The 60,948-nt window shown below is 57.7% G+C and overlaps 2 protein-coding genes across 3 annotated transcripts; both read left to right on the top strand.

Annotated features, from left to right (window-relative positions):
* Positions 1-2,361: 2,361 nt before the first annotated feature.
* Positions 2,362-59,155, top strand: RADIL (Rap associating with DIL domain). Of its 2 annotated transcripts, none has more exons than XM_055561401.1 (15): positions 2,362-2,485; positions 6,532-7,130; positions 39,071-39,303; positions 40,780-41,412; positions 42,555-42,592; positions 47,010-47,173; positions 50,661-50,773; positions 51,336-51,573; positions 52,041-52,213; positions 55,676-55,826; positions 56,622-56,812; positions 56,913-57,264; positions 58,042-58,181; positions 58,285-58,424; positions 58,829-59,155. In XM_055561401.1, exons 2-15 carry the CDS (start codon positions 6,596-6,598, stop codon positions 58,932-58,934), a joined length of 3,207 nt encoding a protein of 1,068 aa, XP_055417376.1. In that variant the 5' UTR covers positions 2,362-2,485; positions 6,532-6,595; the 3' UTR covers positions 58,935-59,155. The 2 variants fall into 2 exon arrangements, with proteins under 2 accessions (XP_055417376.1, XP_055417377.1); XM_055561402.1 differs by having other exon boundaries at positions 47,013-47,173.
* PAPOLB (poly(A) polymerase beta) lies at positions 14,827-21,507 on the top strand. Its single transcript, XM_055561403.1, has one exon. The coding sequence runs from the start codon at positions 17,413-17,415 to the stop codon at positions 19,339-19,341; it is 1,929 nt and encodes a 642-aa protein (XP_055417378.1). The 5' UTR covers positions 14,827-17,412; the 3' UTR covers positions 19,342-21,507.
* Positions 59,156-60,948: the final 1,793 nt, after the last annotated feature.

Here is a 60,948-nt window from a genome sequence, read left to right on the forward strand (position 1 = left end):
CATCTCAGAATGTGAGTGTGTTTGGAAATGGGGCCTTTAAAGAAGTGATTAAGTGAAAATGAGGTCATTAGGGTGGGCCCTAATCCAATCTGACTGGTGTCCTTACAAGAGGAGATTAGGACACAGACGAATAGGAAAGACTGCAGGAGGACATGAGGACACAGGGAGAAGCTGGCGTCTGCAAGCCAAGGGGAGCGGCCTCACAAGAAATCCCCTCTGCTGGCACCTTGATCGCGGATTTCCAGCCTCCAGAACCGTGAGAAAATAAATCTCCACTGTTTAAGCCCCCCAGTCTGTGTTCTTTCATTATGGCCACCTGAGCAGAGTACTACAGTTGGGTGCGGTGTACCAAGGCAGCAGGGATGAACTGAGCCAAGACAGAGATGAGAAAGGTGTGTGGTGTGTGTGTATGTTTGTTGCTCAGTCACGTGCAACTCTTTGTGACCCCGTGGACTTCTTTACTATCTGAGCCACCAGGTACGCTAAGAAATAACAAATAGTTGGCATTACTAGACCCTGAAGAGCAGGGCCGTGGATTTTTCTATAAAGGGCCATATAGTAAATATTTTAGACTCTGGGGTCTGAAAAGTCTTTGCTGCATGAAAGCAGTTTTAGACGAGATACAAGCAAAGGGGTGTGGCTGGGTTCCAGTATAATGTTATTTATAAAACAGCAGCTCAGATTTGGCTCACAGGTGGGAGTTTGCCCCCCACCACCCTGCTGAAGAGGGGTGAGGGGAAGGGTAGGCCTTGGGACAGGATGATGGTGAGGAATGCCTTAGGAGAAAAACACAGGTTTAAACCCAGGCTCTCCTTCCAGCGCTGACATTTGCCTCTTCGGGGTCAGAGTGGGGAAGGCTGTGCAGATATACGGGGAGTCTTGCCGAGGATAGGATATTATTTAATCACACAGTCCTGGCCTCAGTTCCTGGATCTACTTCTAGCTGTTTGACTTCTCTGGGCGTAACAGCGTCTGCCTCACAAGAGTTGATGTGAGCTTTAGATGAGGTGACTGACATAAAGCCCCCGGCACAGGGTCCGGCATACAGTAGGTGGTCAGTACATTGCTGTTCCCTCCTCCCCAGTCTCCCCCTAGCGAATTTGGGGTCATGACCATAAAACTTTATATCTCAGTGAAAAAGTGAAAGTGTTAGTTGCTTGGTCTTGTCCGACTCTTTTCGACCCCACAGACTGTAGCCTGCCAGGCTCCTCCATGGAATTCTCCAGGCAAGAATACTGGAATGGGTTGCCATTCCCTTCTCCAGTGGATCTTCATGACCCAGGGATCCAACCTGGGTCTCCTGTGTTGCAGGCAGATTCTTTACTGTCTGAGCCAACAGGGAAGCCCTTTATACCCCAATGGCTGTCACCAAAAAGACTGACTCCCAGGGTCAGAATTCTGCGTTTTTATCCAGAGGCCACATGAATCCCCCAGGTCTAGACCAAGAGCAGGGCGGTACAAAGAGAGCTATCTGTGAGAAGCCTTTCTCCAAGGTGGAACCCCAGCCGGAGGACTTGTGCCAAAGTGAGCTCTAAGGACAGGAGCTTCTCTTAAAACAAGTTACTCGAGGAGGGCGGTTGGGCCAGAGCCCTGGAGCTGAGCCGACCCCGTTTTGCGTCGTTTTAAGCAGAAGAGAGCCATGATCTGATTTGTCGTTTAAGACTCTGGCTGCTAAGTGGGGGACGGATTGTAAGAGAGAGGGAAGCTGCCACCCTCGTCCTCTTTCCGTGTTTTAGATGTTCATATATCAGACTAACGACTATGGACCGCCATAAGCGCTTTCCATCAGCGCTTGTCTTAACCCAGCTTCCTCTTTGCTCTTCCTCTTGTCCACCTAGGGACTAGAAGGTGGGGACAAAATAGTTTGCCAGCCCCCGTCCCCACCCAGCCACCACTGGCCCGGCCTCGCCTGCATAGTCCCCTTGAGCTGAAGATAGAGGTGCACAGCCCAGCACCCACTTCTCTGCGGCCAGCCCCACCCACCTCTGCCTTCGAGGCACGTCTGTGCCTATTAATTGGTCGGCACGTGGTGCCGGAGCCCGGCACACCCCCATCGGCTCCTCCCCTCCATCGAGGCCCCGCCCCTTCCAGGTCTTGTGTGCGTTCATTGGGCGGCCGCTGACCATAGGCCCCGCCCATCTCGTCGCCCCGCCTACTCACGGAGGAAGGGGGGGCCCCCCTCCCCCGCCCTCAGGTCTCACCGGCGTCCATTGGGCCAGCAGCTCGTCCCTCGGAAGCCCCGCCCCTTCCCGAGGTCCGCTCCGTGTCTCGGGTTGGCCGCAAGAGGAGCTCGCGCTCCCGTCTTCCCGCCGCCGGCCCCGCCCCTCGAGGCCCCGCCCACCTTGCCCCGCCCCCGAGGGACCGCCCCGTCCGTTGGGCGGCCGGCAGGAGGCGTCGCGCCATGCGCGGGTCCGGGACACGGGCTCGGGCCAACGGCGCGGGTAGGAGCCGCGCGGGAACGCGGCGGCGGCGGGCTGCGTTGGAGGTGAGTGAGGGGTGCGCGAGAAGCGGCGGCTGGGGTCGCTCCGTGGCGTCCGGGACTCCGGGTCGCGGAGGTTGGCTGGGCGGCGAGGCCCCGGGGCGGGGGGCGCGCGCCGAGGCGGTTGGGCCCGCACGCGGGGCGTCTCTCGGGCCGCCTGGGCCAGGCTTGTCCGGTTGTCGTGGAAACAGGCGGCTCTCGGGGGCCGGGCGCGGTCTCGGGGGGCGGTTCCCGCAAGCCAGCTGCAGGGGGTGAGGGCGGCCTAGCCTGAAGGTTCCAGGAGGTCACCTGCGGCCACCGCCCCCTGCGTCCCTCCGAATCCAGTCCCCCCAACCGTGGCGTCCCCCGAGCTTCAGTCTCTCTGGCGGCCCCCTTGGAGTGGGGCGCCTGCAGGCGGGCACGGAGCATAGGGGCCCGTCACCCTCTTCTCCAGGGTCGGGGCGACAATACCCCCCCCCCCAACGCCCACAGCCTATTCTGGTTTTTCTGTTCACACAGTAGCACGTTCCTCGCTCGTGTGCCAGCTGACAGCATTGTCTCCCAGCTATTTCTGTACCATTTCCAGCCCCTCGACAAAATAGTGCCTCTTAAGAAAACACGCAGGGCTGGGGCTCCTGGGGACCCCTGCGGAAGAAACAGGATTATCCCATTTCGGAGCCAGTGGGTGGGGCCGGGGCGGGGCTGCAGACCCAGACACCTGGGCTCCCAGCACCTGGTCAAGTGTTTGATTAATCTGAATTGCTGGAAAGAATTTTCCAGCCCTGATTACAGGTGTCTCTGGTTAGTTACAGGTGTCTCCCATTAGCTCCCGCAGCCTCTGGAGTATGCTGGAGAGAGGAGACAAGTTCTTAATCCCACAGACAGAAAAGTCAGACCCCTCTCAGGAGGCTAGCACGCCTGAATTAAATCTGATTAGATTATTGCCATCTTTTAAAAGTGTGGCTCTGGCTGAAGCTGTCAATGTAGGATTTATGGCTGGTCGGAATCAGAGCCTGTGAATCCACCCTCTTCCTTTCCTGCCCTGGTGGAAATGCTAATGGATCCCACATTGCAGTGTTGGAACAGCCGTGTCCCTCCACCCATTCGGTCAGCCCTGCACTGACCTCACTCGCTGCTGTGACTTGAGCTTGTTTTCATCAGAAATTGGACTCTTGAGAACAAGAGAAAAACATTCTCCAGGAGAAGCAACAGCAGGCGACCTGCAGCCTTGCGCCCGTGTTTCCCCAAGTTTTTGTGTGAAAGAGGAGGGGACTGAGCAGAAGAGGAAAAGGCTGGTCATGCTTCCAAAAAAACAAATCTTGTTACCCTGGGTGTGCTCCGCTCCGTAGGAAACTCCTGCACGCCTCTTGCCCTTTGCAAAAAACGCGGGCGTCCCATTTTGACAAACAGGCTGTACTCTGCATTCTGTGTGTGATTGTAGGGGAAGGGTGCATGTGAGCAAGTGGCCATGCTCCGTAGTCCCTCCCTAAAGGTGGCCACAGAGGGCATGACCATGAGGAGGCGAGAGTCTCCTGGTAGAATGGATCCAGCCCATCAGGGTCTGTGTTTACTGGGACTTCTTGGGGCTCAAGAAGCCGTTGCTGGAAGGGAGTGAGTCAGTGTCTCCTACATTTTTCTGCCCCTTTTTTGTTGATGTTGCTAACTTTGCCTCAGAGGAGGGGGGCTCCCTTCCATGACTCTACACATAGCAGCTATGTGTCTGTGATTTTCTGTTTTTAATTAAAGCAGAATCACATAAGCTTTAGAACCTGTAAGAGCCTTACAGAACCTGTAAAGATGCACCCCCTGGTGCAAAATAGCTTTTTACTTCTTCGTTGTATCTGCTCTGCTCAGTTGCTAAGTCGTGTCCAACTCTTTTTGACCCCATGGACTGTAGCCCGCCAGGCTCCTCTGTTCGTGGGATTCTCCAGGCAAGAATACTGGAATGGGTGGCCTATCCTTCCTCCAGGGGATCTTCCTGACCCAGGGATTGAACGCGTGTCTCCTGCATTGGCAGGCGGGTTCTTTACCACTGAGCCACTTGGGAAGGCCTCTGTTGTATCTGGGGCTTTTTAAATCCCCGCATTTATTACTTCCTGACTTTTCTGTGAGTTGGCCTTCTGCTGAGACACGGCTTCCGCCATTTTCAGCATTGTATTTATTTACTCTGTACTTGGACATCATCTCCTAACATAGAGGTTTCTCTGCCAGACATCCCTGGCGGACCGCGGGGCTGGGTCAGGACTGTGGGGGCTGTGCTCGAGCTGAGCCGTGCGTCTGTGGAGGGTCAGGTCCACGGAGAACGGGTGGTGGCCAGAGGCACGAGTTGGAATTTTCTGAGGCGGGTGGTGTGCCTCTCAGGAGGCGCGGTGGTTTGAAGGCACTCGTGTGGTGTGCGAACCATAGCCGTGTGCTTGTCATGTGAGGCCCAGCGGAAACGCTTCTGTGGTAGGTTCAGTCGGGGCTTCGGACGGGTCTGAGATGGGGAGCCAAGCCAGCTCTGCACTCTGCGGCCTCTGACTGGGAGGCTGGTGCACCTTCCTCGGAGGACGGAGTCGCTCCTTTCCAGCTGGACTCGAGCCCGGAGACCTCGTGCGCTCCTCTGCTGAGGACCCCTGGCAGTTTTCAGCAGGTTGGGGCTTCAAAGCTGGTCCACAGCGCGGGGCTCTGCGGTGGTGAGCCTGCACAGCGGGCTGTCAGCGCAGGGGGCCCCAGCCCAGCCAGTGGGCACGCGTTAGCGTTCAGAAGCCAGTCTTTGGGGTATGATGTTGTTAGGAGCATTTTGAAGAGTTCAGGGTCCTCTGAGGATGGTTCTGGAGGAACGGAACGGTAGGTCTGCTGCTCAGCCTTCATTCCCACAGCCCTGGGGTCAGGGTGGGGGTGATGACCTCACAGGCTGGGACCCGGGGCCAGGGGCCAGCCAGCTGGGAAGAATGCGGTTCGATGTTGGTGCCTGGGCTGGGGGCCTCGCCCGGTTTGGGTCCTGCGGTGTGGGCGTGGATCCTCGTCTTCGGGGGGCTCCCTAGTCACTTCTCCCGCCTGGGGCGGTCCCTTCCCCCCTGGGAAGCCCCTCCCAGCACCTGTGAGTCAGGGCTGAGGTGATGACTGCGGCGGAGTCCCGTGCTGACGCTGGTCACTGGGGCCGGTGCCCAGAGCTGCTCTCACCAGGGCCTGGCCTGGGTTTCCAGAGCCTTCTAGAAAGCGGACCTGCCTCTCTGGTCTGCCTGCCTGGAGGGGGCGCAGAGTCGGGAGCTGGCAGTGCTCGGGCTCCCCCAGTGGTCGTGAGCCCCGAGTTTCTGTGGAGGAGGACGTCTTCCTTCCCCTCCATCCGCCCGGAGCTTGTGGGGAGAGGGCCCGGAACCTCACTCTCTGGAACCCTAGGCCTCTGGGGGCCCCAAGTGCACGAGAGTCGAGACTTTAGGAACGCTCCTCAGCGTCTCAGTGCTGTGTTCTGATTTCCTCGGCAAGATGGCCCCTCTGGCCTGGCCAGGGCCCACGCCAGGCTGGATGCCGTGGGTGGACCCTGGCATTCCAGCCATGCCTCCGCTGCTTCTGGAAGAGCCCTTTTATGTCCGTTGTGGTCATGTGTCCATTCGAGTGCTGCCGTCCTGGGAAGTGGCTCCTCCAAACCAGGACCGGTCCGCCCGGAGCAGCGTGTCGGGGGCTTGTGTGCTGACGGCGGGCGGCTGTCCGCGGTTGTCTCTGCCTGTTGGCTGGCTGCGTTGCCGTGTGCGCTGAGTCTCCCGGAGCACAGGTGGGGCAGGTGGCGTTTAGGGGAGGCACGCCGGACTCTGACCTGGCTCTGGGCATCTCTTGTCTGCCCTTGGGTGACCTTGTGGAGCTTCCTAGTGACGGCTTTCCTTGAAGGGAACCCCAGCTGCTCCAGACCTGCTCTGTCCCCTGTGGTCCCACCGGCTTCGGCTGTATCCTCCCTGTTTGATTCCTCCGAGGTGCTGTGTCCGCGGTTTCTGCTGGGGCAGCAGGCCCTGGTCAGCCATCCAGTCTGGTGAAGTTCTCCCGAGCCTTGTGGGCTCCTGCTGGTCGGTGCTCACCCGCCTTTCGTTTTCTCCCAGGACGCGGCCTCTTCCCTGCCGCTGGCCGGAGCCCCGGGTGCTCGTCGGTGAAGACGGGCCCACCATGTTCTATGGGACCCACTTCATCATGTCCCCACCCACCAAGAGCAAGCTGAAGCGGCAGGGCCAGCTGCTGTCCAGTGTGCTGTCCCGGACCCTGAGCTACAAGTACCGCGACCTGGACACCCCCTACTCAGGCCTGGGTGCCAGCGATGACCCTGCCGAGCTGTCCACGCAGCTCTCGGCCCCCGGGGTCCTGAAGGTGTTTGGTGACAGCGTGTGCTCAGGCACCCACTACAAGAGTGTCCTGGCCACCGGCACGTCCAGCGCCCGGGAGCTGGTGAGGGAGGCCCTGGAGCGCTACGCACTGAGCCCTGAGCGTGCCGCCCAGTTCGTGCTGTGCGATGTGGTGGGCCAGGCTGGCGGTGGCGGACATGCGTGGCAGGCTCAGGGCTTCCGGGTGTTCGGCGACAACGAGAAGCCCCTCCTGATCCAGGAGTTATGGAAGCCCCGAGAAGGCTTGTCCCGGAGGTTTGAGCTGCGGAAGAGGTCGGAGGTGGAGGAGCTGGCCGCCAAGGACGTGGACACCATGACGGCAGGTGAGGCAGTAAAGGTGGGGGTTCAGGGGACGCGGGGTGTCTGGAGGGGGACAGACGGAGGGGCCTGTCAACACGGCGGGCGCCTGCTGGTGCCGACTCATGCCACCTTGTGGAGTCGTGGGGCAGGGAGGACCTCGGCCCGCGCAGGCGGCAGACGTACAGAAAGGCCCTCAGCGTCTGAGGCTCCCGGGGCCCCTTGGACAGGGGGCTGCGTGCTGCTGGAGGAAGGGGTCTCAGCTGTGCTGCACGAGGGAACGCGCTGGAGCTCGGGGCCTGGGCCGGAGGAGGCCCGGCCTGGAGGCGGTGGGTCACTGCCGCGGGCTCGCTGGGGCAGCCCGGGCCCTGAGGGGGCCGCAACCTCTGGGGTCGGCAGGGCTGCTGCTTTGTGTCTGGCTGTTATTCACTTGGTGGAAAGAAGCTGGTTATCTTAATGCTAAGTGCCATAAAAAATATATGTTTTTTTCAAATGCCAAAAGACTCTTAAACATATCTCGGGTCGTATTCGACTTCTTCGTTTCTTATGAAAATGGTGGCTTTATGTGAGCAAATGGAGTGGTCTCATGTGGCTCAGAGCAGAGGTCATTCGGTGGCCTTGGGAGACCCATCACTTGGTCTGTGGGGTCAGGGGGCTGGAGCCCTCGCTGACGTCCTGTGTGTGTCTCCAGGTGTGTTGAACGTGCGTGTGCTCTGGTCCTCCTCTTGTGCGGAGCCTGCCTTGCATGCTCAGGGTATGGGGACAAGGGTGTGGCAGGCGGATTGATGGCCTGCGGCCTGCCAGGGCTGCCACGGGTGGTGGTGGGCGGCAGCGGAGCCCGCTACCCCTTTTGGCCTCAGTCTTGTGATCTGGAGGTTGGGTGCTCGCCTCTCAGGGGCCCCAGGGTGCAGGGGTATGTGCAGAGTTCCCGACTGTGACTGTCTGGGGTTTGTTCTGTGAGTTCACAGCGGAAGTGGACCTGTGATGGGCTTGGGGTCCCTCTGACAGGGCCAGGTGTGTCATCACGATGTTTTGCAGATTTGCAGGCACCTGGGAGAATGAGAAGCTGCCCAATGAGTAACTGATGTTACTGAGTTGTTTCTTTTATTGTTTTTTAAAAAAATTAATTTTATCGAAGTAGAGTTGATTTACAGTGTTGTATTAATTTCGATGTTATTGTTTCTAATTCTCATCAGACCAGCGCCCCAAACGCCCCCCCACAGGCCTGGCTGCAGGCTGTGGATTCCGTGCCGGCCCTGCCCTGCTGCTCCCGAGGCCCCGGCTCCTTGCCCGCCTCGCTCTAGAAGGCCTGGAAGGGGCCGCGTCACGTCACATGGGTGGAGGGGTGGGTGTTCGGCTCACGGTCACCGTGTTGCCCAGCGTTTCATCTGCTGGACGGAGAGCAGAGAGTATGTGGGCTGGGCCGGCCCCGCCGGTTCTGCAGGTCCCGGGTGGGCCCTGGAGGGCCGCTCTGTGTTATGGGGTGACCGCTTGAGCGGAGGGGGAGCAGGGCAGCCACGGGGCCGGATGCCATCTGGGGGCGCAGGGCTTTGTCTCCTGTTCCGTGACACTATTTAGACCTGTTCCTTTTACACTGTTGAGGCCGGAGAAGGCGCCCAGCCTATTCAGTCTGGGGATGCTTTTCAGAGAAGGAGTCTATTGACCTGGGTGGGGTTTCACTGACACACTTATTTGGGCTGGAAGCGGGTTGTGTTACCTGCCCGGAGCAGGCTTCCCGGGCCCCAGGGAGTTGGCCTTTCTGGCCAGCCTCCGACTTGGGCGTGGCCTGGGTGCCCTGTGCCTCCTGGCTGGACCATCCCCCCAGCCAGTGACCATGCTGCAGAGCGAGCACCAAGGACCCTGCAGGAGGCCCGCCCCATCCAGCCCTGCTCCACGGTGCACGGGTGGTGGAGCTTCACCAGAGCCCAGGGCCCCTGTGTCAGGTGTCTGGGGATCCTGGTGATACCCAGCTGTGTGCACACGCTCGCACGTGTGAACTCTCAGTCTGCACTGTTCTCCCATGTAGAGTCCGCTGCAGCCCCTGGGTCCCCAGGTTCCCCTCACCTCCTAGTGCACCCGGGGTCCGGGGCCCCCGCCTCCTCGTGATGGTGGGGCCTGCAGAGAGACTGAAGAGTGAGGTGTTGCTGTCGAGGGGTGGTCGGTGAGCCCCTCTGGCTGCTCCTCCCTGGCGGCCTCTGCTGCTGTTCCTAATGCTAGCGTCTCCAGAGAAGGGGCGCCCCACCTCCTGGGTGGCCCGTGATGAGCCCCAAGATGCTGTAGGTGCCCTGAGTGACCCGAGTGTCGCCGAAGGCTGTGAGGCGGTGTGGGCTGTGGTGGGCACCCAGACACCAGATTCCCTGCCTCCTTCCCTGAGGTTGGGTGACGGTGTCTCTAGCCCCTGGGAGTGGATGGTCCACCTCGTCGGGAGAAGGTTGCGAGAGTAATGGACTGCCTGTGTGGACATGTGGGCATGTGGACACGTGCGCGTGGACATGTGCGGATGTGAACGAGCGCCCGCCTCCCTAGGTGTCAGGTTACTCAACAGTCACGAGGATAGTGGTTTTCCCACTTGGTCCTCACGTCAGAAGAGCGCCTGTGTGGGGCTCACTGGTTGTGCCAGTTTCAGGTTAAAAGCCCCCTCGTGCATCCTGGAGGCTCCAGGAGCCCCCAGGGCATCCTTGGGTGACCGGGACGCCCCTCCTGGCCAGGCGGTGAAAGGGGCTGTCCGAGGGCGCTGGAGGAAGACCCCACACGGTTCTCCGGGACCGTCCGGCCGTCATTACGCACCCGTAGTGTGTGTTTGGGCAGCGCTGGCGCGTGTTTTCCATAAATACTGCCTTTTCCCAGCTGCCAGCCTGCCCACGATTTCCAGAGGATGGCAGCCCCGTGTGGCGCGGGCAGGGGCCAGAGCTGCTCCCGCCTGTTCCCAGAGGCTGGCATCCAGGGCTCATGCCCCACGGAGAGGGCTTTGGGCCCGTCCCCTGGAAAAAAGCGGCAGTCACTTCTGCTGACCCCTTCTGCTGACCCCGGGGAGGGGTGCGGGCCATGTGGTTTTCATCAGTGGCGAGGGAATGCGAGAGCATGGGGTTGTTTTGTGTCCCGGATCGGAGGTGAGCTTGTGAGCTGGGTTCTCACTCCAGCCCCGGGCACTCCGTGCCGGCAGGTCTCTGCTGTGGGGCTGCCCTGGGCCCAGTAGGATGCTTAGCTCCGTCCCAGCCTCGCCCCCCAGTCATGACAACCACAGATGTGTCTGGGCCTGGCTGGGTGGCCAGGGGGCAAGTTCGCCCTCGAGTGGGAACCACTGGTTTGGACGCGGTGGCCTCGATGAGGCAGGAACTCAGCCTGCCGGCCGCGCCTGCACCTCCTGCAGGTGCCCGAGGCCGTGTGTCCTGGGCCCTCAGCCGGGCTGGGCATTGGGGCCCCGCCTGAGGGACTGGGGTGCCTTCCTTGTGGCCTGCCTGGCCTTGTTCCCGTCTGGGAGGCAGGGCCTCCTTGGCTCTGGGCGCCCTCTTCGGAGGGAGGCAAGCTGAGAGGGTTTCTAAAGCTGCCGTGTTGTGAGGTTCTCTCTGCAGGGATGTCTCTGCATCAGCCCTGGGCTTGTCCCCATCGTCCTGCAGTGTCTGTGTGGTCTGGCATACAGCAGGTGCTCCTTAAATCCCTGCTTAAGGGTTGATGCAAACTAGAAGGGCGAGCTCCTCTGTAGGTCTGGGCTTCAAGGCGCACCTCAGGCTGCAGGGCTGGGTCTGGTTTTCTCTGAGGGGTGTGGGCGGTGGGGTGGCCTGCAGGGGCTTGGGTGCCCACCAGCATGGACTGGGGCTTGAGTGAGGAGGAACGCGCTGCTCTGGCATCGACCACGGGGCCTGCCGGCCTCCCGTCTCCTCCGAGGCCGGCTGGAGGGGCTGGCGGGGGCGGGCCTGTCCTCTGAGCAGCTGACTGGGCGTGTGTTTGCTGTCCCCCCCCCCGTCCACGGAGGGGTGGGCAGGCCTGAGCCCGGACTAAACTGGGGTGTCCAGGCGTCTGGTGAGGCCGCTGCTGTCTCAGCAGCTGTGTGCTGTGAATTCCGTCCCGCACCCCCAGCTTCTCGGTGCTGTTTGCTTTTGACTTTTTTTCCTCCTGCCACGAATCTGACGTTTCATAACTTGTCTCTCAGGATGAAGGAGGTGATCTGGATTCTCTTCTCTCTCACTGAAGAGCAGCTGTCTCTTGAGTCTTGAACAAGACTCCCCTTGAGCCTGTTCTCAGCGACAGTCACTGTGGGAAAACTTGAGTTTACGTGTGGGTAAAAGCAAGACGACGGCCAACTTTCCCCATCAGTCTAAAACTAGAAAATCAACTGAGCCTAGAAGACGTCTTTGAGGATCTGTATTATTTATTTGTGGCCGTGCTGGGTCGCTGCTGCTGTGTGTGGAAGGGGGCTACTCTGTTGCGGCGCACGGGCTGCTCACTGCGGTGGCTTCTCGCTGCAGAGCACAGGCTCCCGGGCACACGGGTCAGGATTGCAGGCTCAGGAGTCGCGGCTCTCGGGCTCTAGGGTGCGGGCTTGGTAGTTAAGGCACACCGGCTTAGTTGCTCCGAGGAATGTGGTGTCTTCACAGACTACAGATCAGATCCATGTCCCCTGCATTGGCAGGTAGATTCTTATCCATTGTACCACGAGGGAAGGCTGTTCTTGAGGATGTTTAATTCAAAGAGAACATAAAGGTGGCTAGCTGCTAACACGCCAGTTCCATCCTTCATTCACTGCTTAGATTAAAACCGGTACAGCCTTTAGTGTCACGTTGAGGCGGGCTGTTGAAGGAAGCCTAGAAGCCCTGTCTCCCGAGCCCGATGTACCCCCCGGGGCCTGGCTGGCAGCACCTTCCCCCGCCGCCCCTGGAGACTTCAGGCCACGTCATCTAAGGAGCCTTCGAAGGCTCACCGCTTAACACACAAGACACGGGACGATCCGATCTGGTGCAGAATGTTTGAAAGACACAAAACATATGAGGAATTGGCTAAAGTATGGCTAGGGACAGTGCAGGGAAGAAAAAGTGAAGTTGGATCCTCACTCCAAATAGTTTAAAAACCCCCACATCAGAGATAAAGTTATAGAGCTAAAATAAAGATTTCATAAATAAGGCTTCAATTCAGTCACTCAGTTGTGTCTGACTCTTTGCGACCCCATGGACTGCAGCACGCCAGGCCTCCCTGTCCATCACCAACTCCTGGAGCTTGTTCAAACTCATGTCCATCGAGTCGGTGATGCCATCCAACCATTTCATCCTCTGTCGTCTCCTTCTCCTCCTGCCTTCAATCTTTCCCAGCATCAGGGTGTTTTCCAATGAGTCAGTTCTTCTCATCAGGTGGCCAAAGTATTGGAGTTTCAGCTTCAGCATCAGTCCCTTCAATGAATATTCAGGGCTGATCTCCTTCAGAATGGACTGGTTGGATCTCCTTGCAGTCCAAGGGACTCTCAAGAGTCTTCTCCAACACCACAGTTCAAAAGTGTCAATTCTTCAGTGCTCAGCTTTCTTTATAGGACACAAACCGTGGGGGAAAGGCAGATAAATCTGAGTATATTGAAGTTTAAGCTTTCTTTCCACCTACAGACATTATATACTATGTAAGGTGTGATAAGATACAACATTTAGTTCTATTTGTGGTGCTGCGTGGAAATCCAGCTCTTTTTTGCGGCATTGCTTTTGCTTGAGGCATGGTTTCCACCACTTGCTTTTATACTCCATGATCCATTCTCCTAGTCATGGGCACTCAGGCTGCATCCTATTCTTCCTGCTACAGACCGTGGCACAATGACCCGCTCCAGGGCCTGTGCCAAGTCCCCTGGGGGTCACTACTAGGGAACGGCGCTTCTGGATTACTGTGGGACAGCAGCTTCTGCAGACAGGCTGCCTGCTTTCTTGTATAGCCGTTCCGTATCCTTAAGCATTGAGTATGAGCCCCCGCCCCATGGAAATCTTCCCGGAAACAGGTTAAAATCAGAAGGGGCTGCCGGGTGGCAGGATGCTGGAGTCATGCAGCCAGAGAGATGCCCTGTACTGGTGGGCGTGAGCGGCTGTGAACTGAGTCGTGAGATGATTTTCCTGAGTCAGAGTGTAACTTTGAAAGGGTCCCTTGGCCTAAACAAAACTCAAGAGATGGGCCTTCTGGATATTGATTAGCCAGTGATTTGAAGGTGAAGGAATTTTCCTTTTCAGATACTTACTTGGCTGTGCCAGGTCTCGGTTGCAGCAGTGGCATCTTTAGTCACGGCATGCGAGCTCTTAGATGTGGCCCGTGGGATCTAGTTCCCTTACTGGGGATCAAATCCAGGCCTCCTGCTTTAGGAGTGTGGAGTCTTAGCCACTGGACTAAGCGAAGTCCTAAAAGATTTGTCTTTGTTACGCTCATTCATTTATTTGTCAGCAAATATTTGTTGAGTGTTACTATGTTAGGTACTTGACTAGGTACTGGATAAACAGCATTTAACAAACAGATCATGTTCTTATGGAGCTAAGAGTCTGCAGTGGGAAATAAAAGATGATTTGAAAAACACAGAATGACGACTTCTGTGTGCTATAAAAGAATAGTGTGGGTGCTAATTTAGCAGGGAGGTTAGGGATGTTCTGAGATGAAATTCAAGCCAGTCTCAAAATTGACAACACTAAGAAGGTGAAGAGGAGTGGACAGTAGGTGGGGCAGGAAGAACCTTCTGGGCCAAGGGAACAGCACTGTGCGGAGACCCAGGGATGAGTTGTTGCTGGTGTTCAGTCGCTCAGTCGTGTCTGAGTCTGCGACCCTATGGACTACAGCATGCCAGGCTTCCCTGTCCTTCACTATCTCCCAGAGTTGAGTCAGTGATACCATCCAACCATCTCATCCTCTGTCACCCTCTTCTCCTACCTTCAATCTTCCCTAGCATCAGGGTCTTTTCCAGTGAGTTGGCTGCTCGCATCAGGTGGCCAAAGTATTGGAGCTTCAACATCAGTCCTTCCAATGAATATTAGGGGTTGATTTCCTTTAGGATTGACTGGTTTGGTCTCCTTGCAGTCCAAGGGACTCTCAAGAGTGTTTTTCAGCACCACAGTTTGAAAATGTCAATTCTTTGACACTCAGCCTTCTTTATGGTCCAACTCACATCCATACATGACTACTGGAAAAATCATAGCTTTGACTAGACGGACCTTTGTTGGCAAAGTGATGTGTCTGCTTTTTAACATCTGAGAGAATGAGACAAATGTGAGTTGCCAAAAGGCAAGGCAGCCAGAGGGCGGGGCAGGCCGTGAGAGGTGAAGCTGGAGAGATGGTAGGGGGTGTTAGGGAGTTTGGATTTTAGACTAAGTTTAATGGGAGGCCACTTAAGGGGTTAAAGACTACTGTGGCTACTGGGTAGAGAATACTTTGAAAAGTCAGTAATAGATTAATTACTTTATTGTAGGAGTCTAGGTGAAAGTTGATGGTAGCTTGGACTGCTACTGCTAAGTCACTTCAGTCGTGTCCAACTCTATGCGACCCCATAGATGGCAGCCCACCAGGCTCCCCCGTCCCTGGGATTCTCCAGGCAAGAATACTGGAGTGGGTTGCCATTTCCTTCTCCAGTGCATGAAAGTGAAAAGTGAAAGTGAAGTTGCTCAGTCCTGTCTGACCCTCAGCAACCCCATGGACTGCAGCTACCAGGCTTCTCCATCCATGGGATTTTCCAGGCAAGAGTACTGGAGTGGGGTGCCATTTCCTTCTCCATAGCTTGGACTAGAGTTATGAAAAAGCAGGTAGAAGGTGATGAATGGCAAATATATTCTGGAGGTAGAATCATCAATATTTGTAAATGAACTGGACGTCAAAGATGAGAAAGAGGTGTCAAGAATGACGCCCAGATTTCTGATAACAGCAGCTGTGTAGATGGAGGTGCCATTTACCAAAGTGGTGACTTCCCAGAGAGAACAGGTTGTGGAGGGAAGAGTAAGAGTTCTCTGTAGACTGTGTCCAGTTTGAGACATCCAAGTGGAGGTGTCAGGAAGGAAGTCAGATGATGTGGATCTGGAGCTTAGAAGAGAGCAGGTTATAAAAACTTAAGCTGTGAAAATTGATAGATGACCTAGGTAATAAATACATGTACAGTGAGAAGAGTCAAGGGCCTAACAAGGAAACTGGGAGAGCTCCAACTTTAGAGGAAAAGTAATGAAGGAGCAAATGAGACTGAGGGGAGACCAGAGATGTACAAGACAACACAGCGTGTGACGCCGCGGAGGCCACTGTGAGTCTACTCCAGTGTGAGTCTACTCTAGTGTGAGTCTACTCTAGTGTGAGTCTACTCTAGTGTGAGTCTACTCTAGGGCCAAAAAGGTGCACACCATTGAAGCCATTGTGTTAAGCAACATGGTGGTCACTAAAGGCCCTCCTGGTAGCTGTGTTGCTAGAACGTTTAGCACGCATACCACGTTGAAATAGGTTGAGAAAGTGGTGCTTATATTTCTGGCAATATGTGGGGTTAATTAGCCTGGAAGATCTTTCTGTATAAAGTACCTGGAAGTGCTGGATGAACTGTAACAATTCTCCTTTTAGATGCATAGCTGAGAACCTCCCCAAATAAAGGAATCCCTAGGGGTGAAGAAAAATGACAAAATGAGGGCCTTAGAATCGGAGCTGATGATGAAGCCACAGTTGCCTTGCAGGTATTTGCCAGTCTTTGTAACTGAGAAACTTAAGTTTAATAGCTGTCCAAGAAAGATGTAGGGAGCTGGAACTGAGACCTCATATATATTTGGAAACTATAAAGGTGGACACACTCAATGAAAAGATAAAATAGGAAGAGTTTGCCACCTGGTAAAAGATGACAGAGTTCTCTCTCTTGACCTGGGCTCTGGGTGGGAAAAACTGAATACTTTTTCCTAGAATTGAAAATCACTCTTCCTCTCAGGTTTGGAGTTCAGAATTGTACTATTTAAGTGATATGGATAAGAAATTACATTGTACATAATTTGATGATGTACAAGGACATCCGACAGAACAAAGTACTCTTTGGAAGGACATGCTTCCACACAGGTCTCCCAAATCTGGCCAGAGATGAGCTCACAACCCCAAATAACAAGACACATGAAGTGATGCTACTTGAAATGAGTCAGTAGAAAACTGTAGACTCAAATTCTCAAGAACCTGGGAACTGGAACCATTAGTTATAAAATATTGAGTAAGTAGATTTAAACTATTTAATGAAATAAAAGGTGGAAAGAACAGAATGTCATCCCAAAAGGCAGGGAGGATTTGGAAACGAAAAAGATGCTTTTAGTAATAAAAATGCAAGTTTGTAAAGGGACACTTTGGTGATGGCTTAAACAGCAGACTAGATATGACTGAAGAGAACTAGAGAACAAGGTAGGCCCAGCGTCATGCAGACAGAAACGGGCTGAGAGTCACGGGGAGCTGATGGGAAGGTCTGTCATATGTCCCCACGAAGAGGGCCAAGAGAATGGAGCGAGGACATACCCCACGGACGTGCCCGAGAGTCACCCGGGAGTGTGACTCGGCGTTCGCCGCGTGAGATGAACGAGAGGTTCGCCCCTTCTCCCTGGTGGCGATGCCGCAGGACACTTCAGATGGATTTTTACAGCTGTCCAAAGACAAGACCGGCGAGCAGCAGGCTAGCCAGCTGCAGACTCCGCACCGGGAGCCGCAGAAACCAGAGGTCAGCAGATGGGACCCTCGGAGCTGGACAGGACAGGACCGAGATCCCGGAGCTGCGGTCGCGGCTGCCCCGCCACCCAGGTAGCCGACCACGGGGCACGCGACAGAGCAGCTCCCCCACAACGGACCCCGCTGTGCAGGGGTCCTCAAGGACGGGCATGAGGGCAGAGGGCCCCTGAAGGTGCCGTGGGAGACGACGGAGACCCGGCGAGGAGGAAATGGTGAGCGAGCAGATGGATGGTAGGTCTGGGCAAACGTCCCACACGGCTTTGACACCACCGGAGCCGGGGGCGCAGCCCTGCCCGCCCGGACTGGCCAGATGCTGGGGCGGAGCCCCCGGAACTACAGCCCCCATGAGGCTCTGCGCGCGCGCATGCGCCGTGGCAGGCGTGGCGGGCGCGGTGCCTGCCATGCGTGGCGCGCGGCGTGGCGTGCGTGGGCGTTCTAGAACGCAGCGGCGAGGGCCCCGGCGCCATGTTGGGGCCGAGGGGACCGCGGAGAGGCGCTTGAAGCGGCGGGAGCGGAGCGGGAGCGGGTCGGACCTGGGCTGGTAGGAGCCCCGCCCCTCCCGCCTCAGCGGATCATGACCCGGGCGGCGGCCACGGAGGTCGCGGTGGCGGGGGACGCGGCGTGGCGGGGCCAGCGCTAGAGATGATGCCGTTTCCGGTGACCACCCTGGGACCACAGCGGACCCCGCCGCTGCCCAAGCACTACGGCATCTCTTCCCCCATCAGTTTAGCACCCCCCAGGGAGACTGACTGCATACTTACCCAGAAATTAATTGAAACTCTGAAGCCCTTCGGGGTTTTTGAAGAGGAAGAGGAACTGCAGCGCAGGATTTTAATTTTGGAGAAATTAAATAATCTGGTAAAGGAATGGATACGAGAAATCAGTGAAAGCAAGAGTCTTCCACAAGCTGTAATTGAAAATGTTGGAGGGAAAATCTTTACATTTGGTTCTTACAGGTTAGGGGTGCATACGAAAGGTGCAGATATCGATGCGTTGTGCGTGGCACCGAGACACGTTGATCGAAGCGACTTTTTCACCTCCTTCTATGATAAATTGAAACTACATGAAGAAGTAAAGGATTTAAGGGCTGTTGAGGAGGCATTTGTACCAGTTATCAAACTGTGTTTCGATGGGATAGAGATTGATATTTTGTTTGCAAGATTAGCACTGCAGACTATTCCTGAAGATTTGGACCTAAGAGATGACAGTCTGCTTAAAAACTTAGATATAAGATGCATAAGAAGCCTTAATGGTTGCCGGGTAACTGATGAGATTTTACATCTAGTACCAAACATTGACAACTTCAGATTAACTCTGAGAGCCATCAAGCTGTGGGCCAAATGCCACAATATTTATTCCAATATACTAGGTTTCCTCGGTGGTGTTTCCTGGGCGATGCTAGTAGCAAGAACTTGCCAGCTTTATCCAAATGCCATAGCATCAACTCTTGTCCGTAAATTTTTCTTGGTGTTTTCTGAGTGGGAATGGCCGAATCCAGTGCTACTGAAAGAGCCCGAAGAACGGAATCTGAATTTGCCTGTCTGGGACCCAAGAGTAAATCCCAGTGATAGGTACCATCTCATGCCCATAATCACACCAGCATACCCCCAGCAGAACTCCACCTACAACGTGTCTGTTTCAACACGGATGGTCATGATTGAAGAGTTTAAGCAAGGGCTTGCTATCACACATGAGATTTTGCTGAGTAAGGCAGAGTGGTCCAGACTTTTCGAAGCGCCCAGCTTCTTCCAGAAGTACAAGCATTATATTGTGCTTCTGGCAAGTGCGCCAACAGAGAAACAACATCTAGAGTGGGTGGGTTTGGTGGAATCAAAAATCCGAATCCTGGTTGGAAGCTTGGAGAAGAATGAATTTATTACACTGGCTCATGTGAATCCTCAGTCGTTTCCAGCACCCAAGGAGAGTCCTGACAAGGAAGAATTTCGTACAATGTGGGTGATTGGGTTAGTGCTAAAAAAACCAGAAAACTCGGAAGTTCTCAGTATTGACCTCACCTATGATATCCAGTCTTTCACAGACACTGTGTATAGGCAAGCGATAAATAGTAAAATGTTTGAGATGGACATGAAAATTGCTGCAATGCATTTGAAAAGAAAGGAACTTCATCAACTACTGCCTAATCATGTGCTTCAGAAAAAGAAAACACTTTCGACAGAAGGTGTCAGATTGACAGCCTTGGATGACGGCAGCCTTGACTTGTCTGTCAACGGTGAGAACAGCACGCCTGTGTCGTCACTTCCTGCCGCTTCGAAGACTGGCCCAGTGACTGGCAGCACTCAAGGCAGAAACAGTCCTGCCCCGGCGGCAACGGCAGCATCTGTGACCGGGGTACAGCTTTCTGAAGTTTCCTTGCAGCAAGCAAATCCCAGCGACAGCCCAGGGGGCGCATCCAGCGAAAGCATCCCTCAGACTGCTCCACAGCCAGCTGTTCCTCCAGCACCGAAGCCCATGGTCACCAGAGTCGTTTCCTCAACACGGCTGGTCAGCCATCCACCCAGGCCTTCAGGGAGCGCAGCAACAAGCATAGCTAATCCTATCGTAGGAGTCTAGAGGACATTGTCGAGTCACCAAGAAGAAAGGACCAAGGCAGCCAAAACAGAAGAGGAATGTTCTCAGAGAGAGACCAGTGTGACTTGATTGAAAACTATTCAGACAGCAGCTTTCGTTGGCCTCACGGGGAACATCCACTGCAGACCTTCCCAGCACCCCTGCTCTCCCTGCAGATCCTATTCCTGTTATCAAGAATTCAATAAAACAGATTGAACTGAGAAAAACACCTCGAGGTCCATAAACAGTATCTGCCAACTCAGCTTGCTGTCTTCACATGCTAATGGAGAAGAATGAAGGGTACCAGACTAGATACGGTTCCAGATAGGTTTATTAGGTCTATTTGGTGACTTCTCTTATGGGCTAATCTTGATCAGAAGTCCAGGTTAGTATGTGAAGCTGGAAGTACTGTTACTAATGTGTCAGGATACTTACGTGTTAGCCACAGTTATGCTATTTCAAAGGACTCCTGCCCTTTAGGAGGAAAAAGTGAGGAAAAAACCCCTCCCGCTATATTTGTACCCTTGACTGACATCTGGACGGGATTGATGTTGGGTGCATTGTTGGGGGAAGTTTGCAGTACAAACTGGTATCAGAATTCCTTATGCTGATGATGCACTTTATGTATATTTTTATTAGAAAGTAGAACTAATTTTAGCCTTTTCAGCTTGATGGATTTCAGTTTTTTCCTGAAGGGTGTTCTTCATTATTAATCTGTGGTGGGTTCCCATTGTGCGGCGAGTGGTGTGCTGTGCTTCACAGGCATCCAGGCCACCTGGCTCAGCCCTGTGAGGTCACCCTTTCAGACGAAGTATCAGCTCTTAGGATATGCGCTTGGCGTTGGAGCAGTAATTAGTAAGTGTTTGGTTTTGATGGGACAGGATCAAGAAAGGAGACACTGGTTTTATCTGTAGAACTGTTTGAGGGTGCGAACAATCAGCGGTCAGACGGCAGATACTGTATGAAGCTAACAAAGCTCCATGTTCTCTTATCCTTAATCATTTGTCTTAAAACCAGGAAAAACTTCCTGTACCCCCCACCCCCACTACCTTCTCTGCTTGTGTGCACAAGGTACGCTTGTATATTGTTTCACAGAAAACGCAGTATGCTCGTGTTTTCTCAACCATGATGTGAAACCAACAGTCCTGTGGCCCCCTGGCTAGTATTGAGTGAAGTTTTACTAAAAGTAATTCCTGTGAAGCATGTTGTCCATCTTGGATGGCCGTTCAGTCTCCACATAAGAGAAGATGTGTATACTCCACAGAATATCTGCTTATGGTAAAGTTAATTTCTAATTTAAACGTGTAAGCAAAAGCATTTTCTCTAGAATTTTAAATCAATTTTTATTTGTAATGACTTACTAAAATTCATTAGTGAAATTTACATGTAGAAACATAAAAAGTTTCTAGCAAGCACTTGACATCTGGTCAGCTTTCTACTCTTATTTATCCTGCAAAAGATTTAAAATACCTTTCTTTAAATTAAAAAAAAAAAAAAAAAGACCACTCATAATTAAGCCTCAGAACATTCATGTTGAAAAACAGGAATGCCCGCACTTGTAGGTGAATGAAAACTCAGTCTTATTCTGGACGTAGTAGCAAACCTAACAGGTTTTCCACACAGCCTGGTTCTGATTCTTCCCATCCCCCGACAGTGTTCCTTTTTACCACATGTGCATTTTTCATCTCAAACTGCAGCTTCTTAAACTCTTTCCCCGTCCTTTTGAATAATTTCCCCAAAGTTGGATTCTAGTCGTTTCCGTCGTGGGCTGTGCAGTAATTGAGACTCTGTTCGCCTGACCTCCTGACGCCTAGTACACGGTGTTCCTGCTACCTGTGTGGTCCTCTCCCTTCTGCTACAATAAAATCAGGTGACGTGTGTACAGTACCTGTGTATTTTGAATAGCTGTTGTGTCACTGAAATTGCCAGGCACAAATTAGTCCTGTCGTTTTGTTTACACATTGGGCGAAAATTAGTTTATTAAATGTTTCGTGTAATTGTACTTGTTTTTCCAAGCTGGAAAGTTGGAGCTTTTTAATTCTAGTTTTCATTACCTGAATATCGGACTATTTTTTCATACTGTGTGCGTAGTACCTCATGACTGGAGTTTGCTTTGTTTTATAGTATCTGTACTCCTTGTATTTTTCAAGCGCTATTTTGAAAAGAGATGATGTATTTCTCCATTAAAAAAAAAAAACACAATAAAAATAAACGAGAAAGAAGGAAGCAGAGGGATTTAAACCTGAGGATAACAGTTCAGCTGTTCTTACAGTGCTCCAGCAGGGAGAGACGCTGATGAACCTGTCCACTTTATTTGAAGTCTAGAGTTCATGTTACAGCGTTAGGGAGAAGCCTGAAAAGATTAACACTTCATTTCAAGCATGCTGACCCCACAGCCAGACTAGGGCCTTAAGCAGCAGCAGTGAACACATGGCCTCTGGCTTTCCTTCTGAGCCAGCCTGACCAGAAGCAGCTTGGCCCCTGCCCGCCTGCCCAGGCTCCTGTACGGGATGCTGCGGCGGGGAGGGGTCTGGTGGTGAGGAAGAGCTGGAGTGGGTGCCGGCAGAGGGGCGCCCCAGGTGGCGGGGCAGGGGGCACCGACAGTGCCAGCCCTGCTTCTGAACAGGTGGCTCCAGCCAGCAGTGGGGAGGGGACCCAGAGCCACGGACTGTGCCTTCCAGCCCCAGTAGTGGCCTCTGGAGAGCTTTCTGTATTGAAGCGGACAAAAATAGTGTTTTAGAAAAGTCTTAAAGTTCCAAAAGAATTTTCTTCACTAAAAAAAATTTCTGAGAGCATCTTACTTTGTCCTAAAAGCAATAAACCACTTTCTTTTGGGGGAAAATGGTTAAAAAAATAGAGTTAAAAAATTCCTAATTCAAAAGAGGGTAGGGGACTTCGCTGGTGACCCAGTGATTACACCTCAGCACTTCTAAGGCAGGGGCGAGCGTTCCATCCATGGTCAGGGAACAGAGAGCCCACGTGCCAGCCGAGCTGCCCAGTGCAAGTCTATCAGAGGAAGTCAGGAACGAGGCGGGTGGGAAGCACAGACCAAAGGTGCAGAAGGAAAGTACCGTCTAAGATGGGGGAAATGAAGTCAGGTATGTCAATGTACGTCATAAGTGGGCTAAACATCCTGACTAACGACGGAGGTTGTCGGAGTCTGTGGAAAAACTGCGTCCAGCTGCTTGCTGCTCTGTTTACGAGCGGCACACCCAGAATGTAAGACGTGAGAGAGTGGAAGAAAGGCCAACAAAAAGCGCTTAGAGTGACAATGTCATCCAAACGTTTCAAACTGAAAATAATTACCGGGGGCAGAAGGGACCAGTGCGGCAGGGAGAGGAGAGGAGCTGCAGCAGGAAGGAGCGCGGCTTAGTGTCCACATCTAAGAGCCTCAAGGTAAACGGCCACGGTCTGCCGGAAGCGCCACAGTCGCGGAACGTTTTTACACAGCTCCTTTCATTAACTGATGTTAGGCAGACAAAAAGGAAAAAGTTTTGAACATACAACAGGAGTTGGCAAACATTTCTTGTAAAGGGCTAGGTGGTGGTGGAATGGTGCTCAGTCGTGTCCAACTCTACGACCCCAGGGACTGCAGCCCACCAGGCTCCTCTGTCCGTGGGACTTTTTAAGCAAGAGTACTGGAGTGGGTAGCAGTTTCCTCTTCTAAGGGATTTTCCCCAGCCAGGGATCAAACTGGAGTCTCCTGCGTCTCCTGCATGGCAGGCGGATTCTTTACCCTGAGCCACCGGGGAAGCCCATAAAGGGCCAGCTAGGGAGTGTTTTCAGTCTTGTGAGGGTCTGCAGTCTCTGTCTCAGCTACTGAACTCTGCCTTTTAAGGGAGCTCAGCACAGAATGTGTGTCAGCAGATGCCCAGGTTGGGTTTGTCGCCCATTCCCCCCACCGGCATTTGTTATCTCTGATCTATTGGACGTTTGTTATAGAACCTTCCACTCAACAATTAGAAAATGCATTTTATTGTCAAATAAACACTGGGCATGTAACACACACACACACACACACACACACACACACCCCACCCACCCCCTCATGTTCAAGCAGAAAGTAAAACTCTTTACTTTCTGCTTGAACATATTTTAAATTACATGATTCATGGAACATATTTTAAATTACTTGATTCATGGAACATGTTCTCTGACTGCAAAACAGTTGGGAATGAATGATAAACAGCACAGAAAAAAATTTCCTAAAGAAGACACAAAAGCGCTAAAGTCGTGAAGAGATGGACAGACAGAGTCTCTTATTCTATCAAGTGATGAACAGTGAAAAGTGGAAAACAGGCTGTGAGCACGGAGATTTCATAATACATCAGACAGTCACAGTCCAGGAGCTATTAACAATGGGGGGAGGAGGTCTCTGAAAAGATGAAGCAACCCAATAAACGGGCAAAAGAGATGCTTCGGTACTTCACAGAAGAGGAAATAAGAGTGAATGGGAAAGGGTGCTGCCTCTTGTTAGTGGTGAGAAAGGTGGGAATTAAGACCACAGAGCTGTTTTTCCTTTTTCTTTTTTTTAACAAAAGTGAAGTCTGACAGTGTTGAGGTTTGGTGAGGAGAGGGGCACGCTGATGTGATGGCCAGGGGGCCGCAATGCAGACTGGTCCCTTCAGGAGGTGCGGGCTTTCTGCTAGTGTGGCGATGCGCCCACAGGGCTCCACCCCGCTTGTGGGGCTCTGGTGCCCTCCATCTGACTGCTCCCTCGTCTGTCGAGGCGGCCAGAGTCTGGGCCGCCTCTGCAGGCCCCTCAACCCCTCTAGCTTACCTCCTGCGTACCACATGGACGTCCTCGGTTCCCACGTGTGCCAATTCAGGAAGCACTTTGCTAGAGAGACTGCCCCACGGTCCCCAGGAGATGAGGAGGAGAGTGAAACAGCAGCATTTTATAATAGTTTGAAGCCCGAAAAAACGCACATCTCCATTAGCGCAGAGTGGAGGGCGCGCGGTGTAGTCATGCAGTAAATAACGTGGACCCAGGCCTCGTGTGTCCGGATAATGTTAATAGCTGCATTTCCTAACGCTGGGGGGGGAAAGAAATGCGCAGGAAAATACGCAGTGTGGCCATTCTGTATGAGGTTTAAAGGAAGCAAAGTAGGGCAGTGTCATTTAGCACAACTGCGGAGTGTAAGGGAGAAACCAGGGAAAGTGGAGCAGAATCCAGAGTAGCTGGGGCCAGAGGGGCGGAGGGGGCCGCAGCTCCGGAAGGCGGACGGGAAGCCTTCCTCCACTTGCAGGGTGGGTGGGGGAGGAGATGGTGTTGGTTTTATTGTTAGTCCAAGTTGTAAATGCTTCTGTGTGTGATGTCTGATCAGGATACCTAGCACCAAGGTGATGTCATCTCCTGAAGTCCAGTGGGCTGTCCGCTGTACCCCAGGGCCACCTCCAGAGGGTTGTCTTAAGCACGTCTTCATCAGTTAGGAATTGCATTTGACCAGACATTGCATTTGACAATGACTGAGCTCAGTACAGGGAGATTCTCTTTCACGTCCAGAGGGAGTCGGTTCGGGGCCAGTGGGGACACTTTCCTGGTCCCCAGGGATCCCGGCTTCTCCAGGGTCGGCCCCACTGTTGTAGTTCGTGCCTTCCATCCCCAGGGTCACCTCCAGGTGCAGGGCGACGGCAGGGCCACTGCCGCCACATCTTCATTTAAGGCTGGAGGAAGGAAGGGGGCGGGGAGCGGTGACGGTGTCCCTGCAGACCCTGTCCTGGAGGATGACGTGCCCTCGTCTTCTGCTGACTGGAACTTAGCAGGCCCCACGAGTTTCTCACTCAGTCGCATCAGACTCTCTGCGACTCCATGGAGTGTAGCCCGCCAGGCTCCTCTGCCCATGGGATTCTCCAGGCAAGAACACTGGAGTGGGTTGCCATCCCTTTCTCCAGGGTATCTTCCTGACCCAGGGATTGAACCCAGGTCTCCTGCATTGCAGGTGGGTTCTTTGCCACCCGAGCTACTAGGGAAGCCCGAGAAGTCCCTGCCTACCTACAAGGGAGGCCAGAAGGCGTAGTCCGTGCTCGCTGGACGCGTAATCGTCATCCCCATTGTTATGCGAGAGGAAAACAGGACAGAATGGGTATTGAAACACAATGATAGAGCGTCTTGCACACTCCTACATTTAGACACTAAGACTTCCGAATAAGTCAGGATGGTATTGAAATACAACGATAGAGCGTCTTGCACACTCCTACATTTAGACACTAAGACTTCCGAATAAGTCAGGATGGTATTGAAATACAACGATAGAGCGTCTTGCACACTCCTACATTTAGACACTAAGACTTCCGAATAAGTCAGGGTCAAAAAAGCCGCTTTACTGTGAATGAGAACTGAAGAGGAATGAAAGGCCGCTTGTGGGTGCGGCCGTGATGTTCAGAAGAGGGGGGGCCTGGCTGTAAACACTGCCCTAGGAAAATAAAGACTGAAGACTGACGCGCTGTGTGCCTTCAGAGCTGGGTTAGAAAGGACATAACAAATTCAGAGAAGCAGTAGAGAGCAGAGAGTGAAGACAGGGAATACACATGCAGTGCGGAGGGTCAACAAAGCGAAGAGGAGGCTCTCTGGGAAGACTTATAAAATAGTCAAAACTGGGAAGACTGAGGAAAGCTAAAGATGGTACACATAAGCGATACATTACAAAGCTTTATGCCAGCAAAGTTGAAAACTTGGTTGAAATGGGCAATCTACACAGAGATAACCTACCCAGACTTACTGACGGACAGAAAACCTGAATGGACTTACAACCTTGAAAGAAATGGCTTGAGTAGTTTGAAGATGTCCCCAACCAAAACCAAAGGAAAATCACAAAAAACATAAGACCTAGAAGGTTGTACAGGCCAATTCTACCCGATGTTCAATGAGAAGATTTATTCCAATGTTTTACATCAGACTAGGCCAGAAAACAGAAAAAGAAGAAATGTTTTTTCTTCTATACAACAAATATAACCTTTATGTAAAAACCAGAGAAGCAAAACATGATAAAAGTTATCAGCCAAATGTGGATATGAAAACTAAACCCAAACCAGAAATGTATACCAAACCATCCTGAGCAAGTTTGATGGATCTCTGGAACGCTAAGGTGATTTAACATTTGTGATGCCGGCTGGTAGGTTGATGCTGGTTGTTGGCAGGAGGCCCCAGCTCTCCGTAGGTTGATGGAGGGTCCTCACGGCGTGGCCGCTGACTTTAACCCCGGCATGTGATCTGAGAGTGCAAGGCACAAGCTGTAGTGTCTTCAGGACCCTAATGTGGAAGTCACACCACCACTCCCGCCATGTCCTTGTGGTTAAACAGGAGACTCCAGAAGAGCTCGAAGAGCAGGCGATCACTCAGGGCCGTCTTGGAGACTTCCTCACTGGTCAGCAGGAAGGATGGCCCCTTTAAATACCTCAGGGTGAAATACGGCACGGCACCGAACAGGGATGAGCTAGAGGCACACAGAGCCAGAGTCTGTGCTCACACCACATGACTGCAAATGAAATACGTGCTTTTCAGAGATATTTACTACGTATGTGTGTAACATCCCAGCCATACTTAATCCGTGAAGAAATACACTCATAGGAATTACGACCCCAAATCAGTAGAGCTCTTCTTTCTCACCCATATCTGGAATGGCCTTTCCAGTGGGCATGTCGTCCTGTTCTCCACACCCTTCCAGGTGCCTGTGGCGTTTCCTCGTCATCCAGGAGGGTGAGTAGGAAGCCTGTGTGCAGACAACTTTTCCACAATGTTCGGCTGAAAAGGAGGGTTGAGGGAGGCGCCTGTGGCTCGTGGGTGTGGGGGGAGGCAGGGCTGGGAGCCCAGAGCGTGTGGGGTGCCAGGGCAGGGGCCCACTGCCAGGGGACTAGGGGAGGTCTGCTCACCCTCGATCCTGGTTGTATAGCAACACACGTTCATCTTAAAGACTTCGAACCACTCGTGAAAATATAGAGAAGAAAGGTCCTTGAGACCCTGGCTCCTGTTAGACCACCATGATGAACCGTTTTCCTTTTTACAGAAGAGGATATGAAGCATATCCGAGGGTTTCCCAGTGGCTCAGAGGTAAAGGATCCACCTGCCAATGTAGGAGACACGGGCTCAACCCCTGATCCGGGGGTACCCCACAGGCCAAGGAGCAACTAGGCCCGTGCACCACGACTGCTGAGCCTGTGCTCGGAGCCCGGAAGCCGCGGCTACTGAGCTGGCAGGCCCTCGAGTCGGTGCTCTGCAACCAGAGAGAGCCAGCCCCCAGCAGTGAGGACCCAATGCAGACCAAAATAAGATCAATAAAATAATACATTAAAAAAAGAAAACCATTACGAACAAAGCTGCATCTGTGCAGTTGAACCAATAGTTATAAAGCACCATGGCCCCTACTGGGCAGCGGTGCTCCCGCCTTCCTGGTCCTCGGCGGGCTGGCCGGGGTCTCTGCTGGAGGTGTGCCCACATCCCCACTCTGTGATGGTCGTGCTTTGCTTTTCTCCAGATGGCCCGGTTTTGCCTCGGTGTGAACTTTCTGAGCTAAATCAGAGGGTGTGTGGGCTTTCGTGTCTCCTTTCAGCCTGCTTGTGAGGTTCAGGCAGGCGCTTGTGGGCGCCACGTGCTGACCGCGGGGCCCGCCGCCCGCCGTGGGCCAGTCCTGCTCGGGTCAGGTCGTCATGCGGATTTGGGGTGTGGTTGTCGGGTCGTTCCTGGGGGAATCTCCTGTCTGTCCCTGCTGGCTCTTCCTTGGTGCCGCCTCCTGCTGAGCAGCCAGTGGCTGCCCTGGAAAAAGCCAAAGCCTTGAAGCTGAGACCGCAGCTCGAGGTCTCTTGGACTCGCCCTACACCCCAGCCGGTCATGTGAAGTTAGAACTCTCTCCTTCCCCCCTCCCTGTTTTTATTGATGCCCAGACACCTCCCCTACCGCCCCTCGGGAGCGCCACCCACTCCTGAGGAGGTGGTTAGACCAGGCACGGTCCTTGGGCTCATCCAAAATTCTGGCTGCAGTCTGCCCTCTGGCCCCAGCGACCTTCATCCACGTGCAAAATGCACACAGCCCATCTCCCAGTCCCCAGATCTCACCCCCTTACAGTATCAGGTCAAGTCCCAAATCTCATCATCTAAGTGGCCTCAGTCAGGTGTGGAGGAGGCCCCTGGGTATAGTCCATTAAGTACAGCGCTGAGGGTGGAGGGGGCACGGTCCTTCCCCCGTGGACCTGTTGGTACAGGGACGAGTTACCTATCCTGCTCCCAGTAGCCAGTGGTGGGACAGACACAGGATAACGTCATGGGTGTCCAAGTCGAAAGGGGAAAATAGACGGTGGGGAGGAGTCGCTGGTGCAAGGCAGAATTCCACTCCTCGGGGCTGTAGGACTGAAATCGCCATGTTTCCTTTCTTCCTTTTCCTTGCTAGCTGTGGACCAGCGCCCACTCTCAGCTCCTTTTCCTGTGGCCCCTCCCATCCGAGCGAGGGAACCCCGTTGTTCAGACCTTCTCTTCTGTGACCAGCCGGAGAACACTCTGCTTGGAGGTCGCTCGCGTGTTGGGTTGGGTCTGCCGGATAATCTCTGCATCTCCAGATCAGCTGCTCAGGAACTTGAGTGGTACCTACAGGATCTCTCCTGCCCATGAGCCTACTCCTGGGAGAGACCTCAGGGGCAGAGGTCATGGGCACCTTAGGATTCTGTTCCCACATGGCCTTCCATAGTTATCCTGTGTTCCTCTACTGCTGTACAGATCTATGTAAACATGTACATGTGTGGGATTTTCATAAAGAAATTTTTTTAAAGAAACAGGATCACATACTTATTTTTCTGTATTTTAAAAAAAGACTTATTTCTTTACTTTGGGTCACGCGGGGTCTTGCCGCGCGTGGGCTTCCTCTAGTCGCTGCGAGCAGGGGCTTTTGGTTGCACGGGGTCTTGCCGCGCGTGGGCGTTCTCTAGTCGCCGCGAGCAGGGGCTGCTCTTCGTGCTGCCGTGCAGCCTTCCTGGTGCGGTGGCTTCTCTCGTTGCAGAACTCGGGCTGTAGGCGTTGGCTCCGGCAGTGGCAGCGCAGGGGCTCAGGAGTTGTGGCTCACAGGCTCTAGAGTGCGGCTCAGTAGTTGTGGCCCATGCGGCTTTGTTGTTACGTGCCACGTGGAAACTTCCCGGGCCAGGGATCAACCCTGTGACCCCTGCCTTGACAGGCAGATTCTCAACCACTAGCCCACCAGGGAAGACCTTTGTATCTTGTCTTAGCAAATTCCTTTTGAAAATCTCCGCATGTCATCTGATATCATTTTAATTCATTCATTTTAGGGTCTATGGAATACTCCATGGTATGGTCAGAACATTGTGTATATTTCAATTTTTTTTTTTTTTTTTTTTTTACTAATGAATCATTTAAGAAAAATTTTGCAGTAGGTATTCCTGTATGTACTGTATTTCACATAAAAGACGTTATTGATTGTAAGAACACCAGTACCTCCTTACCACTAACGTAGAAAATACTACAAGGTCAACAAGGACACAGTGCCTTATATTATTATTTATTTGTGCTCAGGTGCCCTTTTCTGGGCCTCAGGAACGTTGCTGGGCTTCACTGGGTGGCTCAGTGGTAAAGAATCCCTCTGCCAGAGACATGGGTTTGATCCCTGGTCCAGGAGGATCCCACGTGTGGTGGGGCAGCTGAGCCCGTGCGCCCCAGCAGTGAAGCCCGTGTGCCCCGAGCCCGTGCGCCCCAGCAGTGAAGCCCGTGTGCCCCGAGCCCGTGCGCCCCAGCAGTGAAGCCCGTGTGCCCCGAGCCCGTGCGCCCCAGCAGTGAAGCCCGTGTGCCCCGAGCCCGTGCGCCCCAACAAGAGAAGCCACTGCAACGAGAAGCCTGAGCACCAAGACGACAGAGTAGCTCTCCCTTTCACAACTGGAGCAAAACCCGTGCAGCAAGGAATACCCAGCACAGCCAAAAATAAATAAATAAAAATAAAAAGAAACAAAAAGCATCGCTGAGGCCACTCTTCTTAAGAGGACTTCACTGTTATTCTGGGATTGTCTCTCGGCCGTGGCACAAAATTCTGCCAGTTTGTGCCCAACAACCAGAACTCATCCATTCTTCAGGTGGTTCTTAAGTGACTGGAATATTGCACAATCTGGCCCCCCAGGAACAAACAGCCAGTTCTCACATGATAGCTGCCGCCTGGGACTTCCCGTGTGCACGCAGGGTGCGTTCAGAGATGTGAAAGTGTGTCTCAGAATTGATGAAATAAATACCATATGTGTGTGCATTCATTCATTCCTTCGTTCATTAGGTAGAAAAGCATGTACATTTAAAAGCTTGTTTTTACTAGTTACATCCGTGAGCATGCAAAGCGATACTTTCTCATCACTAATTAAAATCAACAAAGCAAAGCACGGAAGCCAAAACAGCCGGTCCCTGCCCTCGCCTTCCCCGCTTCCCAGTTGGCCCTGCCCAGAGGGAACCAGGTTCAGTTGTGAACTCTGGTCCTTGTTGGCATTTAACCTCACGGCTTACGGTGACACACGTGTCCCACTACGGCTGGACGAGAATTTCTCTCTGTTCACCCTCGCTCATTTAAAGTATCAGCCCCTCGGCCCTGTCTGCTCATGAATCTAAATAAGTTTGTTTAGGTTTGTAATCGGTGTTACATTCTTAGGACCAGAGACAGCGTTTTACAGCTGAGGACCTTCTCTTCTTGTCCAGCTTCTATTTTCTTTGAAATTAACTGCTGTCATCGTTATTTGTTTGCCCTTTTTCCTCGGTACTTTTCACTCACTCAGTATTCCTCGGTCCTCTGCCAGTATCTCTTCTCAAGATGCTCAGATATGTGTGGGTTTTATCCAGTTGGGAGCGGCTGCTGTCCAGCCCGCTCTCAGCCGCCCCTCCTTGGTGTCTCTGCAGAGGGGACCCCCTCCCCCCGGCCCCACCTCCCGTCCCCTTCTTCCTGGTTCTAGGTTTACGCCTGACTTTGGTGGACTGGCTTCTCCAGTGGCCTCCTGAGAGTGTCCATGGGAAGTGAAGTTGCTTAAAAGATCTTTATTCTGCCTTAATGCTTGATTAACAGTGTAGCTGGGTATAGAGTTTTAGATGAAAATACTTTCTTTCCTAGCATTTCGGAGGCCTCTATTCCTCGTCCTCTAACTCCCCCTCCGGGAGACACTATGACGTGTGATTCTCGCGCCTTTGGACTTAACCCCGGCCTTCTCCCCTGGAAACACAGCGTCTCTCCCAGCCTCGTGCCACAGACTCAGCGTGTGTCTGCGTCCTTTGTGTCAGATTTGTTTTAATGTAGAGACGATGCTGAGTCGGCCATCCTGCGCCGTGTGTCGGTCCCTCAGTGGTGCCCCTCTCTGCGACCCCGTGCACTCAGCCCACCAGGCTCCTCTGTTCATGCGGTTTTCCAGGTGAGAATACTGGAGAGGGTTGCCACTGCCTATTCCAGGATCAGTTATCGTATTTGTTTATAAAGTCCATGTTCTCTTATTTTATGAAGGTTATTAAAATTTTCCGTTTGCGTATTTTGGCCCTTTATGCATTTTTGATCTCTACTGTGTTTAGCGACTTTTAATGGGCATTTCACCCTAAAAACCCACGTCCTCTGAAGGACCACCCCAGTCCTCGGATCGCCCCTGCCAGGCGTGCCCTTACCCGGGCTCGGTGCCTCCTGGGCCGCTGTCTTCCCGTGATCTGTTCTCTCCTAGCTTCTCTGTTTTGTCTGCTCGCTCGATTTTCACAGTGGTTTCCCTGCCTGTTTTCCGGCTTGTGTGCACGTGGGCAGCTGTGCGGGCATCTGGAGGCGTGGCCTCCGGGGTAAGGAGGCCTCTCCCTGTGGAGCAGCAGAGCCGGTGCTGAGCTCGGCCAGGAGGGCCCGTCCCCAGCTGAGCGCCACCGGTGGATGAGCCCCTCCCGTGGGTCGTCGAGGCCTGGCGCGCGGCTGGGCGGGTGCTGTGTTTACCAGGGTCTCTGGGGAATCCAATGGGGCCTTCGGTTTCAGCTACAGAAAAATCCGGCCTCTGCCACGCTGATCTGTCTCTGGTACGGCTCTGGGAGGCCCGTCTCCATCTGTGATGGGCTGACAAGTGGCCGAAGCATTTGATCTGCTCAGTTACCCATTATCTTAATTAGGTTATTAGCCCTCCTGCAGACGCTGCTCTTCCTGATTAAGGCCCTAATTAGTAGGAGAAGGTCTAGGTTTTACCACGGAGATAATACTCCTCGGTACTTTAAGGATGTTCTTTTTTTTTTTTTTTTTTTAAAAGTTCTAAAATTTGATTAATCTGTTCTTCATCGCTGTTCGGGCTTTTCCTTCGTTGCGGCTCCCAGGCTCAGAGCGCAGGCTCGGTGTCGTGGTGCTCGGGCTGAGCTGCTCCGCGGCAGGTGGGATCTTCCCGGACCAGGGTTCGAACCCGTGTCTCCTGCACTGGCAGGTGGATTCTTTACCACTGAGCCACCAGGGTAGCCCCTCCTCGGTACTTTAAAACGTTTTTATTGTTGAAAATTTGGAAAATAAAAAGTATACAGAGAGTAAAAATCATCTGTGAAATTACCTCCAAAAGAGAATTGCTTTTAGCATTTTGGTGCCTTTCCTTCTTTTCTTACTATCAAGTTTATTTTCTTACGTAATTCGAATCAACCTGTGTACAGAGCTCTTTACCTTTTTTTTAACTCCGTGTACTTACACTGTGAACGTCGTATTTAGTGCTTAGTGGGGCGTGGGCTGCGTGACTGCGTCCTTGGTGAAGCTTCAGAATATTTCCCACTTTTCTCTGTAACGCTTATGTAAGCATCTTTGATTCCTTTCTGATTATTTCTGGAGGATAGGAACTTAAAGGTGGGATTCGTCGTGGAGAGCTGGAGGCGTTTTTAACTGCAGGCCTGTGCGTGTCTAACAGGACGTGGTTGGCACCGTGCCCCTGGTTGGTTTTGACCTTGGTGAGGACCGGCGCCAGGTGACGCCCCCACGGGCAGTTTCTGCGCGTGCCGTGTCGCTTCACCTTCTCTCTCACGTGGCTCTGTCCTTAAAGAGTGTCTGCCGACTAGACAGGGGACGCACTCATGATGCTGGTTTGTGTTTCCTTTAGTATTTGTGAGGTGGAGTGGGTTTTACACTGTACACAGGCCATCTGTGCTTGATAGTCTGTGCCCGCCTCTCGTCGCTTTCCTCATCTTTATTTTGAAATACTCTGAGCAGAGGACTAGATCCGGGGTAACGCAGTGACCTGTCTGTGCGCCCATGACCCAGCTTCAGAAATAAGTTGTCCAGCTGGAGTGCGGCAGGAGGGGGCGGGCCGCGGCCCCTGGAGGTGTCCTTGGCTCTCCGCCCAGCCCTGGAGAGGAGGCGGGGAGGCGCAGGACATCTGCATCTTGCCCGGGACTTGCCCTGGGCCGCTGGTGGGAAGGCGGACATCTGTCAGCTCCTTGGGTGGCGGGCGAGGATTCGTGCTGGGAACGGGGCTGAGGAGAGATGGAACCGCAGGGCTGGCAGCATCTGACTGCCAGAGTGGCTGGTGTAGGACGCGTCCTCGATGCTGGTTGGAACTTGGGTTACTGTAGCCTGTGGCCGCTTGCAGGGGACAGGGCCCTCGGTGGGATGGACGTGGGGCTCTGGTGCCTGCCGTGTCCTCTGGGTATCCTCCACCCAGATGGGTACGGCGGCAGGTCCTGAGGCTTTGGTTGGGTATGGGGCTGTTGGAGGCACCCTGTGTGGGCCCGTAGGTCAGTCCCAAGGCTGAGGCGGGCACATGGACTCGGCTTGCTGTCTCCCGGGGCCGCCCTGAGCACCACCCTCTCCCTGCCCCTCGGAAGGAGCCGCCGTCGTGATTTTGTAAGGGCCGTCTTCTCGGTTCTCCTCGTAGCATCATCGCCCGTGTGTTTCTGCCCGCGACAGTGTGGCTTGGCTTGTTTTGAGTTGTGCGGGTGGATTTATGTCTCCTCCGTCAGGCTGCTCCCGGCCATGGCCTGTCTCCCCACGAACGAGTCTGGGAGCCACGCTGCTGCGAGCATCCTGGTCTCCACGTGTGCGGCCCCTCTGCGGTGCGCGCCTGGCTGGGACTGGCTGGACGCTGAGTGTGCGTACTTTCGCTCTACGTGGTGAGGCCAGCTTCCGGTTCACCACTCCACTGGCAGCCTCAAGTGCGTGGTCTGCTCGTCTGCGTTTTCTGTTGTCTGATCTTTTCCTTATTGATTTGTGAAATGTGAAAAGTGGAAGTTGGTTGTTATGTCTGACTCTTCACGACCCCATGGACTGTACAGTCCATGGAATTCTCCAGGCCAGAATACTGGAGTAGGGTAGCCGTTCCCTTCTCCAGGGGATCTTCACAACACAGGGATTGAACCCAGGGCTCCTACATTGCTGGCGGATTTTTTCCCGACCCAGGAATCGAACCAGGGTCTCCTGCATTGCAGGCGGATTCTTTGCCAATTGAGCATCAGGGAAGCCTGGGTTGATTTGTGGGCGTCCTTTATTCCAGTTTCTAGTCTTTACCGGCGATACGTGTTGTAATTATTTCCTCCAGGTCCGTGAGTTGGTGTTCTGAATTCTACTTCCAGCGTCTTTTGATGAGTAAGACTGTTAACGTGGTTGGATTTGTTCATTCTCTCCTTTATGGTCAGTGTTTTTCTGGTTCAGTTTTGTGTAAGAAATCCTTCCTTGTCTCCGGGGTCATAAGGATATTCCCCTCATTCTCTTTGGTGAGCTTTCTGGTCTTGCCTTTCCACATGAGGGTCTTTAAAGCCTGATCTAAAAAATGGAAATAAAATTGACATAGCAACGTTAACACTTAAAGTGCATTCCAGTGGTGTTTAGTACCTGCCCATGTCAGTTGGCCTTCTGTTTTATCATTTCGGTGTATTGTAGCACAGTTGACTTGGTCATCCTGCTGCTGGTGGAGATGAGTAAAGTCTCCGGCTTGGGCCCGTTTGCAGTGGTTCTGCTGTGCATGTCCCTGTCCCGTCCACCTCGGAGTGGCATCGACGGTCAGTGGTGGAGATGCAGCCCCACAGTGTCTTCCAGCTGCTTGCTGGTTGGCCCCCGCCGCCCGGCAGCGTGCAGGGCGCTGGCTGTTCCCTTTCCTCTCCTGCATGTGGTGTTTCTTCGCTTCGGTTTCTTTCATTTCTGTCAACAGCACTTCGTGGTTTTCAGTGACGGTTTTGCGAGGCTTCTGAAGGTTTATTCCTTAGTCTTTTCATACTTCCTGACGCCATTGTAAATGGTGTCATTTGTAACGACATGCCCCTTTCACTTTGTTTCTAGTGTTTAAAAACAGCGTTGCATTTCTTTACTTCCGGTGTCTAGTCCCCTTGCTGAGTAAGTTCATTTCTCACTTCTAATAGTTTGCCCATAGATTGCTTTGCATTTTCTCTGTACAGAGTCACATCGTCTGTAAAATAACTACAGCTTCCCCTTTCCAGCCCTCCCGCCGCCCATGTGTGTTTCGATGTGACTGTTCCGGTTAGGACCCCAGTGCGGCGTGAACGACGTGGCCGGCGGGCCTGCTGGTGTGCTCCTCATGGGGAGGCGGGCCTGCACATACACTTCTGTTCAGAACTGTGTTTGCCCGTGGGAAGAGTGAGCCTGGAAAGCCAGGTGGCATATTCTTATCTCACTGCAGTCCCTTTGTAGCGTTTATTATAATACGAGAGCGAAACGGAATTACATGCAAAGTGCTTGGAATAAGGCCAGCCGTGTAGGAGGCAGGCGCTCTCCGGACAATCCTGAGGTCTCTGTTGTTATACGTTTCAGGTACAAAAAAAGTTTCAGGTTAAGCTCATGGGTTGCTTGGTTGCCGTGGAGCTTCATCATGCAGCCTTTGCTGACCTGGAAACAGCATTCCAGTCCAGAGGGCGTGTTGAAGGCAGGTCTGACTCGGGACTTCGCCACGGCCATGGCCGTCTGTTTTAGCAGCGCACCCCCAGCTGTCGCTCGGGCCCTGAAGTCGGCTCAGTCAGCCCTGTTGCAGCAGAACTCGCCCGCACAGGCCCGTTGGCCTCGTCAGCCCCTGCCACAGTCAGTGCGAGTCCTGCCCCAGCCCCGGTGGTGGGGGTGACCACAGAGGCTTCTCCGAGCTGCGTGTCTTGTTTCAGACCCTCCGGCTCCTGGGAGAGATGCCCACACGGGCCCGGGGTCAGACCTGCAGCCTGTTTGCTGTCCGGAATGTCCCGACAGGCAGGAAGAGCCTTGTTGTTCTTTCCAGGGCTGCTCTGAAGCCTTGACCACAGCTGCTTCCAGCAGGCGTCCCTTCCCCCGCGCCCAGGGTCCTCTGCTCTCTCCCGGCAGAGAGGACGGGGATGCCTGGGCCAGCACAGGAACCTCCGTGTGCTGGGGTGTCCCCCCCGGCCCGTGCTGCCTGCCCCGGAGCGTCGGATGGGAGACTCGGGTCCCGCCCTGCAGTGCTGCGGTGAGAGGAGAGCCTGCTCCTTCCCTGAGCCGCAAGCCTCGTGCTTGGAGGACACGCCGCCCCTCTGTCAGTCAGGGACCCTCCCACAGGCTCGGCCCCCTTCCCCTTCAGAGACACCCCGTCCAGGAGCAATGCTGTCCCCGCGTCCTGCCTCCCACTCTACGGGGACGCGTCCCCGTCCCAGGCTCAGCGAGGAGGGTCCGCTCAGCTGGGCAGAGCCGCCCTGGTTTTGTGCGGCACTGGGATGCGAGCATCAGCCCCGGAAGCCACGACCTCCTCGGAGCGAGTGGCTGCCCGGTGATCCCCCTACCTCGGGGCAGCTGCAGAGTCCTCACACGGGAGGGGACCGCGTGGTGTTTATGATTTTTACTTTAAGAAAGTTTTCAAATATAAAGGATAGACAATAATGTACTTGACACCTGGGTACCTCCCTTCCAACCTGGACATTTAAAAAATCTTGTTTATTTAGTTTTTATGAGTGAGTAGACGGCACACACAGCTGCCTATGAAGCGTGTCCTCGTGTGTGCACGTGTGATGTTCCACGTGTCCTGGTAGGCCCCCGGGCTCCATCCCCCGACCTGTGAGCTGGCTAGTTCTAGAACCTGCTGTGTGCCTCTCTGTCTGCTTTTGCAAGCAGCTTTGCGTGCACATGGATCCAGCTCTGGGGACGTGCAGGGCGCTTCCTGTGTGGCTGCCGTGGGAACAGGGTCTCCCACCCTCGCGCCGCCCCCTTCGGCCTTTCTGCACGCCGCCGGTGCAGCCTGGGGCCTGCCGCCCCGGCCAGTGGCAGTGGCTCCGTCCTGCCGGGTGAACGGTCCCCGTGGAGCTCGCAGGCGCCCAGTGCCCGTCCTTGCTTGGTGTCCGCATGCGAGGGTCGTCCTGGCTGTGCCCCTGTGGGGTGTGCAGCGTTCGTGTCGGCTCTGCGCGCTGGCCGTGCTGTGTCGGCGGTCCAGCGGCCCTGGCCTCTAGTTGCCCCTGCCTTCCCCACCGACAGCCCTGGCCCTTCCCCTCGGGGGCCCGCGGAGGAGCCCTGGGAGGGCGGCGCTGTTCCACACTCCAGGCCATTCTGAGCGCGGGCGGGTGAGAGGCCCTGCTGTGGCCGGAGAGGGGTCATCTGCGGGGGTGGGACCCCAGCTGAGGGTCCGGGTGGCTGGGAGCTGGCACCCACGCCTGTCCCCTGCATCCCAGGGGACCCTGGCCCCGGGCGCCCAGGCCTCGTCCTCATCTGAGAGGGAAGGGTGACCCTCTGGGCTCTGTTGCTGTCTGGGAGCCCAGGCTTCTGGAAGGCAGTTCTGGGCGCATCCGCTATGGAGGGAGGGGGGCCCGGGGCTCCGGCGGCGATGCCCCAGCCGGGACACAGGGCTGAGGGGGCTGCCTCCTCCATGCCTGGCTCCTGCCCCCACCGCGCCCCTCCCCTGGCTCTCTGGCCCGGCTCTGCGGCAGCGGCGGTCCGGCAGACACTCGCACTGCGGCGGGCTGAGCGGGCTGAGCGAGCAGCCTCCCTCCCGCAGCCCCGGCCCCCTGTGGGCTGCAGAGGAGCCGACTTCCCTCTCCTGCTGGAAGCAGGTCCATCTCCCTCCCGCTTGGCTGCCTGCTCCTGGTCCCCGCTTGGCTGCCTGCTCCTGGTAAGGCCACGCCCTTGGCCCCGCTTGCCCCCTCCCTTCCCCCCGGAGGTGTCTGCTTCTGTTTGGAGTGGTCGTGGGCAGGACGCTGCAGACAGCGGCTGCGGAGGGCTCTTGGAGGGCTCAGAGTGGAAGCCCTGGCCAGCCGGGGATGCGGCTGTGACGGAAGACCAGTTCTGGGTAGCTTCTCAGCTTTCGTGTGGCTTTAGTGTGAAAGAGCGCTTCCCACCCGTAGAGGTCTGTTCAAGGCTTTCCTGGGGTGTGTTGGTGTGTGCACAAGTGGGCAGAGCACACCTCTGACCTGCCGTGCTGGAGGCGGCCTGGGAAGGCACGGCTGTGCTCCGGGCGGTGGGCTGGGGTGCCGTGGCGAGTTGGCGGCTTCCTCCTTGTGGAACGTGGAGTGGATGAGCGGTTCTCATCTAACCAGCGTGCACACGCTCATGTGGGGTGCCAGGGTGGGACGGGTGGACGGGCTGGGCTCGGAGGTGGGCTTGGCATCCCTCAGGGGGTTGACTGCAGTGTGCCGCCAGGCTCCTGGGGGGTGTTTGGGGTTTAAGATGGCTGGGCTGCCTGGCTCTTGGGGGAGCCTCCAAGGTGCCCAGCCTTCCAGGAAGTGGTCAGTGGGCAGAGTCCTGCGGCTCCTTGCAGGCCCGCTGGATGGAGCAGTGACCGGCATGAGGAGTGGCTCCTGTGGCCTGAGCCTGGAACTGGAGCCCGGGCCCTGCTCACCCCACACGGCTGCTTTTCAGGGATAAACGCCCAAGCCCGGAGGCTGCAGCGGAGCCGTGCCAAGGGAACCCCAGCCCCGGCCGCAGGGGGCACCCGGAGCCCTCCTCCACCGCGGCTGCGCCGCACAGTCAGCGAGACCAGCCTGAGCTCGGCTTCCACCCGGGACCCTGAGGAGCCTGGCCGGGACGCCATGCGCTGCTCCCTCTACGAGTCACCCCACCTGCTGCTCCTGCAGGGCTACAGCCAGCAGCACGTGAGCCCCTCACTGGGGTGGGGGCTCTCAGATGGACCTGGGGGTTGGGGAGCAGGAGGCTCTCAGATGGACTGAGGGGGCCGGGCTCTCAGATGGACCAGGGGGTCGGGGGACAGGAGGCTCTCAGATGGACCAGGGGGGTGGGCGCAGGGCTCTCAGATGGACCGGGGCAGGGGCTCTCAGATGGACTGAGGGGGCTGGGCTCTCAGATGGACCAGGGGGTTGGGGGGCAGGAGGCTCTCAGATGGGTCGGGGGGGCTCTCGGACCGGTGGGGAGGGCACAGGGCTCTCAGATGGACCTGGGGGTCGGGAGGCAGGAGGCTCTCAGATGGACCGGGGGAGCTCTCAGATGGACCAGTGGGGTGGGTGCAGGACTCTCAGATGGACTGGGGTGTGGGCGGGCCTCTAAGATGGACCTGGGGGTCAGGGGGCAGGAGGCTCTCAGATGGACCAGGGGGGTGGGCGCAGGGCTCTCAGATAGACCGGGGGGGTGGGGGCGGGCGCAGGGCTCTCAGGTGGACCTGGGGGTCAGGAGGCAGGAGGCTCTCAGATGGACCAGTGGGGTGGGTGCAGGGCTCTCAGATGGACCGGGGTGGGGGCAGGCCTCTAACATGGACCTGGGGGTCGGGGGGCAGGAGGCTCTCAGATGGACCGGGGGGTGGCCACAGGGCTCTCAGATGAACCGGGGGGGCTCTCAGATGGACCGGGGGGTCGGGGGGCAGGAGGCTCTCAGATGGACCAGGGGGGCGGGCGCAGGGCTCTCAGATAGACCGGGGGGGTGGGGGCGGGCGCAGGGCTCTCAGGTGGACCTGGGGGTCAGGAGGCAGGAGGCTCTCAGATGGACCGGGGGGCGGGCGCAGGGCTCTCAGATGGACTGGGGGGGCGGGCGCAGGGCTCTCAGATGGACCTGGGGGTCAGGGGGCTGGGGGCTCTCAGGTGTACACCCCCAGTTGGCCTTAGCTGGGGCCGGGGGCTGCGGTGGCCTTGGTCGGTCCTGGACTCTGGAGGAGAGTAGAGGCGTCCCTGTTCTCTGCTTCCAGAACATTCTCTGGTGCAGGTTACAGTAGGAGGCAGCAGGGCCTGGGGGGGGTCCCTCAGCTCCTCACTGACTGACCCCAGCCGGGGCTCATCTGATCCTGGGCCCCACCCACCTGTTGCTTAGGCCGCTGCCTGCCTGGCTTTGGGGGGGACCTGCCACTTCCCCGGGGTGGGGGGGTTGGCGGGTCCAGGGAGTGGTTCCCATGGGCCGACACCCCCGCCTCCCATGACCTCGAGTGTGTGCAGGGCCACCTCCCACATTTCCATTGGAGTCGCCCCTGGAGTCTGGGAGTCGGGGTGGACGCCCAGGGTGGGCAGGCTGGGGGCAGGCCGCGGGTCAGGATGCGCTCCAGGGTAGGCGGCCCGGACAGCTTAGCTGCCGGGGATGGAGTTGCCGGCGTGGCGGCCAGTCCCTGAGCTCTGGCGTCTGCGTTTCAGGACAGCCTGGTGTACGTGCTCAACCGGGAGCTGCACACGGTGGGCCAGAGGACCCCGTCCAGCAAGCCCAGCATCAGCCTCTCGGCCCCCGACATCCTGCCCCTGCACTGCGCCCTGCGCCGGCGCCAGCCCTCGGGCCAGGGCCCGGCGGGGGCCCAGCTGGTGCTGGAGCCGCTGCCCGGGGCGCCCGTCGCCGTCAACTTCACGGAGGTGGGGGCCCGCCCGGTGGTGCTGCGGCACGGTGACCTGCTGTCCCTGGGCCTCTACTACCTGCTGCTGTTCAAGGACCCGGCGCAGGCCCAGCCGCTGCCCACCCAGGCCCTGGCCCGCCTCCGGACCGCGCCACAGAGCTGCCGGCTATGCGGCGCCCTGCTCCGGGCCCGCGGTGCCCCTGCCCCCGCCCGGCCCGCCCTGCCCCGGCCCCGGCCGCTGCAGCTGGAGTTCGAGCCCGACGTGGAGGACACGCTGCTGCAGCGGATCATGACGCTGGTCGAGCCGGATGGTGATGACCACAAGCTGACCCCCGCCTTCCTCCTTTGCCTCTGCATCCAGCACTCGGCCACCCGCCTCGAGCCGGGCTCCTTTGGGCAGCTGCTGCTCAAGATAGCCCGGCTGATCCGCGAGACCGTCTGGGTCAGTGGTGGGGCCGGGCCGTGTGGTGGAGGGGCCAGGTGCTCAGAGGCCCCGAATCCCACAAGTGACCCTCCTTTCCTGAGTCTGCCCTCTGTCAGACACTGGGTGTAGTCATCTGCTGCTGCTGGATTTCATTCTCACAGCACCCCGACAGCGCAGGTGTCCCATGTCACAGCTGAGAGCACCGGGGCAGAGAACCACGTCTCCTGAGCCCGAGCATGACCCTCGGCTTCCCCCCCAAGCTCGTAGGACCAGCCCTGGGCCCCCGCCCCCGGGCGGGCGAGGAGCAGGCTTGTGAAGGTGGTGGACCACCTCTCCTCGGGTCCCGGGCTGGGTGATCCTGAGCTGCTTCCCTGAGGGTGTGAGAAGTCTCGCACGGGTCTGTCTCCAGTCCCCGAGGCTCCTTTGCTTGTTTGTTCATTTGGGGGCATCAGCAGTCCCCCACCCTGCCGCCACCCGGCGCTCACGAGTCTCCTCAGCTCAGGCGCCGGGAGCGACTGAGAGAGCCTGAGCGGGAGTCCGTTAGGGCACGCTGGGCCACCTTGGCTAAAGCAGGAGTGATTTCCTTTTTTATTCGTATGTATGTGTGGCCGTCCCCAAGGCATGTGGGATCTTAGTTCCCAGACCAGGGATCAGAACACGAGCCCCTCTGCCATGGAAGTGAGGGGCCCTATCCACTGGACTTCCAGGAGAGCCCCAAGAATGATTTCTTGATTAAAAAGGACAGAAAACGTTGGCTAGGCCTGAGTCCCTGTGGGCACATTGAATTGTATTTGTAGAAACTCAAACCCACATGCACCTGCTCGTTGTTCCTGGGGACTGGCTTTTAAAGGTGTGCTTATGAAGCTTCACCATCAGGGAGTTGCTGGAATCCTTATTCTGAAACTTGTCAAACGTTTGACCTATCTTTCCTCTTCCCTGCCTGGCTGGTTGTTATGTAAGAGAGCTGGATGTGAAATGTTCCTTCTGTGCTGGGATGGGAAGACAGGTTCCTGTGTGGCTCAGAGCAGGTCACCGGGTTCAGGGCGCCCATCAGGGAGGCCGTGTGCGCACGTGGGCGGAGCTGCAGTCGGTGGTGGTCTGACCGTCACAGCCGTGCTGGCCCGTTCGTCTCATCTTGCTTTCTCCATTTCTGATTGTAGGAGAAAACCAAAGAGCTGGCAGAGAAGCAGGCGCACCTGTAAGTATGGCCCCGTCATTGTGCTCCCCCCGCCCCTGGTTCCCCGAGGGGCTCAGACCCAGCTCCCTCCACCCCCACTGGGGCCTGCTCTGTGCTTCCATGAACTGTGGTGTTGGAGAAGACTCTTGAGAGTCCCTTGGACTGCAAGGAGATCCAGCTGGTCCATCCTAAAGCGTCTTTCTGTTTCTGGGGGGCTCTCTCCATGTCCGCAGTCACCACCTGCAGAACTGTGTGTTGGGGGAGTGTGTGACACAGAGTGGGCGCGACCCTCTCGGAAGCTGTCTCCTCACTCGCTCCCGTAATGACTGTGTTAATGTGAACCGGCTTCTTCGGGGAAATGGACACCTCTGGGGTCTAGATCGGGCAGCCGGTCTTGGCTCTCCAGCCAGAAGCACTGTATCTACTCTTACTTGATGCTGGAGGACTTGGGTAAACCATTTGGCATTAGCGGTAAAGATGAGCAGACACTGCAGGGAACTGCCTTCGCAAACGCGCCTAAGCCATGGCCGCCCGTCCCCTGGAGGAACGTGACGAGTGGGGACAGCAGAGGCTGCGTGTGGTCACCGCACGTCAGGGGTGCGGGGCTCCTGAGGCCACAAGTCCCACTGCGGTCCACAGGGGTTTGCCTCATCCGCATTCACGTGACAACCTAGACAGCATATTAAAAGGCAGAGACATCACTTTGCTGACAAAGGTCCGTTTAGTCAAAGCTATGGTTTTTCCAGTGGTCATGTATGGATGTGAGAGTTCGACTATAAAGAAAGCTGAGCGCCGAAGAATCAATACTTTTGAACAGTGGTGTTGGAGAAAACTCTTGAGAGTCCCTTGGACTGCAAGGAGATCCAACCAGTCCATCCTAAAGGAAATCGGTCCTGAATGTTCACTGGAAGGACTGATGCTGAGGCTGAAGCTCCAATATTTTGGCCACTTGATTCGAAGAACTGACTCATTAGAAAAGACTCAGATGCTGGAAAAGATTGAAGGCGGGAGGAGAAGGGGACGGCAGAGGATGAGATGGTTGGACGGCATCACTGACGCGATGGACATGAGTTTGAGCAAGCTCTGGGAGTTGGTGATGGACAGGGAGGCCTGGCGTGCCGCAGTTCATGGGGTTGCAAAGACCTGACTGAGGGACTGACCTGAACTGTTCGTGTGAAGATGTCGAGTGAGGAGGGTCCATTTATAAAGCACACGCATGCTGTCATGCTTGCGGGGTACTGCCCACCTGCGGTAGGTCCTGTAAGTGGAGCAGGAGGAAGCATCATCGCCCCTCCTTCCTACATCGTTGTTGGGGCCTAGAGGGATGGAGCTGGGAGCCGGGGGCTGAGCAGCGAGGCTCCCGCTGGGCTGAGATGAACAGAATCCCCGTGGGGCTTGTGGGCATCCAAGCAGCACTGGCCTGGACGTGGGATTGCTGGGCCATAAGGAAGCTCTGGTTTATTTTTTTGAGGAACCTCCGTGCTGTGTCCCACAGCGGCTGCGCCAGTTTGCATCCCCACCAGCGGTGCACAAGAGTTCGGTTTCTCCACGTGCTCTGTGACACCCACTGGGTCGGGTCTTTTTAAAAAAAGTACTGATTTATGTGTTTGGCTGCATCAGGGCTCAGTTGCTGCATGCGGGGTCTTCGTTGCATCTGGCGGGATCTTTGGTTGAGGCGCACGGACGCCCTGGTTGTGTGCGGGCTCAGTGGTTCTGCAGCAGGTGGGGGTTAGTTCCCTGACCAGGGATAGAACCCGTGTGCCCTGCCCTGCAGGGCAGGTTCATGACCGCTGGGCCCCCGGAGGTCCCATCTCTTGTCTTCCCACTGCAACACCTGGAAGGTGTGAGGTGGCTGCGCCCTGTGGTCTGACCTGCGTCTCCCTGGTGATCAGGGAAGCTGAGGACTTTTCCTGCTCCCGCTGTCGGTCTGTTTGGAGACATACCTGTTCACACCTTCAGCTCGTCTGTAATCGGGTTATTAGGGTTTTTGCTTTTGAACTGTACGAGTTCCTTGTGTGTACTGGAGACCCATCCCATTCAGCGGGTATGCGGTTTGTAAATTCTCTCGCCCATCCCTCGGTCGCCTTTCCGTTCTGTGAGCGGTCTCCTCTCTGTTGGTCTGACCCCACTGGTCGGTCTCTGCTCCGTGGCCAGTGCCTTTCTGGCCCTGGCCCCCCTCAGGCTCTCCTGGACGGTGGGCCAGGCTGCAGCGCCTCCTTGGGGCCCCAGAGCGCCTCCTGGGCTGGCCGGGGGCACAGACCTCAGTGCCGACCACACCAGGACCCAACACCAGAGCCCCGCTGGTGGCCATGGCTTAGCTGGTGGATTGTTCCTATGTGGAGGCATGTCTGTCCCACTGCGTTCTGGGTGAGATTGAGAAGGGCGATACATGTGGAAACAAAACAGAATTGGGTTCTGACAAGCAGATTAATGGGCTTCCCAGGCGGCTCTAGTGGTGAAGAACCCGCCTGCCAGTGCAGGAGACACAAGAGACATGGGTTCAATCCCTGGGTCAGGAAGCTCCCCTGGAGGACGGCATGGCTACCCACTCCATCCAGTACTCTTGCCTGGAGAATCCCATGGACAGAGGAGCCTGGCGGGCTACAGTCCATAAGGTCACACAGAGTAGGACATGACTGAAGCAGCTTTGGCTGCACACACAGATTAATCTTTTTTAGTGACATAAAGGTCTATGTAGTCAATGCTATGGTTTTCCAGTAGTCACGAATGGATGTGAGAGTTGAACCATAAAGAAGGCTGAGCATCAAAGAATTGATGCTTTTGAACTGTGGTGTTGAAGACCCTTGAGAGTCTCTTGGATTGCAAGATCAAACTAGTCAATCATAAAGGAGATCAATCCTGAATACTCACTAGAAGGACTGAAGCTGAAGCTCCAGTACTTTGGCCACCTGCTGTGAAGAGCCAATTCACTGGAAAAGACCTGAGAAAGACTGAAGGCGGGAGGAGAAGGGGCCGACAGAGGAGGAGATGGTTGGATGGCATCACCGACTCGAGGGACATGAGTTTGAGCAAAGTCCGGGAGATGGTGAAGGGCAGGGAGGCCTGGTGTGCTGCAGTCCCTGGACACGGCCCTGTGCAGCTGAACAGCAACGACGACACGGCACTCTCCATGCCTGCGCACAGACGTGTGCGTGACTCAGACCAGCGAGGAGGGCGGGGCAGAAGCAAGATCAGCAGGAAAAACAAGGAGAGGTGGAGTGGGAAAGGGTGCCCCGGGCCCAGCTGCTCAGAGGGGACCCAGCCCTCCTGACGCTTCCTGGCCGGGCCTGTGGTCTGACCCCCAGCACCCCCAGTATGACGGTCACCATGACAGCCGGAGTCTGCGAGCTGCTCTGGGTTCCTGGAAGCCCCCCAGGCAGGACGAAGAGCCGGGGTTGGCCCTGTCTTTGCACGATGTCCACAGCGCCTGCCTTGCCCCTGGAATCCCACCAGTGAGAGGCACAGCTGCGGTCACCCATGACAGATCCAGTGTACCTCTGGGGGGCTTGTTTTGCTTGTCCGTGGATCCCTGCTCGCCTGTGGGAGCCTCGGCAGGTGTGGTCAGGGACCCAGTGTAGGATGCTCTTGGGACACACATCTCCCAGCTGGGCTTGCTGCAGGGGAGGAGCCAGAGAGAGACACGGGGCTGCCGTTTACACGAGGGGCCACGAGGGCTGGTGAGGACAGCACGGGAGCATCGGTCACAGCGCCGGCGACCCAGACCCCAGGTCCTGGCTCTGGAGATGCGGGAGGAAGGGCCTGAGATGGACGGAAGCCGCCTGACGTGGAGGCAGGGGGCCCCACGGTCCACAGTGTCCCTGGGGAAGGGAGAGGTGCTGGGTCCCTCCGCCTGGGGGACCGGCCCCCAGGAGAGTGATGGGACCCTGCTCCCTGCCTGGGGGCCCCGCCTGCGTTGGCTCCCAGGGGACACGAGTGCCTCTGCCCGAGCTGAGCCGCGTGTCGGCGACCTGGAGCCAGTGGTGCTTCCTGAAGGTTAAATCTTCCAGTGACACCCGTGACCCCGCCTCCCGACCATTGACCCCCCACCGTCTTCCCTGTCCGCCTCGCTTAGTCGGCCCTGTCTGTCCACCTCCGAGCAGTTATGTCATTGTTTCCTGTTAGTTCTGCCATTAGCTGAGAACACGGCGCTCCTCTCTGGCTCCTTAAAACCAGGGGTGACCCCTGCTGCTTGTCTGATCAGTTGCAGCCCCCCTCCCCATGTGACCTAATTCTGAGAGAAGGTGTGAAGATGGCGAATCCACCAGAGGCCTTTGCTCTGGGGCCACAGGCACTCCTCCCCTGAGGTTTGTGGGCGACGCGCCTCTCGCCATTAGGGGTCTCAGTCTAACCGCCCAGCCCGACGTGGGGCGCTGGCGGGGTGTGGCGGCCCTGGGGGGTGGGGGCCAGCCTCCTGGTGACCCTGGGTCTCTCTGTCCAGCAGCCCCGAGCCGCCGTCCACGGCCAGCTTCTCCCTGGCTGGCCTGGCCCCCGACCTGCAGCACATCCTCTTCTGGATGTCCAACTCGGTGGAGCTGCTCTACTTCGTCCAGCAGAGGTGCCCGCTCTACATGCAGAGCCTGGAGGAGGAGCTGGACGTCACAGGTGAGCTGTGTGCCGGCCCCCGCCACGCAGCCCCGCTGGGCTCTGCTGCGGGGCCGCGCCGCGCCGCACGTCCCTCCCCGGGCACTGCCCTCTGCCAGCCACGGCCCCTCCTACACGCAGCAGAGTTTCAGCGAGAGGCGCGCTTCCCACGAGAGAGACGAGCGTGTGATGGGAAACTCTGAGACTGAAACTCGAAACTGTGCGTCGGAGAATTGATGAAACTGGTGTGAAGTGCTGAAGATGCTCAGTGAGAAAGGGGCTCCAAGGGGGCCGTATGGGAGGGCTTCACGGGGAAGGTGGGGTTCAGCCTGGCTCTGAGGCGTGCGGGGTTTCGGCGGACGTGTGTCTGATGGGGCTGGAGGTCCTGGCGGGTCCCAGGACGTGGCGGCGGGCTGACCCGCGGCAGGGCTGGGTGTGCGGGCCGGGCCCCAGGAGCTTGGTTTCGGCCTGGACAGGACCGCACGTCCCTCACTCCTGCCAGCCTCCCTGGAGCTGTGGCTCCCCAGGGGCACGGCCCCAAGGCCCGGCTGCGCGGGGCTGTGAGGAGGCCGGGCAGTGGGACGGTGTGCCGGGGGACTGACCCAGTCCTGCTTCCCAGGGTGTGGCCCCGAGCTCACAGTCGGCCTGAGGCCCTGGGCCCAATGCCCCTGCTGGCCCGATGCCCCTGCTGGACCCGATGCCAACCAGCCCAGCTCCTGGAGGACGGGCTCGTGGTGGCCGATGGTGTGGGGCGTGGGGCGTGGGCAGGCTTCACAGTCCACTCTGTGCTCAGCTGGCCACAGGGAGCCGGCTGTGGAGACGGTTGTGGGGCTGGAGGCCTGGCCGAGCCAAGCCCATGGGGGCTCAGGCCCTGGGCGGACCCCCTCAGGGCTGGGGAGGTTGGTGCATCTCCTTCCCAGTGGCCATCTTGGTTGCTGAGGCTCTGGGGGCCGGGAGGGGGTTCTGGGCTTGCGTGGACGCGTGGTGCGAAGCCACGGCTCCTTAGTGTCTGCGTCCGGGCCGCCGGCCTGGCGCTGCCTGTGTCCCCCTTGGGTGGGCGCTGTGCGCCTCGCCTGGCGGCTCCTAGGTGCTCTCCCCCGCCCCACTGGGCTGCTGCAGGCTGCCAGCCTGGAGGCAGGCTCCCCGACCCCACCCAACCCCCAGACTCTGGGCGCTGTGTTCACAGGCGAGTCCCACCGGCGCCCCTTCCTGTCCGATCATTTCGGACATCGTGTCCTGCAGAGGGATCCTGAGTCCGGCTGACGTTCATAGGGGCGGGGCGGGGGGGTGGCGCTCCGCTCCCTCTGCTCTCAGGAGGGAGTTATTTTTGGTTCAAGGCCCAGATGTGTAGCCCAGTTGACGCTGGGAGAGGGGATCCAGTCTCTGCCCACCCTGGGGACCGGGGCAGCCACAGCAGGGCCTGAGCCCCAGAAACACGGCTTGGGGGCGTGCGGGCTGCAGAAAGTGGGAAGCACTACCAGCCCGGCGCCGAGGGCAGGTTGAGGGCGTGCCGGCCGCCTGCCTTCCAGCAGGAAGCGTCTGTGGGAAGAGCGCTAGGGTAGGATGTCATGTCCTGAGCGCTGGAGAGAGCTTTTCTTCCCCAAACACCCTTTTCTGCCTGAAGCTCTTATCCAGAAAGCCTGTTCATGTGGGCAGATAAAACGTTAGCCCCTCTGGGGGTGTTTATGTTAGTCATTTAAAGTTCTCCTGTGAGGCTTGGAGGCTCTGCCTCAGATCTGAGATGTGGGGGGTGTCCTCAGGGCCCAGGGGCTCAGGACGCGGCTGGGGGCGGCCAGGGCTCCTGGCCCTCCGACAGGCTCGTGGGGGCGTCAGCTTAGTCGAAAGCCCCGGCAGAGCCTGCGCTGTGGGTAGAGGGGCTTCAGGGGGTTCCTGGGCATCTGCTGGGGCCGCCCCGGGGTCGTGCTCTGTGGGTCCCCGGCCCCGCCTCTCCATCAGGTCCTCTCACCAGAGCCCCGGTGCCCACGCAGGGGTGTAGGTCCGCCTTCTCAGACTAGCGGGCGGCATCCGAGGACGCAGTTCTGGGGCCCTCAAATCGCCCCACTGGCTTCTCCCCCGAAGCCCAGTTCAGTTCAGTCGCTCAGTCATGTCCAACTCTTTGCGACCCCATGGCCTGCAGCACGGCAGGCCTCCCTGTCCATTACCAACTCCCGGAGTCTACCCAAACCCACGTGCATCGAGCCGGTGATGCCATCCAGCCATCTCATCCTCTGTCGTCCCCTTCTTCTGCCTTCAGTCTCCCCCAGCATCGGGGTCTTTTCCAGTGAGGCAGCTTTTCGCGTCAGGCAGCCAGAGTATTGACGTTTCAGGCCCTCCCCAAGACTAGGGAGGCTCTCAAATGAGACCTTGCAGGCCAGGCTCTGGGATGGGCCCTGGGGGGCCCTGAAGGCCTCTGGCTTCCTGGTCGGGTGGGTTCTTGGGGCCCGAGCCCTTGATGGCGTGGTCTGCTGGGCGGGTCTCTGATGGACTCACACCGCTTGCTCTCTGTTTGACTGGCGGCCCCAGCCCTGTACTCCCGGGGGCCCAGCTTAGGGCTCAAGTTGATTGCTGGGCCCCTCCCGCCCTGAGAGGAGATTGCCAGACGTGGGTTCCCGCTGTGCGCTAATTAGAAGGCGGCGCAGGGTGCTCAATGGGACGACAGCCGTGCGGGTGGCCTCCTGTCCTCGTAGAGAGAAACAGGCTGAGCATGCAGACTGGGGTGGGGTCCCGTCTGGCCTTCTCTGCCCCCAGGGCACCGGGCACTGTGCACCCTCGTCTGAAAGGCCCCTCAGGTGGTCCCACCCTTTGGGGCCTCTGCTTTTGGGGACCCCATGGCCAGTCTGGCTCTTGGCTCTACCGGAGCCCCTCCCAGGGGGAGTTGCCTGGAACCCTCAAACCCCCACCCTGGCCACTGCCCAGCCTGGAAGCCCTGCCCACCACCCGCCTGCTGCCCACTGGACCCGAGCCCTGAGGTGCCGAGGGCCCGGGGCCTCTGCCCTGTGCTGGGGCAGTGCAGCTCCTGTGGGGTGACCGGGGTGCTGGGGGCCAGCGGCGCACAGGGGCCCCATGGGCTCGTCTTGGAAAACGTTACTGCTATCCCGAATGATGGTCTCCGGAGGAGTGTTGGCCATGCCCTCTGACTTGGGTCCAGTGAGAAGTGGCGGGGGCCGGATCTGCCGTCGCGGGTGCTGGGTCCTGACTGAGTCCTGAGTCGGCCTGTTCACGGCGCCTGCTGCCCTGGCAGCGGCCCAGCGCCCACGGGCGGGAGGCGTGGGGCTTGGGCCCGGCCCTCACAGGCTCCTGCGGACGCTGGGGCCCAGGAGACGTGGCCGCCCCGTGGCTCTGGGTTACCTCCTTCTCCAAGCCCAAGAGGAGGCGTTGGGTTACCTCCTTCTCCAAGCCCAAGAGGAGGCGTTGGGCGGAGCATTCAGGCCACGGGCGGTTCCGGAAGGTTCCCGTCCGCGTCCCCGCCCCGCACCCCCTGCCCCGTGACAGTGCCGCTCTCCCACAGGCTCCAAGGAGTCCCTGTTCTCCTGCGCCCTCACGGCCAGCGAGGAGGCCATGGCGGTGCTGGAGGAGGTTGTCCTGTACGCCTTCCAGCAGTGCGTCTACTACGTCTCCAAGGTACCGCGCCAAGTGTGCCTGGGGCCTGAGCGCCGGCCCTCCGGCCCCCCAGCCCTGGCCCCTCCGTCCCCTCAGCCCTTCCGGCCCCCCGGCCCCACCCTCTGTTCCCCCGCCCTCGGCCCTCCATCCCCCCCATCCCCGGCCCCTCCATCCCCCAAATCCCTGGCCTCAGCCCCCCGGCCCTGCCCTCTGTCCCCTGACCCTCCGGCCCCCCGACCCTCCGGCCCCCCAGCCCCAGCCTCTGTTCCTCCGGCCCTGGCCCCTCTGTCCCCTCGCTCGCTGTCCCTCCCGTAGCCTGAGCCCTCTGCTTCGCTGCTCTGGGAAACAGTGGCCCCACCCATCCCGGCCCCTTTGCCGTGGGCCCTCCCGCCGCTCGTGCTGTCTGTGCCTCCGCGGGAGCTCTCCTGAGCCTCGGCCCCCACCCCGCCCCGCCGCCCTTGCCTCTGCGCCTCCGCGGGAGCTCTCCCGTGCCTCCGCACCCCTGTGGCTCCTGTGGGCTGACACGTGGTGTGGCTGGGCGGGCCTGGGGCCTCTGCCGGCAGGGCTTTCCTCTGGCCCCCAGGCCCTGTACGTCTGCCTCCCGGCCCTGCTGGAGTGCCCCCCGTTCCAGTCGGAGCGCCGGGAGAGCTGGAGCGCGGGGCCCCCACTGCCTGAGGAGCTGCGCCGCGTGGTGGCCGTGTACCAGGCTGCCCTGGACCTGCTGCGGCAGCTGCACGTGCACCCCGAGGTCGCCGCGCAGGTGCTGGCCTACCTCTTCTTCTTCTCCGGCACGCTGCTGCTCAACCAGCTGCTGGACAAGGGTGAGGGCGGGCGCACCCCTGGCGGCGCGCGTGTCCTCAGGGGAGGCCATCGTGCTGCGTGGGGCCCAGGCAGGCACCCCGGCCGCGTGTGCAGGGGGCCCTCTGGCCTTTCCTGGCTCCTGCTCTCCCCACTCTGCCCCAGGCCCCTGGGAGGAGGGAACAGGCTCAGGGAACTGGCGTGACCTTTGACCCGGCCTCACTGGCGCCCAGATCTCCTCCGTCACCTGGCCCAGGCTCAGGGCCTCGGGATCTCTGGCCGAGGCAGCACTGGGGCATGGGGCTGGGAGAGTGGGGCCGGCCCACGGGTTCTCCTCCCGACTCCCCCAGGGGTCTGGAAGCAGGTGGGGAAGCTGGGAAAGTGATGGAAGGTCTCCCGACTGTCCAGAGGCCTGGGGCGCTGCTGGGCTTGTCTCCCTTGGGAGTGCCCTGCGAGGCCTCCACATCACCCCCCTCCATCTCTCCCCCAGGCCCCTCTTTGAGCTGCTTCCACTGGCCCAGGGGCGTCCAGGCCTGCGCCCGCCTGCAGCAGCTCCTGGAGTGGATCAGGAGCGCCGGTTTCGGAGAGGCGGGGGAGCGCTTCTTCCGGAAGCTTTCCTGCACGCTCAACCTGCTGGCCACGCCCAGTGCCCAGCTCATCCAGGTGAGAGGGGCTGGGGGGCGGTAGTCGCTCCAGGCTCAGCAGCTTGAAGTCCCTGCGTGCAGGCGAAGCGCGCCTCAGGCCTGTCCGACTGTTCGGGACCCCACGGACCGTAGCCCACCAGGCTCCTGTCCATGGGGATTCTCCAGGCAGGAATCCTGGAGCGCCTTGCGCACCCTCCTCCAGCTGCAGCCCCTGGTCCCCAGCTGTTACCCTGCAGGCGGGGTGACGGCCCAGCACGTCCGTGTCTCGCCCCTGACCTACAGCAGCGGCACGGGGGCCCTGCTGACAGGCGGAGGTGAAGGACCCCGAGGGGGGCGGTCACGCCGGTCACCTGGTAGCCCCATCTAAGCTTATGAGTCCTTAAACCTGGGAAAATACTTGTAAACGATGTGACCGACAAGGGCTTCATTTCCAAAATCTACAAACAAGTCATAAAGCTCAGTATCAAAAAATAGCCTGATCAAAAATACGCAGAAGACCTAAATAGACAGTTCTCCAAAAAAGACATATAGATGGCCAAAAGGCACGTGAAAAAATACTCGACGTTGCTAATTATTAGCGAAATGCAAATCAGAACTACAGAGCGGCATCACCTCACACCTGTCGGGATGGCCATTGCTAAAAAGCCCAAAACTAAGAAAAGCGGGTGTGGGAGTGGAGGAAAGGGAGCCCCTGTGCTGGCGCAGCCACTGTGGAGAACAGGGTGGAGAATCCTCAAAAATTAAAAATAGAGTTGCCATTTGATTCAGCACTTAAATCCATATGGTAGCGAGGTAATATTAAAAATCCTTCAAGCTAGACTTCAACAGTATGTGAACTGAGAACTTCCAGATGTTCAAGCCGGGTTTAGAAAAGGCAAAGGAACCAGAGTTGCCAATATCCGTTGGATCATAGAAAAAGTGAGGGAATTCCAGAAAAACATCTGCTTCATTGACTGTGCTATATAAAGCCTTTGACTGGGTGGATCACAACGAACCGGAAAATTCTGAAAGAGATGGCAATACCGACCACCTGACCTGCCTCCCGAGAAATCTGTAAGCAGGTCAAGAAGCAACAGTTAGAACTGGACATAGAACAACAGACTGGTTTGAAATTAACTGGAGAGTGTTAAGGCTGTATATTGTCCCTCTGCTTATTTAGCTTGTATGCAGACATCATGCAAAATGCCAGGCTGGCTGAATCACAAGTTGGAATTAAGATTGCTGGGAGAAATAACCAACAACCTCAGATATACAGATGATACCACTCTAATGGCAGAAAGTGAAGAACTAAAGAGCCTCTTGAAGGTGAAAGAGGAGAGTAAAAAAGTTGGCTTAAAACTCACCATTCAAAAAACTAGGATTATGGCATCCCTTCATGGCAGATAGATGGGCAAAAAGTGGAAATAGTGGCAGATTTTCTTGGCCTCCGAAAGCACTGTGGATGGTGACTGTAGCCACGAAATTAAAAGATGCTTGCTCTTAGGAAGAAAAGCTATGGCAAACCTAGACAGCATATTATAAGGCAAAGACATCACTTTGCCAGCTGAAGGTCCATAGAGTCAAACCTATGGTCTTTCTAGTAGTCATGTATGAATATGAGAGTTGGGCCATAAAGGTTTAGTGTTGAAGAATTGATGAATTTGATTTGTGGTGCTGGAGAACTCTAATTCAGAAAGACACACGCAACGGTGTTCACAGCAGCACTGTTGACAACATCCGAGACTCGGGAGCGACCCGAGTGTCCACAGATGGGAACGGGCAGAGCAGGCGCGGCGCCTGTGCACAGCTGGCCACCACTGAGCCATTCGAAAGAATGGAATAATGGTGTTTGCAGCAACGTGGATACAGCCAGAGAGTGTCATACTAGGTAAGTCAGAAAGAGAAAGATACCGTGCGATATCACTTGTATGCAGAATCTAAAATAAGATGTAAAGGAACTTAATTTACAAAGCAGAAACAGGCTTGCAGACATAGAAAACTAACTTATGGTCACCAGAGGGGAAAGGGAAGAAGAGATGAAGTAGGCATTTGGGATTAACAGATGCAAACGACTCTACACGAAACAGGGAAACGGGGCTTCTCCGTGCAGCGCAAGGAGCTGCACTGAGCACCCTGCAATAAACCGTGACGGAAGAGTCTGAAAGTCACAGGTGGATGGTTCTGTATGTATAAAATTACTCTATACCAGCAATTAACAGAGCACTGTAAATCAACTATACTTCCATAAAAGGAAAAAAAGGAGGCAGAAGAGTGGGTCAGAGAGACAGGAGAGGAGGCGGCAGTGGACGGGCCGTGGTGCGCAGGGGCCTCCGGGATTCAGGAGCAGCCCTCGGCCGGAGCGGGTCCTGCCCTGGAGCCTCCGGGGAACACAGCCCCCGACCCTCGGTCTAGCCCTGCCTGCGAGACGGGTTGTTCTCGCCGCCACGTTCAAGCTCGTTTGCTACAACAGCAGCCGGAGACAAGGATGCCAGCTCGCCCGCCCCCCTCACTTGCGCCATGACATGCCCGTCACCGGGTGGGGTGAGGCCGCCAGGCCCTTTCCTGCTGGGCGGCAGGCAGCCCCATGGGCTCGCTCCTTGCCACCTGCAGGCCTGCCCCAGGCTGTCCCTCACTGCCCAGCACCGTCGTTTGCCACCCTTGAGACAGGCTGTTTAGGGAGAAGAAGCTTGTTTAAAAAACCGTCGACATTCTCGTAAAGAGGAGGCAGAGTATCCGTAACATAATGACCGGATGCTGTAAATGAGAGAACAGAAAGAATTCTTGGAAGTTAAAACTGCGACAGCAGAGATGCAAAGTTCGGTAGCAGAGTTGGAAGTTGAAGTTGGGGCATTTCCCAGAAAGCAGAGCCCGTGAGATGGGAAGGAGGTGCCTGGCCGTCGGGCGCCCATTGACTCCCTCCCTGGAGAAGCAGCCGAGGCCTCGCTGGGTGTGGTGAGGATGGGGCCGCCCCTCGGGGGCTGCCCTCGCCGCCCCCCACACAGCTCAGGACCCCCGTGACCCCGCCCAGGCCTCTGATGTTGGCAGGGAAGTGAAGCAAAAAAGGGAGAGAGGAGGAAGGTAAAGGACAGTCAGTGACACCCGCTTCCTAGCAGCAGGAGGCCAGAGAGGCAGAGCAAAGGGGCCAAGACCTGCACCGACATGCCCCCTTGGGCTCCCAGGGAGGAGCCCGCTTCTCAGGAGTGGACACATAGCTGCCGCCCAGGTTCCCCACCAGGGCCTCCCGCCTGGAGTCCTGAGCCCTGGTGGCCGGAGGGCACTTTCCCACCCAGGGCCCCCGGATCCCCCGGAAGCTCCCCCCGCAGAAGGCAGGGGCTGTCTGAGCGTTCCCGGGAGCCCTTCCTGGTCCCCATCACAGCCAGAGCCGGTCCCCTTGCAGACCTCACTCTCCGCCTGGCCCCTGGGGGCTCCCCGGAAGGCAGGCCAGCCCCCCTTGCGTGGGGTGGGCTCCGCGGCCTTTGACCAGGAGCGCTTCTTGTCGCAGATGAGCTGGGCGAGCCTGCGGGCCGCGTTCCCCGCGCTGAGCCCAGCACAGCTGCACCGGCTGCTGACTCAGTACCAGCTGGCCTCAGCCATGGGCCCCATGAGCGCCTGGGAGCCGGGTGCCCAGGACGGCCCTGCCGCCTTCAAGTCAGGTGAGGCTCCTCCGCGGGGGTGCTGGGAGCTGGAGCGTCGCCCGTGGGCTCCTGGACGCCCCAGTCCCCGGGTAGGGGCAGGGCAGGACCCCCGAGGAGGAAGGTGGCCCAGGGCTGGGGCTCCCCTTGGCCCCCGAGGTCCGGGCTCGGTATCGGGTCCCCGCTGCCTCTTGGGGCCTCACCCAGCACTCGGCCACCGGGGAGGGGGCAGGCTGTCCACACTGGGCAGCTCGACACAGTGCGGTCCTGGGCACACCTGCCGTGCCCACACGCTCGTGCACACGGGGACAGACACACATACGTGCATGTGCTCTTCATGAGTTAGCCGAGCCCCTCTCGTCGTGAGCAGTGTGTGACACAGAGGCGGACAGTGAAGGGTGGGGGTGCAGACAGAAGGGGCTTCGCCCCATCTCCCCCTCATCACCTGGGCTTGGACTCTGGACAGTCCCCCCTTGTACTGGGTCATGTCCGAGGCCTGCGGGGGGGCTCTGTCTGGGGGTCGGGAGCACCGTTCCCAGTGCGGAGGCCAGCAGGCAGGTGGGCCGTGCCCCACGGGTGAGAGTGTGGGGTGCAGTCAATGTGGCTGTGGGCACCCCCAGTGTGGGCAGGTGCTGGGCCGGGGGCGCCGGGGAGGGCGTGGGGCGCATGTTCCCCCTGGTGGAGCTCGGGTCATCCCAGTGGCCCTTGGGGCTGGGCCGGCCTGGGTCCCGCCCCCGGGTCCCTGGGGTCTGGTGGTGGCGGGCGGGTTGTAGGGAGCGCCTCCTGGCCGAGGTCACAGCCCCTTGCCCCTCCCAGAGGAGGTCCTGGAGTCCTACGAAAACCCCCCGCCCATTGTCTTGCCGAGCGAGGGCTTCCAAGTGGATCTGGACGCGGAGTGCCCAGACGACCGCGTCTACCAGCACCTTCTCTACATCCGCCACTTCCTGTGCGGCCTGCGGAGCCAGCCTGGCCCCAGCGGAGCGCCCGCCCGGCCTGAGGGCCTCCAGGTGCTGGGGACGCAGCAGTGGGGCACCCGCGGCTCGGGGAACCCCTCTGTTCCCCTCTCAGGTCCACCGCTCAGGGCTGAGTTCTCTCTCGTCTCCCCAGGGCCTACACCACGCCAGTCCTGAGGGCCACCCTGAGGCCCAGAGCTGCCCCCTGGCTTCCAGGGACCCCATCGGGGGAGCCCAGGAGGCTGGCCTGGAGCACCCTCTCTCTTCTGTGGGGGGTCCCTGGGCACAGGGCGTCCCAGGAAGGCCGCCCGGCTGCCCGAGCCGCGGGGGCCCCCAGGCCGTGGACCCGCATGGGGACCCCTCGTGCCTGCTCACACCCCCAGGCACGCCGCTCGGCCTGGAGCCCGCGGCCCCTGACTGGCCCGAAGGCAGCAGCGCCTGCGGGAGGGCGCTCCCGGGAGGGCGGAGGACGGGGCCCGGCGGCCTGCGGGGCGCCTCCCGGGAAGGTGAGCCCACCAGCCTGCCCTGCGCCCCGGCGGTTCCCTCAGGGTCCTTCCCCCGCGGAGTCGGGGGGCATGTCTGGCTGGGCTGTCAGCGTCGCCCCCGAGCGCCTGTCACCCTGGAGCACAGGATGGGCCCTAGGGTGGGGGGGCTGGAGAGGGGGCTCGGGCGGTGTGGCGGAACGGACGACTCCTGATGTGCGTTCGGCCCCGGAGCCGGGCGAGGCCCGCAGGTCGGGAGGACGGGGTAGGCAGAGCCCTGGGTGCCGCGGGGCTGCTGGCCGGGCCGAGGGTGCTGAGGGGCAGTCTCCGCGAGTCCTCGGTGTGCGGCCGAGCTGGGTGTGTGCCCCGCGAGCAGGGTCACCGGGATGGGTGCGCCTGAGGCAGGACACCGCTCAGGTGCACAGCACGGCTGGCCCCGTGGGGAGGACTGGCCATCTGGGTGGGGAGCAGCGGGGCCGCAGCTCGGGGGGGCCGGGGCCGGGCCGCCCCTCTGGAGGGGCAGACGGGGCTCACCGCTGAGGGGTGTGAGGCTGGGGAGGAAGGCGGGTGAGACCGAGCAGAGCCCCTGCTCAGCCTCCTGAGGGGTGGAGTCCCGTGGCAGCACCGGGAGGCTTGCCTGCCCCCATCCCCCAGACGGCCCCAGCGGGCCTCCCCTGGACCTCGGGAGCAAGTGTCCTCTGCAGCAGCTGAGCCGGATGCGGGTCCTGGACCCGGGGGGAGTCTGGACAGAGGCCTGAGCGGCCGCCCCTCACCCGCCCGCCGCACTTTCTGGTTCTATAGGAGACTGTGCGGCCCCGGAGGACGAGCCTCCTCCGGCCCCGTCCAGCCACAGCTCCAGCACCGACGACTTCTGCTACATGTTCGTGGTGGAGCTGGAGCGTGGCCCCTCGGGGCTGGGCATGGGCCTCATCGACGGGATGGTAAGTGGCCGCCCTGGGCCCGGCTGGGGAGGTGTGGAGGTGCCGGTGCTGGGGCCCCGCGGGCGAGGGCCCACGGAGCCCTGAGGCTGCTCCTCTCCCGCAGCACACGCCCCTGGGCGCCCCTGGGCTCTACATCCAGACCCTGCTCCCGGGCAGCCCCGCCGCAGCCGACGGGCGGCTGGCGCTGGGAGACCGCATCCTGGAGGTGAACGGCAGCAGCCTGGCGGGCGTCAGCTACCCGAGGTACCCACCCCCGCGCCCCGCCCCGGGGGAAGAGCCTGGCTGCCGCCTCAAAGCCCAGCAGCGGGCCCTGTCACTGCCCGTTTTGGAGATGAGCAAGTGCAGCGCAGTGCCACCTCCTGCCCTTCCTTCCCTATCTCACCCTGATGCCACCGCAGTCCCCACCCAGGGGCTCAGGTGCCTCGGGCTCCAGAGTGGCAGCGGGTGCCCTGGTTCTGTGATCCTGAAGCTCCGTCCCACTCAGGGGGCTCAGGGTTACTGCCTCTGATTGTCCCCTGGGGACAGCAGTCAGGGGGAGGCTGCCCCCCAGCCCCGGGCGGCACCAGGAGGCGCCACCCGCTGGATCAGCGCCCAGTCCTCACTGGGCAGGCTCGTCTACACCGGCCGCGTCCCTTGGCTGCTTTCAGGGCGGTGGATCTGATCCGACACGGGGGCAAGAAGATGCGGTTTCTGGTTGCCAAGTCTGACGTGGAGACAGCCAGGAAGGTCCGCTTTCGCACACCGCCCCCCTAGGCGCCCTGCGCGGTGGGCCGCGCGCCTGCACCTGGGTCCCGCGGGCACATCTCTCCTGCCAGGCTGTTCCTCACGGGTGCGCCCCCAGCAGGACACCTGCAGTCCCTGCGTGTATGTTCTATTTATATGACAGACAGTGTTGTGATGTTTGTTACAGAGCTTTTATGTTTGAAGGTTTTAATGGAAAAATATAGATTCAATAAACTATCTTTCATATTCCAGAGGGTGGCAGGGCATGGCATCTAGGGGGCACCATGTTGGTCCCCAGAGGGGCCACGGGGGCTCCCAGATCTGCTCCCGTCCCCGCCGGCGTGGGAGACTGGTGACAGACAACACGGGATCCCTGGGGTGGTGGGATGGCTCTAACTCTGCATCTGCCTTCCCCCTGCCCCAGACGAGGAGCCGGCTATGCCAGGCAGCCCCCTGCCATGGAGGGAGAGTGCGAGAGCCGCCCACCCCTCAGAGTGGGCTTTGCGCTCGGGGTGCAGCGATCAGCATGGTCCCGAAGAGATGGTCTAGAAACCTCAGGAGGCTATAAAGCGGGAGTCTTGACCCACTCTGGGTGCCCAGGCCTCCCCGGGCCTCACACCCCTCGCCTGGCATCCGCCCGGTGTCCGGCCCGCCTCCTGCCCCAGCAGCGGGGCCGCGTACAGGGCAGTGCTGGTGTGAAGGTGAGGCGCTGACCGTCTTCAGCGGGTTCGGCCACGTCCTCACTGGGCTCAGAGCCTGGGGTCGGGCTCTGGGCCCGTGTCCTCCTCTGACGGGCACGCAGACTCTGGGGACGAGGGGTCCTGGCCAGTCCGCTGCAGACACACTGCCTACGTGGAAAGGAGTCTCCTGCAGGGAGCAGCAGCCAGGTCAATCCCAGGTGGGTCCCAGGCCCTGGGCCTCAAGTGCCATGAACTCCCTGCCGCACCCTGGTTAGTGCAGAGTGGGGCGGGGGGTGCGGGTGGGGTGGCCCTGCTGGCTGCTTTGTGTTGGCATTGGGATTTCGACTGCCCTGAAGCAGCTGCCCAGGTGCTGGATGAGATGCATTTTTTCCCTGAATTTGTTTGGCTGCGCTCAGTCTCGGTTGCTGCCCAGGCTGCTCTCTGTGGGGAACGGGGGTGCTCCCTGCGGGGAACGGGGGCTGCTCTCTGGTGGGGGTGCGTGGGCTTCCGTGGCAGCTTCTTGTTGCAGAGCACAGGGGCTAGGGGCACTGAGCCACCAGGGATGCCTGGATGAAATGTACTTTTAAAAAGTCACTTAAAATGTATGCTCGACCCCAAAAGAAACTCTTAGAGCCCCAGACTGAAATGAGGGCACAAGTTCAGGGAGGCTGGCACCTGGCCTGAGGCCCACCGACCTCCCCCCACCTCCGTGGTGCTGCTTGGCTGGGGGCACACCGCAGGGTCCCTCGGGTCTGGGGGGAAGACCTTGGGGCTTCTCTCCTCGCAGGGAGGGTGGGCTGCCACCTGTCTGTGGGGAGGGCCCAGGTCACTCCCAGGCCGTTCTTTGAGGCTGGTAGTTATTACCCCACTGAAGGGAATGGCTGCCCACTCCAGTACTCTTGCCTAGAGAATTTCATGGACAGAGCCCGTGGGATCGGAGTTGGGCATGACAGTCAGACACGTTCCCTGTTTCAGGTGAGTGTGGAGCACGTGGGGCTGTGCTTTTCTATGTCTGTGGGCAAGTGAGTGCCTGGATGACGTCGGGAAACCCCACAGAACCCAGTCTCTGCAAGCCACTGCCACCCTTCTCTGTGTGTGGGCACGACCTCAGGTGAGCGCTCTGCGGGCACGCAGACCTCGACCTTGACCTTGCACCGCCGCTGGGCCAGGCTCCCAGGCCCGCAGCGTGTGATGCGGACGCCCCGTGGGCCACCTGGCCCCGCTGACGAGTGGGCACACGCTCCCCATGAGGCCAGGGCAGGACGGGGCGTAATCACCACGTCCAGCTGGGCGGCAGTCAGGATTTGAACTCCGGTCGTTCAAGTAAGACTCAGCCGCCACAGAAATCCACACTGCGAAGAGAG

Source organism: Bubalus kerabau, chromosome 23 (genome assembly GCF_029407905.1).
Source record: "Bubalus kerabau isolate K-KA32 ecotype Philippines breed swamp buffalo chromosome 23, PCC_UOA_SB_1v2, whole genome shotgun sequence".
Taxonomy (NCBI): Eukaryota; Metazoa; Chordata; class Mammalia; order Artiodactyla; family Bovidae; genus Bubalus; species Bubalus kerabau.

Excerpts from the sequence above, each read along its gene's own strand:
- PAPOLB (XM_055561403.1), top strand. The coding sequence starts at position 17,413 with ATGATGCCGTTTCCGGTGACCACCCTGGGACCACAGCGGACCCCGCCG.
- RADIL (XM_055561401.1), top strand. The coding sequence starts at position 6,596 with ATGTTCTATGGGACCCACTTCATCATGTCCCCACCCACCAAGAGCAAG. Across the intron at positions 55,827-56,621 it reads CCCTGCCGCCTTCAAGTCAG|AGGAGGTCCTGGAGTCCTAC; the intron begins GTGAGGCTCCTC and ends TGCCCCTCCCAG. Across the intron at positions 58,425-58,828 it reads GCGGGCGTCAGCTACCCGAG|GGCGGTGGATCTGATCCGAC; the intron begins GTACCCACCCCC and ends GGCTGCTTTCAG.